Below are 72,089 nucleotides of genomic sequence, written 5' to 3' on the forward strand. Positions count from 1 at the left end.
TGTCGACACCGCAAAAGAAACTTGGACAGAACATATATTATACAGTAGTGTGTTAGATCAATATAGAGAATAAACAAATAAGTATATATATCAATCATTAGTGGATGTCTATAATCACAAAAAAAGGGTGAAAATAGAGGGGACAAAGAAGTGAACAGTGTATGTGTAAGTATATATATACGCGGTGAACACTAGCAAAAAATTTGTAAGTGTAAACAATGTGAAATAAAGGATATATGTATAGATGTACACACACACAAGAGCGCATGTGTGCGCACACATACACATATCATGGAAAGTGAAGAGTGTACAATCATGAAAGATCAATAAAGAAATCAATAAGAATCAATAAAAAATTTGATGATAGTGTCATGTGAAAACATGCGTAAAATGACGCATAAATAAAATAAAGTACAGAAAAGTAAGCTGACAATACAGGTAAAAAAAAATAATATATATATATATATATATATATATATATACACACTCACCTAAATAATTATTAGGAACACCATACTAATACAGGCAACATTTTTCCAGTCTTCAACAGTCCAATTTTGGTGAGCTCGTGCAAATTGTAGCCTCTTTTTCCTATTTGTAGTGGAGATGAGTGGTACCTGGTGGGGTCTTCTGCTGTTGTAGCCCATCCGCCTCAAGGTTGTGCGTGTTGTGGCTTCACAAATGCTTTGCTGCATACCTCGGTTGTAACGAGTGGTTATTTCAGTCAACGTTGCTCTTCTATCAGCTTGAATCAGTCGGCCCATTCTCCTCTGACCTCTAGCATCCACAAGGCATTTTTGCCCACAGGACTGTCGCATACTAGATGTTTTTCCCTTTTCACGCCATTCTTTGTAAACCCTAGAAATGGTTGTGCGTGAAAATCCCAGTAACTGAGCAGATTGTGAAATACTCAGACCCATTCTGACATTCAGTTTGGAGTTCAGGAGATTGTCTTGACCAGGACCACACCCCTAAATGCATTGAAGCAACTGCCATGTGATTGGTTGACTAGATAATTGCATTAATGAGAAATAGAACAGGCAGGGCCGCTGATAGGCCAGTACAGCTGGCCCAGTTGTACCGGGCCCGGCTGGCAGGGGGGCCCGGGCTGCCGACTCCCGAGCCATTTTAATTTTTTTGCTGCGCGCTTCTAAAGGTTAAAGGGGCGGGGACTGAGTCAGTGACGTCACGGGGGAAGCCTCTCTGGGCGGCGCTGTAATCGGCTGGTGCGCTGGAGGCCGGGGAGATCCTCCTGCTGCAGTGTTGTTGTGCCGAACGAGCGCTCAGGCTGGTGCTCCGGGGGTAGCGCAAGTTGGAAAAGGCAGATCAAAGGGGGTGGATCAGGCTGATGTGCTGATATCGTAGTGGCGATCTCCAGTAACAGCAGGCAGTGTGGGGGCGGCGCTCACTCACTGACGTCACACGCTTCTCCTCCCACTAGGCGGCGCAGGCGCGTGACGTCAGTGAGTGAGCGCTGCCGCCCGCACTTGTTACTGGAGGGTGGAGGGAGGAGGCAGGAGCTGAATGTAAGGTCGGTATGTGTCATCCACAGATCCCCCTCTATAACAGTGCCATCCACAGATCCCCCCATAACAGTGCCATCCACAGATCCCCTCCATAACAGTGCCAGATCCACAGATCCTCTCCATAACAGTGCCATCCACAGATCCCCTCCATAACAGTGCCATCCACAGATCCCCTCCATAACAGTGCCATCCACAGATCCCCTCCATAACAGTGCCATCCACAGATCCCCTCCATAACAGTGCCATCCACAGATCCCCTCCATAACAGTGCCATCCACAGATCCCCTCCATAACAGTGCCATCCACAGATCCCCTCCATAAAAGTGCCATTCACAGATCCCCTCCATAACAGTGCCATTCACAGATCCCCTCCATAACAGCGCCATTCACAGACGACCCCCCAGCGCCATAAATATCACTTGTAGACAAATCTGCATGTTGTTTCAAGGTGGCGTCTGGGGAGGGGCCAAGGGCGGGGCCAGGGGTGTGGCTGAAGGAGGGATCAGGGGGTGGAGCTGAAGGGGGCCCCGTCATGCATGCTGTACGGGGCCCCATGATTTCTATCAGCGGCCCTGAGAACAGGTGTTCCTAATAATTCTTTAGGTGAGTGTATGTGTGTGTTTATGTACATGTATGTATATATGTGTGTCAGCTATGGATATATATATATATATATATATATATATATACACTGCTCAAAAAAATAAAGGGAACACAAAAATAACACATCCTAGATCTGAATTAATTTAATATTCTTCTGAAATACTTTGTTCTTTACATAGTTAAATGTGCTGACAACAAAATCACACAAAAGAAAAAAATGGAAATCAAATTTTTTAACCCATGGAGGTCTGGATTTGGAGTCACCCTCAAAATTAAAGTGGAAAAACACACTACAGGCTGATCCAACTTTGATGTAATGTCCTTAAAACAAGTCAAAATGAGGCTCAGTAGTGTGTGTGGCCTCCACGTGCCTGTATGACCTCCCTACAATGCCTGTGCATGCTCCTGATGAGGTGGCGGACGGTCTCCTGAGGTATCTCCTCCCAGACCTGGACTAAAGCATCTGCCAACTCCTGGTAAGTAGTGTGGTGCAACGTGACGTTGGTGGATAGAGCGAGACGTGATGTCCCAGATGTGCTCAATTGGATTCAGGTCTGGGGAACGGGCGGGCCAGTCCATAGCATCAATGCCTTCGTCTTGCAGGAACTGCTGACACACCCCAGCCACATGAGGTCTAGCATTGTCTTGCATTAGGAGGAACCCAGGGCCAACCGCACCAGCATATGGTCTCACAAGGGGTCTGAGGATCTCATCTCGGTACCTAATGGCAGTCAGGCTACCTCTGGCAAGCACATGGAGGGCTGTGCGGCCCTCCAAAGAAATGCCACCCCACACCATTACTGACCTAATGCCAAACCGGTCATGCTGGAGGATGTTGCAGGCAGCAGAACATTCTCCACGGCGTCTCCAGACTCTGTCACGTCTGTCACATGTGCTCAGTGTGAACCTGCTTTCATCTGTGAAGAGCACAGGGCGCCAATGGCCAATTTGCCAATCTTGGTGTTTTCTGGCAAATGCCAAACGTCCTGCACGGTGTTGGGCTGTAAGCACAACCCCCACCTGTGGACGTCGGGCCCTCATATCACCCTCATGGAGTCTGTTTCTGACCATTTGAGCAGACACATGCACATTTGGAGGAGATCATTTTGCAGGACTCTGGCAGTGCTCCTCCTGTTCCTCCTTGCACAAAGGCGGAGGTAGCGGTCCTGCTGCTGGGTTGTTGCCCTCCTACGGCCTCCTCCACGTCTCCTGATGTACTGGCCTGTCTCCTGGTAGCGCCTCCATGCTCTGGACACTACGCTGACAGACACAGCAAACCTTCTTTCCACAGCTCGCATTGATGTGCCATCCTGGATAAGCTGCACTACCTGAGCCACTTGTGTGGGTTGTAGACTCCGTCTCATGCTACCACTAGAGTGAAAGCACCGCCAGCATTCAAAAGTGACCAAAACATCAGCCAGGAAGCATAGGAACTGAGAAGTGGTCAGGTCACCACCTGCAGAACCACTCCTTTATTGGGGGTGTCTTGCTAATTGCCTATAATTTCCACCTGTTGTCTATCCCATTTGCACAACAGCATGTGAAATTGATTGTCACTCAGTGTTGCTTCCTAACTGGACAGTTTGATTTCACAGAAGTGTGATTGACTTGGAGTTACATTGTGTTGTTTAAGTGTTCCCTTTATTTTTTTGAGCAGTGTATATATGCTTGCTTTTAGGTTTAACCATACTGGGGGTATGATTATTTGGCAGGTTGTTACCTGTTTTTATTTATATGTCCACTTTTTTGTGGCTTGAATTATAATTATGTTTTTTGTCATTTGTTAGGTGTGGCTGCTTTTTCATGTGATCGATTTTTGACCTGGAGATGTGTTTTCGGATGAATTTATATACAGAGGCATTGACGAGGGTTAAAATTTTTTTATTTTTTTATTTTTTTTTTACCTCTATTGTCATCTTACTTTTCTGTACTTTATTTTATTTATGCGTCATTTTACGCATGTTTTTTACATGACACTTTCATCTCATTTTTTATTGATTCTTATTGATTTCTTTATTGATCTTTATTGATTTTTCATGATTGTACACTCTTCACTTTCCATGATATGTGTATGTGTGCGCACACATGCGCTCTCGTGTGTGTGTGTACATCTATACATATCCTTTATTTCACATTGTTTACACATATATACTTACACATACACTGTTCACTTCTTTGTCCCCTCTATTTTCACCCTTTTTTTGTGATTATAGACATCCACTAATGATTGATAAATATACTTATTTGTTTATTCTCTATATTGATCTAACACACTACTGTATAATATATGTTCTGTCCAAGTTTCTTTTGCGGTGTCGACACTTCCGGTTTGCCTGTATATGCGTTCCATATGGTCATGTGATCGGCTGTATGCGTTCCACGCCCACACTAGGCTCTTCCGGTGCTACTCTTGTCATCACCGTTTCCCGTTAGTTGTTTTATTAGGTCGGCACATTCATTGTACTCTCCTCTCTTGCCTCATATGAACTATATGACTTACGTCCTGTTATACATTGGCCTCCGTCCTGCTCCTCTCTCGTACCGGAAGTGACGTAGTGCTGCTCCTCTCCCTGCACTAGAGAAGATTACTGGTGAGCCGTATTACGCTGCAGAAGACTGGTTTTCTTTAGGCGTAATTACCAACGGTTTAGTAACCGGTTTTAGACCTGCAGAGACGGTTGCACAAGTCACTTACATGGTCCAAAAACAAGAAACATCTGAAAACTTTGACCATGCTGCTAAAGACTTGTTAACTGGGCTCCTGTGCAAGAACAAGTCTCTAAGATTAGGGATGAGAGGCAACATACGTGAGCATACCTTTTTCTCTACAATTAACTGGGATGAACTGGAATCAGGAAAAACTGAGTCACCACTCAAAATCAGTGAAGACACCATGGAAGAGTATATGACAAGGCAGATATCAATACCACACAGTGAGGCTGAAAAGAAGCAGACAATCATGAACCAAGAGCTGTTCAAGAAGGTCTCATTTGTCTGTCCAGCTTGGAGTGCACACTACCACACTGCTCCAATGCACCCAGACCCTTAGCCCGATTGCCTGTCTGTTTCCTGATTCAGCTAAGCCAAGAGCCTAATCTAGCAGGATATAAGAGGATTGCTCAACAGGTAAGTGCATCAGATATAGAATATGTTCATCTGTTTAGATTTCCAAAATCTTAACGTATTAATTTAAAACAATATTCCTGATTGTAAACTAGAATAATGGGCGAGCACACTTCATTTGTATCATATAGTGCATAAAATTTAATTAAATCCAATAAGTCAACACGTGATATAAATAAAATCCAGTGATACAATAAAATAAAATACAATAAAATACTATAAAACCAATATGCTTGGATTAATACACTTAAATAAATACCGCAGATAAATAGGATGGTTTGCACAATATGGTGAAATCCAATTGATGGTGTATGTATCAAAGTATCATATAAAAGTCCATTAATATGATAGGATAACTTAAATTCTCCTATCCAGGAGATCTTTGGTCACAAGTCTATTTCATAAATAGTGCACCAGAAATATATGCTGGTGTTGTAGCTCCAATGTGAGAAAAGGATATATGGATCTCCTCTTTCAATCTCTGGCTGACTTGCATATAGTGGACTCCTGTATATTTCCACAAACCTTGGGTGCTAGTTTTTATGCCCCAGTTTTCTGGATGGTATTGCAAAGTCCCGTAGTCACTGTGAATATAGCAACTTGTGTATACAGTGCTTCTTACCTCCCTCGTGGTGAACGGACTGTTTCCAGCGTGAGTCGGGCGACGCGGGATACTGCCGGCGTCTGGCTTCGTTCAGCTGCAGCTGACTTACCCGAAGTCTCACGAGATTTCTCAACGGGATTTCGTCCGGCAGAACAAAGAGGACACAGTGAATCTCCAATATGTTCTTGGTTATTGAAAAAGTCCTTCAATTCAATTTCACAGCATGGCCATGCTTGTAGACGTGGAGGTGCTTCAATTACAGGTATGCGAATCTTAACGTATTAATTTAAAACAATATTCCTGATTGCTCTGACTTTAGTTGACTTTGATAAATGGTAAAACTCTTACATATTTTAGGCAATTTTTCTTTAGTTTTCATATAATTCAGCCATTTTGGTGCCAATGAATATATATAATTAGACGACTAGAAATCATATATATATAAATATAGAATCAAATGCTGTTAGTTCCTGTAGTGTCATTTATATTTAGTCACCCTAGATGACTTTAAGATGCGATCTTTATCATTGCAGTCTATGGGGGAATCACCTAGCTATCCACCCCTCCCTCAGACAGGGCTTTATAGGAACATTGCTATGCCAGGCCCTGGGAGGGTAGCATTCCTGTAAAATAACCGCTTAGATGCTGTGGCATCTGAGGGGGGTTTCTGCTGTGTAACAAAGTAGGCAAATGGATGCTATGTCACTTTCCTAGCTTCTATCTTTAAAAACCCGACCTCTGGTGTACATGTACAGTATATGGATAAAAGTGATCTGTCATAAAAGTAAACATTAGTTAGCTTAAGTTTTTAGAGTGTATGCATTTTCTCAGAAAACATTTTTATTCTTTATTTCTTTCCAGAGTACGAGGTCTGGTCTACAGCATGAAGTCACACAGTGACACGAAGGAATAGCTGAGACTTGGACAAGTTTCCTTATAGTAAGAGAATAGCAGTATTGATTCTGTAGACACAGTAGATGAGGATCTAACTTATCAGAGACTAGTAGAAGAATAAGGAGAAGTGAGCAGCATGTGTGTTCCTCTGATCCCAACCTCATCTATCATTTCAGCAGACTGCATATGGTGCAAATATAGATTTTATACTGCATTATAGCCAGATTTATTATACTTTAAATATGAGGCCCTTTGTGTAGATTTAATCAAAATTCTATAAGGACATTAGCACGAGGCAACCTCATTTATCTGGGTCCACACACTATATCTATATAGTACAATAGGACGCTGGGTCTTTGTGCTTCTTGTTGGTGTCCACTTTTTTAACTCAAGTTCCTGATTTACCTTCTCATCCACAGTCATCCATCTTCCTGCCTATGTGCTGTAGAAAAAAGATCATCTATGGACCTCTAGTGAAACCAAGATACTCTGAAGGCATGGACAACTACTGGTGATTCTTCCAATGCCGAGCAGGTAAGGAACTACAAGATTTAACTACAATGTCAACTTCTTTACAAGTTCACAGAACTAATTTTACACAGGAATCTTATTCCAAATCCCAAATTCATAGATCAACCACACAATATTTTCCTATCCCGTTCTAGAAAATACTGTATACAGGAATACCTTTAATGCACATTTGGATTGACCAAACATGTTTTATTTTACAGGACTATCCTCCAGCCTCAGATACCGAATTCCTGACCACCAGCTGTCAGATCCTCCTCCTCTCCAGGAAGCTGATCGTCATCTATCAGTACCTTTTCTCCTCCAAGATGCTGACCAACATCTCAGCACCCGTCTGTCTTCTCCAGTATGCTGACCAACTTCTCAGCACCTACATAGTGCTGATCAACATCTCAGCACCTGTCATCTACAGAATTCTGACCACCATCTCAGCACCTGTCATCTACAGAATGCTGACCACCATCTCAGCACACTTCGTATTTAGAGAGCTGATCATCCTCCATCAGCTCTTCTACTGCTGGACATCATCTATGCCACCATTCTCCACAAAACTGTCCACCACCTATCTGTACCATCTCCAAAAGCTGACCACCATCTGTCAGCACCCTTCTTCAAAAGATTTACCATCAGCTCAGCTTTATCACGTGTCATCATTGAGGAAGCTGAGCAAAAGTACCTGTTCATACCATCCGGCAGGTACCTGTTCCATCCATTCAGCTGATCACCATCTATCAGCATTATTCTTTAAAATAAATAAATAAAAATGATAATTATACTGGGTCTTTATTGATCTCACGTCACAAATGAAAATTTCCTATAAATGTAAAAAATTGTGAGAAAAAATCTCCAGGGAGGGACAAATGATACTAAATATTCTTCTTTTATCAAAAAAATTTAAAAAATAAATTATATATATATATATATATATATATATATAACTACATCACTATAAAGTAAGAGAGAAGGAGAGACGCGCTGATGGGAAGGACCGCTAGTAGGAGGAGTATAGGGGGCAGCGTGAAGGCTTATCCCCAGTGTTTGTGCAGGGATCACAACCCTAGTCTCGGTAGGATACAATACTGTAGTTACGGGCTTGCTGCCCGTCCTGGTAGGTTCCCGGCCGGGCCAACGATAGAGACTATGGAAGAAAGAAGAAAAAAGTTCAGCGCGCTGCTCGTCTGAATGGGGTAAGTATGGTCTGTATACTGGAACCACAGAATTTATTAGGATGATAGATATTGCGTTTCGGAGCCGGAAAAGCTCCTTCTTCAGATCACATCCAATAGTCAATTGTTAAAAAGACATACATTTAAAGAGCTGAGCGTGCCAATTGAAGGGGGTGTGCCAGGGGGATGTAAATAAACAAAATGGAGAGGTGAGACCTGCAGCCATCAGACATTGGGGGCATAAAGTAGCGATGTGCCACCAATGCATGAGATGGCACAATCACTTAAAGTTCATACAAAACACATACAAGAGCACATTTTTTAAGACCAGCATTTTAGACGCTGGTCTTAATAAAGCCCTGCATGGCAGTGGATCCGCCGCAGGTATGTATTGGTGCCGGCCTCTACATAACTTCGGCAGATCCACCGCGCTTCTAAATGTAAGACAGCTTCAGTAAGAAGGTGTTCAACGCGGTCTCTAAAAGCTGCGGCTTCTCACAAGTAAATCCAGACTAAGCAAAAAGGTAAAGCCTAGAATGTATGGCCTCTTAGAACGGTTTGGGGGCGGGGCTACATTCTCTAAGAAGCCTATACATTCTGGCCACAACCCTAAACTAAAGTTGATGAAACCCTGACTAGAAAGCTCCTCTCTCAGAGGGGAAAGCTAGTTCCCTCTTCTGAGCCAGGCCAAAGAGAGGAATACTTGGGTCACCAAGTTCTTATCTTTGCAAAACTTTAAATTTTCCATGGAACATAGGGCAGGCAGGTTACAGGGAAACGCGGATGCCCTGTCCCGGGTCCACTGTCTGGCAAGTGTTCACCCCCTCAGGGTTGAACAAAGGGGGGAGGTATGTAAGAAGGAACAAGGCGCCGTCATTGATGGAAGATACGTGTCACCGAGGTTCCTGGCCTCGGTCAGGTAAGAACCAGGTTTTTCCCTGAAGTGTCAGTTTTGCAGTTGCAGTCTGACACTTCAGCTGTTAGTATGGCTGTAAAGCCGATCCGGGCCGGTTCTTATTGGGAGCAGCCAAAGAGCAGGGTGGGTGGCTGTTCCCAACGGTTCCAGGCTGGGTTTTGGCTGGGATATAAAAACCCAGCCAGCACGTTCAGCTGGTGTGGATTATCCTCCATGACAGAGAAGCTGTGGAGTCTGTGTCTTGAGACACTGAGGCCATCTATTTGTGAGAGCCGCATTCTGGAGAAACAGGCCTCTAAAGCCTGCTGTGGACTGCGGGTAGAAATCTGATGACCAGGTGAAGGCTTTTTGCACTGTGGACTTTGTGTGGTATGAACAGGCACCAAAACTGAACACCGTTACTTTTGGCTTATTTTTTCCTATGTGTGAATAAACACTGAACTTTGCTTTACAACCTTGTTTTTGCCTCTGTACTGCGTCCGCTTACCCTGCCTACCAGAGCGAATCCCCACAATATATAGAAAGACCTTATTGAGTTTAAACACCATGTTAATAAGAACCACATTGGGTATATGTATGAACTGCAGGTGTATTCATCAAAACACGCATATGCATTGTCAATGCGTTATTGATGCATTTTTGACGCGTTTTCTTCAGTTTAGATGTCTATATCTTGCTCTATTAATCATATACATACTACATCAGTTATATACCTGCTGTAAGAGCCTCAAACTGTAATGGAAATCAGAGGGACTATGTAAGATATATAAAATCTGTAATCTTACAAATAATCACTCCTAATTAGATGGGTCATATTGACAATAAATATGACATATTGCGTGTTTCCCACATAACTTATTCCCTATTTTAACCGACTTGATAAATCATATGTCAAATATACTGTAATCATACTTGTATGATCTTATCTATTTTTCATTTTTGTTTCCTTTTTCTTTATTCTTTTTAAGTACTGCACTCATCTAAATGCTGTTTTCTTGTGTTATTCCTTTATTTATTTTCATATGTCTGTTTTTCTTATTCACATGACAAATACTTTATCCAAAAAGTACAAAGGAAGAAAAGAGGCGTATTTTATATTTGTATATACTTTTTATATTATTTTAATTTTTTATTGTCCTTTTTGAGGGATTATTGCTATTATGTATTGAATAAATAATTTTGGGTATCTACATATTGTACGGTTCCTTGGAGTGCCAGGTAGTTGAGTGCCCTCCATACCATTACTGTTCCACTACAATAATTATTTCCCCCCTGAACTATAAAAAGCTAACTCTGGCTGGAAGAGCAAAAACACTGTATTTTAAAAAGGCCGATTTTGCCCGATTTACGGCAGCATTTCTGGGCATAGACTGGAAGTATCTATTGTCAAATAATACCACAGGATAAATAGGAGAACTTTAAATCCACATTGGGTAATTACACTGCAAAATGTATTCCTGTGAGTAACCAATAAATGGCTAAAATTACACCCCCATGGCTTATAGCTACTGTAAAAAGGGCAACACATGACAAAAAAGGGCATTTAAAAAATACAAATCTGAGGGTTGAGCTATAGCCTTTGAAATTTACAAAGCTCAAAATCTGTAAAAATGAGATAAAATACATGAATAGCAGGTAGCTAAAAAAAAGCAAAACAAATCACCAAAAACTCTTTAAATATACAAATGCTGAAAAAAACAAGGTCAGAGCAGGTAGGTCCCTAAATAATGCTTACGGGTGGATGGTCACTGAGGATAAGGAAAAGGCAGATTTACTAAATGGATTTTTTTGCTCTGTATATATAAAAGAAGAGAAAGGAGCTGATATCTGTAGTGCTGGGGCTGTTAGTACATCCGGTAATATACTCAACTGGAAAACTATATATATGGTCCAAGCTAAGATAAAAAAGGTAAATGTGAACAAGGCTCCGGGTCCAGATGGATTACACCCAAGAGTTCTTAAAGAACTCAGTTCAGTCATTGCTGTGATTCATTGCTGAGAGATTCTCTAGGGACTGGTACAGTGCCAAGTGACTGGTGCAAGGCAAATGTGGTGCCCATATTCAAAAAGGAAAGATCAACAGACCCTATGGGCAGTCCAGGGTATCTAAATTGAGAAAACAAATAACGGAAAGCTATAAAGACCCTATTTCTGACCTAATTTATATAAAACATAACCTTTATTGATGATGATAAAAATAAGTAGGTTAAATGCCCCAAATAGTGTTAATTAAAATGACATACCCTCTCAGTTACTGTAAAAATACAATCAGTATGGTGCTGTGGGTATTAGGGGTCTGGCTTAGAATTTTCTAACTTCATACATCCATATGGTAATTTACTTAAAGAATATTATTTACTTTCACTAGAATAAAACATCTAAACTAACTATACAGACGTGTAGAGCGGCGCCCAGGGATCTCCCTGCACTTACTGTTATCCCCGGGCGCCGCTCCGTTCTCCGGTTATAGCCTCCGGTATCTTCATAGTTAGGCTCCACCCAGGGGAACCTGCCGGCGTCTCATTCTTCCATGCTGTAGCGCTGGCCAATCGCAGCGCTCAGCTCATAGCCTGAGAGAAAAAAAAACTCTCAGGCTATGAGCTGAGCGCTGCGATTGGCCAGCGCTACAGCATAGGAGAAAGAGACGGCGTATTTTGGGGTCTGGAGAGGGAATAGTTCCCTTTTTTCCCCTGTTATGGACCGTAAGGGCTATTTCTTATAATTGCTTGGCCTCAAGATGCTGACTACTTATGTCAGTGGTAACTATTTTATATTCCACAATATTATCTCACAATAGTGAGATAGGTAGAAGCCTGGACAGAGGGGCGGCTGTGGATATAGTGAGGTAAGCAGAAGTCTGGGCAGAGGTACAGCTGTGGATATAGCAAGGTAAGTAGAAGCCTGGACAGAACACCAAAAGACAATCAAGAAGGAAGGGGAAAGACACTAGGCCTCACCGCTAGGGAAGGAAAAGGGTCACCACCCGGCCGGGAGCTCCTCCTACTGGTAAGTGACAGGTCATGTCACTTACCAGTAGGAGGAGCTCCCGGCCGGACCTGTCACTTACCAGTAGGAGGAGCTCCCGGCCGGACGCAGAGATCGCAGCTCGCAGGTAAGTATAATGGTTCTACAAATTGCTAAGTAACCATGGCAACTGGGACTGCAGTAGCGTCCTGGTTGCCATGGTTACCGATCGGAGCCCCAGCGATTAAACTGGGACTCCGATCGGTACACTCCGCTGCCACCAATGATAGGGGGGAGATTTTAATTAGGAGGGGGAGGGAGGGGAGAAGGCCCACTGGCCACCAACGAGTTAACTACAGGGGAGGGAGGGGGGGCCCACTGGCCACCAACGAGTTAACTACAGGGGAGGGAGGGGGGCCGGCCGCACTGGCCACCAATGAGTTAACTACAGGGGAGGGGGGGCCCACTGGCCACTAATGAGTTAACTACAGGGGAGGGGGGGCGGCCGCACTGGCCACCAATGAGTTAACTACAGGGGAGGGAGGGGGGGGGCCGGCCACACTGGCCACCAATGTGTTAACTACAGGGGGGGGATGCCCCCTGCTGCCTGGCAGCACCTGCCAGGCAGCAGGGGGCAGTCATGTACACAGTTCTTTTAGTATATTCTAACCTGAAGCGTCCCCATCACCATGGGAACGCCTCTGTGTTAGAATATACTGTCGGATTTGAGTTTCACGATGTAACTCAAATCCGACAGTATATTCTAACATAGAGGCGTTCCCATGGTGATGGGGAAGCTTCAAGTTAAAATATACCATCAGATTGGAGAAAACTCCGATCCGATGGTATATTAACTCCTGACTTTACATTGAAAGTCAATGGGGGACGGATCCGTTTGAAATTGCACTATATTGTGTCAACGTCAAACGGATCCGTCCCCATTGACTTGCATCGTAATTCAGGACGGATCCGTTTGGCTCCGCACGGCCAGGCGGACACCAAAACGACTTTTTTTTCATGTCCGTGGATCCTCCAAAAATCAAGGAAGACCCACTGACGAAAAAACGGTCACGGATCACAGGAAAACGGAACCCCGTTTTGCGGACCGCAAAAAAATACGGTCGTGTGCATGAGGCCTAAGTTTAATATTTTTTGTAGACAACCACACAGAATCACCCACTCTCAGGTCCGGACCACTCATACGTCTCCTGTCAGCCACACGCTTATACCTGTTGCCCATCTTTTTCAGGTTATTTTGGATTTTCCGCCAAATAGAAGACAAAGAAGAGGAAAATCGTTCCTCCTCAGGAATGCCGGAATTTTGAGCACCAGAAAATGTACCAAACTGTGGATGGAACCCATATGCCCCAAAAAACGGCGACTTATCAGTGGATTCCTGTCTACGGTTATTTATAGCAAACTCAGCTAACGACAAAAATGAAGACCACTCTTCCTGATTCTCTGAAACAAAACATCTCAAGTAAATCTCCAGATTCTGATTAGTGCGCTCCGTCTGTCCGTTCGACTGAGGATGAAAAGCCGAAGAGAAGGACAATTGTACACCCAGACGAGTACAGAACGCTTTCCAGAATCTGGAAACAAACTGAGTCCCTCTATCGGACACCACATCAGAGGGAATGCCATGTAGTTTCACAATGTTGTCGACAAACACCTGTGCAAGAGTTTTAGCATTGGGTAGACTAGGTAATGCAATAAAGTGTGCCATTTTACTAAAATGATCTACAACCACCAGAATCACAGTTTTTCCCGAATAATTTGGTAAATCCGTGATAAAATCCATGGACAAATGGGTCCAAGGTCTGGACGGGATGGGCAATGGAAGCAGAGATCCGGAAGGCCGAGTATTTGTCACCTTAGCACATGCACAGGTACCACAGGCTGACACATAGTCCTCAACACACTTACGCAACCCTGGCCACAAAAATCTGCGAGAGATGAGATCGACAGTCGATCTGTTCCCAGGGTGCCCAGCAAGCACCGTACAGTGATGTTCCTCGAACACCTTGTGACATAATTCGGAGGGAACAAACAACTTCCCCGGAGGACAAGAGTCCGGAGCATCCTCCTGTGCCTCCAACACCCTGGCTTCAAGATCAGGATAAAGAGCGGATATGACTACCCCTTCAGATAAAATGTGACTAGGGTCATTAGACTCACCCCCCCAGGAAAGCTATGCGACAAAGCATCCGCCTTGGCGTTCTTAACCCCAGGGCGGTAAGTGACGATGAAGTTAAATCTGGTGAAAAACAATGACCATCTGGCCTGCCTTGGTTCAGTCGCTTAACCGACTCCAGGTAGGCTAGATTCTTGTGATCCGTAATTACTGTAATAGGGTGAATTGCTCCTTCCAACCAATGCCGCCATTCCTCGAACGCCAACTTAATGGCCAGCAATTCCCTATTCCCCACATCATAATTCCTTTCAGCAGTAGAGAGTTTTTTAGAGAAAAATGCACATGGGCGCCATTTACTAGGTGAAGGACCTTGCGACAAGATTGCTCCTACCCCTCGGACGCGTCAACCTCAACAATAAATGTCTGAGTCACGTCCGGTTGCATCAGAATAGGGGCCGAAGCAAAACATTCTTTCACAGCAGAAAAGGCCTGTAATGCCGCATCAGACCAGACAGAAATATCCGCACCCTTCCTAGTCATGTCTGTTAAAGATAAATTTACGGTAGTAGTTGGTAAACCCCAAAAACCGCATAAGCGCTTTCAGATTTTCGGGTCGATCCCAGTCCAACACAGCACGGACCTTCTCGGGATCCATACGAAAACCTGAGGATGAGAGCAGGTAACCCAGAAATTGCACTTCCTGTACAGCAAATACATCTTAGCATACAACTTATTCTCTCTTAGGATCTGTAACACCTGTCTCACATGATCCTGATGAGTCTCCATATTAGGCGAATAAATTAGTATGTCATCAAGGTATACAACAAACCTCCCCACCAGATGATGAAAGATGTCATTGACAAAGTGTTGAAAAACAGCAGGAGCATTGGTTAACCCAAAGGGCATGACCAGGTTTTCAAAATGACCCTCAGGGGTATTAAATGCGGTCTTCCACTCATCCCTTACCTTGATCCTTACCAGATTATATGCCCCCCTCAGATCCAATTTAGAGAACACCTTGGCACCGAAAATCTCACTAAAGAAATCTGGAATCAAAGGAAGGGGGTAAGGATCACGGACGGTAATACGATTGAGCTCACGGAAGTCCAGGCATGGTCTCAGGGTACCATCTTTTTTCTTTACAAAGAAAAACCCAGCAGCCACTGGGGACTTGGATGGTCTAATATGTCCCTTTGCCAAACTCTCAGTAATATACTCTCGCATGGCCTTTCTTTCGGGTTCCGAAAGATTAAACAACCGAGATTTGGGCAATTTAGCTCCGGGAATAAGATTGACGGGACAGTCATACTCGCGGTTCGGAGGCAACTCCTGATTACCACTCTCAGAGAAAACATCAGAAAATTCTGAAATGAACGAGGGTACAGTTAGTCTTCTCTTCCGGGTGTAGGGCTGACGTCATCGGCGCAGGCGCACTGAGCAAGGAGCAGCCGTCCTTCTCTCAGAGCGCCTGCGCCGAATGATGACCAGGTCGGCGCAGGCGCGGAATTTGAGGCTGCAGGCAGGGCCAGCGAGAGGAGGAGAGCACTCGCTGGCCCTGTCAATCAAGTGGAGGAGGGGGCGTTTTTTCAAACAGAGGATGCGGCGGCTACCAGCAAGTCCGCCTAACTTGCTGGTAGTGAAGAAATTTACATATAATAAAAGTACGTTTTTTACTGTAATTACTGCACAGCCCTGAGGTAAGAGGGGCATATATGGAATCTGCTTACATGAACTGTGAATCTGTGAAATAGACTTCCTCAGGACGTGGTCACAGCAGGAACAGTGGACAGTTTTAACCACCTCCGGACCGCCGAACGCAGCGACGCGTCCTGGAGGTGGTTGATTCATTCCGCCTGGACGCGCCGGCGCGTCCTCTCGCGAGACGCGAGATTTCCTGTGAACGCGCGGACACAGGCGCGCGCGTTCACAGGATCGGAAGGTAAGCGAGTGGATCTCCAGCCTGCCAGCGGCGATCGTTCGCTGGCAGGCTGGAGATGTGATTTTTTTAACCCCTAACAGGTATATTAGACGCTGTTTTGATAACAGCGTCTAATATACCTGCTACCTGGTCCTCTGGTGGTCCCTTTTGTTTGGCGTGATCAATGACTGTGGTGATCACCCCATATAGACTCCCTGATCACCCCCCTGTCATTAATTACCCCCCTGTAAAGCTCCATTCAGACGTCCGCATGTTTTTACGGATCCACTGATAGATGGATCGGATCCGCAAAACACATACAGGCGTCTGAATGGAGCTCTTTGGAATGTGGGCCCCTTTGCCCACCTAGGCTGCAAAAAAGTGTCACACATTTGGTATCTCCGTACTCAGGAGAAGTTGGGGAATGTGTTTTGGGGTGTCATTTTACATATACCCATGCTGGGTGAGAGAAATATCTTGGCAAAAGACAACTTTTCCCATTTTTTTACACAAAGTTGGCATTTGACCAAGATATTTATCTCACCCAGCATGGGTATATGTAAAATTACACCCCAAAACACATTCCCCAACTTCTCCTGAGTACGGAGATACCACATGTGTGACACTTTTTTACAGCCTAGGTGGGCAAAGGGGCCCACATTCCAAAGAGCACCTTTCGGATTTCACCGGCCATTTTTTACAGAATTTGATTTCAAACTGCTTACCACACATTTGGGCCCCTAGAATGCCAGGGCAGTATAACTACCCCACAAGTGACCCCATTTTGGAAAGAAGATACCCCAAGGTATTCCGTGAGGGGCATGGCGAGTTCCTAGAATTTTTTATTTTTTGTCACAAGTTAGTGGAAAATGATGATTTTATTTATTTTTTTTCCTTACAAAGTCTCATATTCCACTAACTTGTGACAAAAAATAAAAACTTCCATGAACTCACTATGCCCATCACGAAATACCTTGGGGTGTCTTCTTTCCAAAATGGGGTCACTTGTGGGGTAGTTATACTGCCCTGGCATTCTAGGGGCCCAAATGTGTGGTAAGAAGTTTGAAATCAAAATGTGTAAAAAATGACCAGTGAAATCCGAAAGGTGCTCTTTGGAATATGGGCCCCTTTGCCCACCTAGGCTGCAAAAAAGTGTCACACATGTGGTATCTCCGTACTCAGGAGAAGTTGGGGAATGTGTTTTGGGGTGTCATTTTACATATACACATGCTGGGTGAGAGAAATATCTTGGCAAAAGACAACTTTTCCCATTTTTTTATACAAAGTTGGCATTTGACCAAGATATTTATCTCACCCAGCATGGGTATATGTAAAATGACACCCTAAAACACATTCCCCAACTTCTCCTGAGTACGGCGATACCACATGTGTGGCACTTTTTTGCAGCCTAGGTGGGCAAAGGGGCCCACATTCCAAAGAGCACCTTTCGGATTTCACCGGTCATTTTTTACACATTTTGATTTCAAACAACTTACCACACATTTGGGACCCTAGAATGCCAGGGCAGTATAACTACCCCACAAGTGACCCCATTTTGGAAAGAAGACACCCCAAGGTATTCGCTGATGGGCATAGTGAGTTCATAGAAGTTTTTATTTTTTGTCACAAGTTAGTGGAATATGAGACTTTGTAAGAAAAAATAAAAAAATTAATAAATCATCATTTTCCACTAACTTGTGACAAAAAATAAAAAGTTCTATGAACTCACTATGCCCATCAGCGAATACCTTAGGGTGTCTACTTTCCGAAATGGGGTCATTTGTGGGGTGTTTCTACTGTCTGGGCATTGTAGAACCTCAGGAAACATGACAGGTGCTCAGAAAGTCAGAGCTGCTTCAAAAAGCGGAAATTCACATTTTTGTACCATAGTTTGTAAACGCTATAACTTTTACCCAAACATTTTTTTTTATCAAAGACATGTAGAACAATAAATTTAGAGAAAAATTTATATATGGATGTCGTTTTTTTTGCTAAATTTTTCAACTGAAAGTGAAAAATTTCATTTTTTTGCAAAAAAATCGTTACATTTCGATTAATAACAAAAAAAGTAAAAATGTCAGCAGCAATGAAATACCACCAAATGAAAGCTCTATTAGTGAGAAGAAAAGGAGGTAAAATTCATTTGGGTGGTAAGTTGCATGACCGAGCAATAAACGGTGAAAGTAGGGTAGGTCAGAAGTGTAAAAAGTGGCCTGGTCTTTAAGGGTGTTTAAGCTATAGGGGCTGAGGTGGTTAAAAAGGGTTTAGATGAATTCTTTGGGGATTCGCGTCCCCACCTATCCCTTGGTTGAATTTGATGGACTTATGTCTTTTTTCAACCGTATCAACTATGTAACTATGTAAAAAAGTATAAAGGACATATGACTTCTCTTTTTTGAATTCACTCCTGGTTTTGTCTTCAAAAACCTCATCAAGGACCTAACTGTGGCCGTACCCCTAGAGATACCAGTCTGTGTTGACATGATGGCATCATCCAGATGCTGCATACTTGTCAGGTGTCTGTTCATGCTGCTACAAATTTGCGCATTTCGACATGGTAATCTTGCAGGAAGTAGTAATTGTGTGCGTAGAATGTGGCCATAAAAAAGAGAAACACGGTCAGCAAAAATACCAAGGGCCCTATTACACGGGCCGATGTTCAGGCAGTGCAACTGCCATTGGATAATAACACGTTCATCGGTGCTCGTTTGCTATGGCCTGATTACATAGGCCAATGCAAACTGAATGTGGGAGAAGCGATTGCTTGATTGTCGTTCCTCCTCCATTCTGTTCTATTCATTGTCAGCAGCACTTATCGTGAACAAGCGTTCCTATGATAACTGGCTCGAAAATTGTGCAGTCTAATATGGCCCTAAGGCTGTCTCATGTATATAGTGGGAACACTGTAGCAATGGGAGGGATAAAGTCCCGGGCAAGTGTGACAACTGAAAAGTGCAAAGTGTGAACTAAGGCAAATATCACCCCTGGATTAGGGAGGCCTGCCTTGGGACTAAAGAACATGTAAAGACTGCATACAGCTTTGGGCTCTTTCACACTTGCGTTCTTTTCTTCCGGCATAGAGTTCCGTCGCCGGGGCTCTATGCCGGAAAAATCCTGATCAGGATTATCCCCATGCATTCTGAATGGAGAGAAATCCGTTCAGGATGCATCAGGATGTCTTCAGTTCAGGACCGGAACGTTTTTTTGGCCGGAGAAAATACCGCAGCATGCTGCGCTTTTTGCTCCAGCCAAAAATCCTGAACACTTGCCGCAAGGCCGGATCCGGAATTAATGCCCATTGAAAGGCATTAATCCGGATCCGGCCTTAAGCTAAACGTCGTTTCGGCGCATTACCGGATCCGACGTTTAGCTTTTTCTGAATGGTTACCATGGCTGCCAGGACGCTAAAGTCCTGTTTGCCATGGTAAAGTGTAGTGGGGAGCGGGGGAGCAGTATACTTACCGTCCGTGCGGCTCCCGGGGCGCTTCAGAGTGACGTCAGGGCGCATGGGGCGCTGTGACGTCATTCTGGAGCACCCCGGGAGCCGCACGGACGGTAAGTATACTGCTCCCCCGCTCCCCACTACTACTATGGCAACCAGGACTTTAATAGCGTCCTGGCTGCCATAGTAACACTGAACGCATTTTGAAGACAGATCAGTTTTCAAATGCTTTCAGTTCACTTGCGTTGTTACGGATCCGGCGGGCACCTCCGGCAAATGGAGTACACGACGGATCCGGACAAGGCAAGTGTGAAAGCAGCCTTAAAGGAGTTTTCCAAGAGTTTTTTTTTTACTGATGACCTACCCTCTGGTTAGGTCATCAGAATTTGATCAGTAGGGGTCCGACACCCGGGATCCCTGCCGATCAACTGTTTGAGAAGGCATCATTGCTTGCAGAAGCGCAGCGGCCTTCTTGCAGAATGCCCTAGGAGCAGCTCAGCCCCATTGAAGTGAATGGGGCTGAGCTACAATACCAACCACAGCCGCTATACAATGTATGGCGCTGTGCTTGGTGAGCAGAGAGAAGGCCGCGGCGATATGCGAGCGCTACTGCCATCTCAAACAGCTGAGAAAAATAAAACCTTTAAAGCAGCTCTGTCATCCGGATCAACGGGTTGATCATGCTGATTAAAACGATACCTGTGTTATGTCTGTTGGTGGTATCATTGCAGAGGGAAAAAATCTGCAAATGAAAACTATTCGAGAACCAGTGCTCCATAATGCGCCTCTCTGCTTTTCATCACGCTCCCCTGCCTTTAGATTGACAGCGCTAGACCGCACTCGTGTACAGAACGGTCTGTTTTTTGCGTTCCGTATACGGGCCGTATACGGAACCATTCATTTCAATGGTTCCGCCAAAAAAACTGAAAGTAGTCCGTATGCATTCCATTTCCGAATTTCCGTTTTTCCGTTCCGTGGAAAGATAGAACATGTCCTATTTTTGCCCGCAAATCACGTTCCGTGGCTCCATTCAATTCAATGGGTCCGCCAAAATGGGTCAGTTTTTGCGGAACCATCTATTGAAAATTTCATGCCCAGCCTAATTTTTTCTATGTAATTACTGTATATGGCATACAGAAAAACGGAACAGAAACGGAGACACAACGGAAACGAAAAACGGACTGCAAAACACTGAAAAAGCCATACAGTCATGTGCAATAAGCCTTAGGCCGAATGCACACGGCCGTGGAACACGGACGTGAGTAGTCCGTGGTATCCTGGCCTGGCATCCTGCTGACAGCAGGAGAGCAAGGCGTCATTGTTTGCTATGACGCCATGCGCTTTGTGCCGCCGCTGCACTACAGTAATACACTCGTATAGATCACACCAGTGTATTACTGTAATGCAGCGGCGGCATGAAGCGCACGGCGTCATAGCAACCAATGACGCCGTGCGCTCCTGCTGTCAGCAGAATGCCAGGCCGGTATACCACGGACCGCTCACGTCCGTATACGGCCGTGTGCATTCGGCCTTAGGGCAGACACACACGTAGTGAGTTTCTCGCACTGAACTCACTCGGCATTGTTCCCGTTCTGAACTCTGCTCCTCTGACAGGATCGCACTGCATTATACTGATTTATAATTCTGTGTAAGGGCTCATTGAGACGACCGTATAAATTAGTCCGCATCCGTTCCGCAATTTTGCGGAACGTGTGCGGACCCATTCATTTCAACGAGGCCGCAAAAGATGCGGACAGCACACCACATCTTTTGCGTAATACCTCTGGACTACAGAAGTGCTCTCACCAGTAAGCATTTACAAACTATAATCACCAAGAGTGCTTTACGCTTCAGTGAAGACTGTACTTGTGTGACTATGTTCTGAAGCAATGTTTTAGAGCACCATTTACAAAAAATGTACAATAAAGTTCACGTTTCCTGTGAGTGATCCTATCCGTTCAATGTGTGCAGTTATACAGTGACGGCTGGCCCCGTGATGGGTGTCACGGCCACGATCGCTCAGTAGCCCCAGCCCAGATGCGATTTTCATGCAGATTTCCTTGGGGAAATTACCACTGGTGGTGATTATATACAATGCCCTCCTAGAGCTTGACAAAAAATTAGAACAGGGAAAACCACGCTGCGCGATTGCGTCACTGTTGCGACACAGCTGCGCTGCGGTCAAGTACCCTGTGGTCGTACACACCAGAGCGGGTTCTAATAAAAGTAATTAGGACCCACAATACCATTAACAATGCAAACAGTGCAGTCCTCATTTATTTATTTGGGTTAAACAGCACCGTGTGACCGCACGCACACGGCCGTAACCATTTTTGCGGACCTCTATAGAACTGTCAAATCCTTGTCCATAATACGGAGAAGAATAGGACTTGTGGACATACAGATACCGAAATGAATGGGTCCGCATCCGACCCACAAAAAATACGGATTGGATGCTACATACACTGTGGTGAGCATGAGCCCTTAGTGATAAGTAAATGATCACAATACGCCATATGGATCCTTGACTGTGTACCTCACCCTCTCAGTGCACAGTTATAATTAATATATGATTAGTGGTCTGTGCCTAGTGACCTTCTCCCTAACAAAGAAGGATCAGAGGAGATGTTACATCCATCCCCGCCATGGCCTGTGAGCCTGTACACCAGCCGCATACACAGTAATCACAGTGAAAATGCCAGTTCCATGTGACATAAACCAGGGATACACACAATTGTGAAGACTCGGGGTGATCAGATGGCGCTGTGGCTTAGTTGGTTAAAGCGCCTGTCTAGTAAACAGGAGATCCTGAGTTCGAATCTCAGCAGTGCCTAATTTTATATTTCTCACTGGAAGAGCTCTGCACGGCCCCCTTCACAAAAATACCATCTGTCTTATTTATGAAACTTCAGAATCAAACATTTATTGCATTCTCCTCTCAAACATGTCATAGCTAGAAAGCAATACAAACACTATGCAAGCTTGTCATTTTCATTAAGCTATGCTATACATACCAATTAATATAAATTGTAATGTTATCATTAATGTTAATAAAATATATCCCATAATTATTTTAATCAATAATGTGAAATCTAAAGTCATGAGACAAAGAAAAAAATACACGTAGTCGGCAGGATTCGAACCTGCGCGGGGAAACCCCAATGGATTTCAAGTCCATCGCCTTAACCACTCGGCCACGACTACTTCATGCAGTACCTTGCGCACAGCTCAATATAATGCCTATGACAGAGTCGGTGACTGTGTTAACAAATAGGAAAATATTTCCTTCTGAACACAAGATGGCTCCATAGCTCAGGGGTTAGAGCACTGGTCTTGTAAACCAGGGGTCGCGAGTTCAAATCTCGCTGGGGCCTAGTTAAATTTATTTTTTTTCTTCTTCTTTAATTGTGTTATGAATTTGTTTACTACATCAAAATAAGGGTTATTGGTTCATCACAGGCATCAACTGCATATTGCTAACATTTGAGCAGTGGTGCTAAAACAAATCTGTCCCTTTATTGAAAGTAATGACCCTCTTTACAGTTGTACCAATGTTTGGCCCCTGTAAAGGTGGCACGGATCCCCCAACAGACCTGAAAAACGCCTAAGTCATAGATGTCAGGTCCATGCCAGTTGCAAATTAAAAGAGGATGTCTATTTTTTCTCATATTGATGATCTGGCCTCAGGATAGGTCATCAATATCAGATCGGCATGGGTCAGACTGCCAGGACCCTCGCCGATCAGCTGTTTGAAGAGACTGGACTGCAACCATAGGTGTGCGCACGGGGTCAGCCGGGTGTGCCTGGGCACACCCTAATCAGGCCTGGCGGCGGTGAAACTTTTTTAAAATTTTTTATTAATAAATCACTTGAGTTGCGCCGCCGGCCGCCCGCCCCCGTTCCGTTGACTTGGGGGTGATCCCGTCCTCATCCGCCATCTTTACGCAGACCGGGAGGAGCTAAGGCTACTTTCACACTCGCGTTTGGTGCGGATCCGTCATGGATCTGCACAGACGGATCCGTTCAGGTAATATAACCTGAACGGATCTGTTTTTATTATCTGTAACATAGCCAAGACGGATCCGTCTTGAACACCATTGAAAGTCAATGGGGGACGGATCTGTTTTCTATTGTGCCAGATTGTGTCATAGAAAACGGATCCGTCCCCATTGACTTACATTGTGTGTCAGACCGGATCCGCTTGGCTAAGTTTCGTCAGATGGACATCAAAACGCTGCAGGCATTAGGGCAAAACTGATTAGTTTTGGACAGCTTGTGAGGGCCCTGAACGGATCTCACAAACGGAAAGACAAAACGCCAGTGTGAAAGTAGCCTAAGCTAGCGGGAGTCACGGGCAGCATCCAGTCTTGGCCTTCAGCCCCTGGGGTGAGTGACGGTACAGACAAGGCTGGCAGCATGGGCGCCCGGCAGACTTTCTAGTTGTGGAGTGAGAGAGAGCCCGGAGCAGGTGTGTCCCCAGCAGGTAAGTGCGTGGCGTGCACCCCTCTGACTGCAATCAGTCGGAGATGAAGCGAAGCTGAGTGGGAGCGGAGTGAGCACTGAAGTTGGGGTTCACCTTGCAGCCAGGCTGTTCTTATAGTCTGAAGGGTAGTCATGTGGAGATGGTGACTTGCTTTGCTGAAGTGGGTGACCCCGACGCTCTGATAAAGTGGCAGTGATAGAGGGGCTTTGTGGGGATCTGCACCCCCTGATAGAGGGGCTTTGTGGGAACCCCTACCCCCTGATTGGAGGGCATTGTGGGGACCTGCACCCCATGATAGAGGGGCATTGTGGGGACCTGCACCCCATGATAGAGGGGCATTGTGGGGACATACACCCCATGATAGAGGGGCATTGTGGGGACTTGCACCCCCTGATAGAAGGGCTTTGTGGGAACCCCTACCCCCTGATTGGAGGGCATTGTGGAATTTGTGGGGACCTGCACCCCATGATAGAGGGGCATTGTGGGGACCTGCACCCCATGATAGAGGGGCATTGTGGGGACCTGCACCCCATGATAGAGGGGCATTGTGGGGACGTGCACCCCATGATAGAGGGGCATTGTGGGGACCTGCACCCCCTGATAGAGGGGCATTGTGGGGATCTGCACCCCCTGATAGAGGGGCTTTGTGGGAACCCCTACCCCCTGATTGGAGGGCATTGTGGGGACCTGCACCCTATGATAGAGGGGCATTGTGGGGACCTGCACCCTATGATACAGGGGCATTGTGGGGACCTGCACCCTATGATAGAGGGGCATTGTGGGGACCTGCACCCCCTGATAGAGTGGGCTTTGTGAGAACCCCTACCCCCTGATTGGAGGGCATTGTGGAATTTGTGGGGACCTGCACCCTATGATACAGGGGCATTGTGGGGACCTGCACCCCATGATAGAGGGGCATTGTGGGGACCTGCACCCCATGATAGAGGGGCATTGTGGGGACCTGCACCCCATGATGGAGGGGCATTGTGTGCACCGCCATATATATATATATACACACACACACACATATACACGTGCGCGCGGCGTGTGTGTTTGTGCTTTAGGGTGCACAACCTAGTGCAATAGGCTCAATACACTCATTCTCTTCACTATCTTCTCGCCGCGGACAATGCAGTGGTGGAGCTGTGTATTTATAGCTGATAGAGCCGCTGTAATCACACTGCTGGTGGCTAAAATGTTGAGAATGGAAAGAAGGTAAACAATGAAGAGAACGCAGTGCGTAGGTCGGGACTCAGACCGTCACTGCCGAAACTCAGAACCTAACAATGCCTTTAGCAGACCTCCCAACCATCCGATCCAGTGGGATTTCGGTAGCTGAGGTATGTTCTTAGGATGCAAAGGCAGTTGATTGCAATGGTGAAGCCGTCGGCTCCCTGCTTCACCATTCAGCTCAGCTGCCGGTCCTCTCCAGCAGGCATGGATGTGGTCACACATATGTCACCCTTACTGGGCTGTGTATGAGGAGTGTGCAGGCCCGGGAATCAGCTTGTGCTACTCCTACACAGCCAACAGACATGATGTATGACCGCATCCTACCTGCGCCGGAGGGAACACCTCCACCTCTGCTGAGATCAGGGAAGGCGTTCCGTAGTAGTAATAGGCACAAATACAACAGAAAGAAAACCCTGTGGACCCCATTATACTCAGGGGCTTTATAACATGACAGATGCCCATCATTAAAGGGACTGTCCCATCTTAGACATTGGGGGCACATCGCTAGGTTTGCCAGCGCTCGGCTATTTTCAGCTCTTGCATAGAAATAAATGGAGGGCGTGTGTGCATGCATGATGCACCCTCTGTCATTTTGCGGGCTCCGTTTTAACCACCTCCGGACCGCCTAACGCAGGATCGCGTTCCGGAGGTGGCAGCGCTGCGCAGAGTCACGCATATACGCGTCATCTCGCGAGACGCGAGATTTCGCTCAAAGCCGGCCCGCGCATGCGCATCGCGGGCCGGCAAAAGTTAAAGAACAAGTTCGTCCCCAGCCTGCCAGCAACGATCATTGGCTGGCAGGCTGGCGATTTTCAAAAAATCCAATCACAAGCCATATAACAGATCATATTAGTAAATATGATCTGTTATATGAAGTTTATGAAAAGTATGTGGATAGCTCACCACCCTCCTCAATAAGGTAGGGGTGCTCTAACCGAAAGACTGTTCACTCAATCAGTCCAGGGAAGATGTGTAAAAATAGAAAAAAAAAAAAAAAAACGGCTGGCACTCACTATGTGGTTTCACATCAAACAACAATTTATTAACCGCTAATTCAACAATGGAATAATAGCAGCAATGCATACAATATTACAGTTAAAACATAGATATTAAAAAAAACTAAAAAATAAATAATATAAAATACAATGCACTGATGGTAGCAATATTTGGAAAAAAACGCACTAGAGTATAATCTCCTGAAGATGTATTGAACAACAGTAGTCCTTTGCCTGATGGCAATGTGTATCCAAATTAATTGTATCAGGGATACTGTCTCTTTAAATAGAGAATATAGCCAAATCCACAGGCTGTATTGGCTGCTGCTGGGGGATATCGTCTCTCTCAATAAGTTTATCTTCAGCAGTTCCTTTGTTAGTTAATATTATAGCCTTCAATAGTTAGGTATGTTGTAGGTTGTTGGGAAGTACTGCTTACCCACATTGGACGAGTCTCCCGCAGTCTGGTTCCACCGCTCGTTGTACCGTTCACTCTCGGCGTCCCCACACTCTGGTGTTGGTCACGTGGTATACCAGAGATATCGCGGGACTTGAAGACTCCAGTCCGATGTTCCTATGCAGGGTGCAGGTCAGATGAAAGAATGGAGCGCTCCACTTGTGCAAGATGGTTTAGATTTCATCGATCATATCCAAGAACTTGATATCAGCAGGGATGTAACGCTAAACGCGTTTCGAGGACTTCAATCCTCTTCCTCAGTAGGGGTTTTTTAATACCTATGTTTTAACTGTAATATTGTATGCATTGCTGCTATTATTCCATTGTTGAATTAGCGGTTAATAAATTGTTGTTTGATGTGAAACCACATGATCTGTTATATGGCTTCTCTGCTCCTCTGCTGGTCCTTTTCGTCGGTTGGATACAGCAGAGGAGCAGACTGAACTGTGAGTACACCAAACACTTCACTGTAGCCCCAGATCACCCCCCTGCACCCCTATTAACCCTTTGATCACCCCTTTGATCGCCCCTGTCAATCACTAGTGAAAGACAAAAAGTGATCAGTGTAAACTGTCACTTTTTTTTTTCACTAGTATTGGCTGTTAGGTTTTAGGGATAGTTTAGGCCCCTTGGTTAGGTAGTTAGCGTCAGTTAGCGCCCACCCCACCGCACCGCAGTCACTTTTATTCGCTGATTAGCGTATCGCTAATCAGCATTTGTACTTTTATAGTATCTGTAAGTGATCAAAACTGATCACGGTCAGATCTATAATAGTATTAGTGTCACTTTAGTTCGCCCTCCACCCAAAACGCAGTGTTTGCCCGATCAGGCCTGATCGGTCGCCCACACGTGCGTTCACCCACGCCCGCCCCACCGCAGTGATAAAAAAATATATTTTTTTGATCACTGCACATTCACTTTACACGCACTGCGGCGATAAAAAAATCAGTTTTGATATTTTTTATCAACCGCAGCGGCCTCCGGTACTTCGCTAGCCTCCCCTTTGTAAGACAGGCTTGCTTTTTTTCTTGGGTAGTCTCAGGGAATACCCCTAAATTTAGTAGTCCAAAATTTCCAACAGGGGGTATTCTTCTGAAGAGGCCTACAGGATTCTGACCCAGTCGGATGAGGAGTGGGAACCCTCATCTGACGAATCTAGCGGGTCAGAATATGAACCTGTGGAAAGCAGTGGCTCTCTGACCCAAAGTTCGGACGAGGAGGTGGAGGTCCCTGGCAGCACCAGGCGTACCCGGCCCCGTGTCGCTAGACCACAGGTTGCGCAGGATCCGCTTCAAGAGCAGCAGAGTGGGGCTGTCGCTGCCGGATCACGTGGTGAGGCATACACTAGCAGCGCAGCCCTTCCTGGACCTAGTACCAGCACTGCCGTACAACCTGGTGAAGTAGCGAGCACCAGAAGGGCACCAGAAGGGCAGTTGAAGCTGGTACGGTGGCACGTGCAATAGTTACCCCGTCGCAGCCACCGCACAGACAGGCCCGTAGAGCCCCTAGAATCCCTGAGGTGCTGGCAAACCCTGATTGACAGTCACCAACTTCAGCCGCACCAGTAGTTCCCCCTTTCACCGCCCAGTCTGGAGTTCGGGTTGAGACGGCTCAAATCGGCCCTGGGATTTTTTGAGCTGTTCTTGACTGCGGAGCTCTTGGACTTAGTCGTGGCAGAGACCAACCGGTATGCCACACAATTTATAACCGCAAACCCGGGAAGCTATTATGCCCGGCCTTTCCGGTGGAAACCAGTCCAAGTTTCCGAACTTAAAATTTTTCTGGGCCTTCTCCTCAACATGGGCCTGACAAAAAAGCATGAATTGCGGTCATATTGGTCCACGCACCCGATTCATCACATGCCCATGTTCTCTGCTGCTATGTCCAGGACACGATTTGAGACCATCCTGCGTTTCCTGCATTTTAGCGACAACACCACCTCCCGTCCCAGAGGCCACCCTGCTTTTGACCGGCTCCACAAAATTCAGCCCCTCATAGACCATTTCAACTAGAAATTTGCAGATTTGTATACCCCTGAGCAAAACATCTGCGTAGACGAGTCCCTAATACATTTTACCGGGCGCCTTGGCTTCAAACAATACATCCCAAGCAAGCGTGCCCGGTATGGGGTCAAATTGTATAAGCTCTGTGAAAGGGCCACAGGCTATACCCACAAATTTCGGATCTATGAGGGAAAAGATCAGACCCTGGAGCCGGTCGGTTGCCCTGACTACCTGGGGAGCAGTGGGAAGACAGTCTGGGACTTGGTGTCACCCTTATTCGGCAAGGGGTACCATCTTTATGTGGACAATTTCTACACAAGTGTGGCCCTCTTTAGGCATTTGTTTCTAGAACGGATTTGCGCCTGTGGCACCGCGCGAACTAGTCGCGTGGGCTTCCCCCAACGGCTTGTAACCAACCGTCTTGCAAGGGGGGAGAGGGCTGCCTTGTGTAACGAAGAACTGCTCGCGGTGAAATGGAGAGACAAGCGTGACGTTTACATGCTCTACTCCATTCACGCAGACACGACAATCCAAATTGAGCGAGCAACCCGTGTCATTGAAAAGCCCCTCTGTGTCCACGACTATAATGCGCTCATGGGAGGGGTGGACTTCAATGACCAGATGTTGTCTCCGTATTTAGTTTCCCGCAGAACCAGACGCTGGTATAAGAAGGTGTCTGTATATTTAATTCAATTGGCGCAGTACAATAGTTTTGTTCTCTACAGTAAGGCAGGGAGAACGGGATCTTTCCTCAAATTCCAGGAAGAGATCATCAAGAACCTCCTTTACCCAGGAGGTTCCGTGGCCCCATCCACCAGTGTAGTTAGCCGTCTACACGAGCGACATTTCCCCAGTGTCGTTCCTGGTACCTCAACCCAACCGTCACCCCGAAAAAGATGTCGTGTCTGTAGCAGGAGTGGAATAAGGCGTGACACCCGCTATTTCTGTCCTGACTGTGCTGACCACCCTGCCCTATGCTATGGAGAGTGTTTCCGGAAGTACCACACACAGGTACACCTAGCATAGGGATCACATCTCACAGGACAGGCACACAGGGCTATTAGGGCCCTTTTACTCACAGCTGCTGCAAACCTCTCCTTTCACCTGGGATAAAGTGCATAACGTACTTTGCCACATCTTTGGGCGATTTGCGCTTTGCACATTGTCCCATGGGGAAGGAGAGGTTTGTTCTATAAAGGTAAAAAAACTAAACAAAAAAAAAATTACCGGTAAGTAAAAAAGTTAAAAAAGTAAAAAAAAAGTTAATATGTTCTGTTCTAAAGTTAATAAAGTTATTGCTTTGCGGCCTGGTTTTTTCTTTTTTTTTTTTTTTTACCTTCCAGGTGGACTAACCGATCGACTAGCTGCAGCACTGATGTGCATTCGGACAGAAGCATTGCGCTGCTGTCAGATTACACGCAAGTCGGTGTATGCGGCGCTGCAAGACGAGATTTCTCCTCTGCAGTAAAAGATACGTTTGCCGAGGCATATGAGCTGAGGAGGTGGCGGTGTTCATATACTTTGGCAAACACTTTATATATATAAAAAAAAAAATCCCGGCAAGGATTTATTCATCCACATCGATTGATGTGAATGGAGAAATCTGGTTTGCCAGGGCATACGAGCTAAGTGGGTATGGATGTTGGGCGGAGCTCCTATGTCCTGGCAGACGCCTTTCCCCTCCTTTTTCTTTTTTTGGCAGAGATTTTTTCATCCACATTGATCGATGCGAATGAAGAAATCTGTGCCGTTCATTTTTTTCTTTCAGCCCAGAGGCTGAACGGAAAAAAAAAATCTCATTACCTGTATGCTCAATATAAGGAGAATAGCAGAAACTCCTAATGCTGGGCATACATGTAATGATTGCGGAGACCCTCAAATGCCAGGGCAGTACAAACACCCCACAAATAACACCATTTTGGAAAGAAGACACCCCAAGGTATTCGCTGAGGGGCATATTGAGTCCATGAAAGATTGAAATTTTTGTCCCAAGTTAGCGGAAAGGGAGACTTTGTGAGAACAAAATCAAAAAAATCAATTTCCGCTAACTTGTGCCCAAAAATTTTTTTTTCTATGAACTCGCCATGCCCCTCATTGAATACCTTGGGGTGTCTTCTTTCCAAAATGGGGTCACATGTGGGGTATTTATACTGCCCTGGCATTTTAGGGGCACCAAAGCGTGAGAAGAAGTCTGGTATCCAAATGTCTAAAAATGCCCTCCTAAAAGGAATTTGGGCACCTTTGCCCACCTAGGCTGCAAAAAAGTGTCACACATGTGGTATCTCCGTATTCAGGAGAAGTTGGGGAATGTGTTTTGGGGTGTCATTTTACATATACCCATGCTGGGTGAGATAAATATCTTGGTCAAATGCCAACTTTGTATAAAAAAATGGGAAAAGTTGTCTTTTGCCAAGATATTTCTCTCACCCAGCATGGGTATATGTCAAATGACACCACAAAACACATTCCCCAACTTCTCCTGAATACGGCGATACCACATGTGTGACACTTTTCTGCAGCCTAGGTGGGCAAAGGGGCCCACATTCCAAAGAGCACCTTTCGGATTTCACAGGTCATTTACCTACTTACCACACATTAGGGCCCCTGGAAAATGCCAGGGCAGTATAACTACCCCACAAGTACCCCATTTTGGAAAGAAGACACCCCAAGGTATTCCGTGAGGGGCATGGCAAGTTCCTAGAATTTTTTATTTTTTGTCACAAGTTAGTGGAAAATTATGATTTTTTTTTTTTTTTTTCATACAAAGTCTCATATTTCACTAACTTGTGACAAAAAATAAAAACTTCCATGTACTCACTATGCCCATCAGCGAATACCTTGGGGTCTCTTCTTTCCAAAATGGGGTCACTTATGGGGTAGTTATACTGCCCTGGCATTCTAGGGGCCCAAATGTGTGGTAAGGAGTTTGAAATCAAATTCTGTAAAAAATGACCAGGGAAATCCGAAAGGTGCTCTTTGGATTATGGGTCCCTTTGCCCACCTAGGCTGCAAAAAAGTGTCACACATCTGGTATCTCTGTATTCAGGAGAAGTTGAGGAATGTGTTTTGGGGTGTCATTTTACATATACCCATGCTGGGTGAGATAAATATCTTGGTCAAATGCCAACTTTGTATAAAAAAATGGGAAAAGTTGTCTTTTGCCAAGATATTTCTCTCACCCAGCATGGGTATATGTAAAAAGACACCCCAAAACACATTCCCCAACTTCTCCTGAGTACGGAGATACCAGATGTGTGACACTTTTTTGCAGCCTAGGTGGGCAAAGGGGCCCATATTCCAAAGAGCACCTTTCGGATTTCACTGGTCATTTTTTACAGAATTTGATTTCAAACTCCTTACCACACATTTGGGCCCCTAGAATGCCAGGGCAGTATAACTACCCCACAAGTGACCCCATTTTGGAAAGAAGAGACCCCAAGGTATTTCGTGATGGGCATAGTGAGTTCATCGAACTTTTTATTTTTTGTCACAAGTTAGTGGAATATGAGACTTTGTAAGAAAAAAAAAAAAAAAGAAATCATCATTTTCCGCTAACTTGTGACAAAAAATAAAAAGTTCTATGAACTCACTATGCCCATCAGCGAATACCTTAGGGTGTGTACTTTCCGAAATGGGGTCATTTGTGGGGTGTTTGTACTGTCTGGGCATTGTAGAACCTCAGGAAACATGACAGGTGCTCAGAAAGTCAGAGCTGCTTCAAAAAGCGGAAATTCACATTTTTGTACCATAGTTTGTAAACGCTATAACTTTTACCCAAACCATTTTTTTTTTACCCAAACATTTTTTTTTAATCAAAGACATGTAGAACAATAAATTTAGAGCAAAATTTATATATGGATCTCGTTTTTTTTGCAAAATTTTACAACTGAAAGTGAAAAATGTCATTTTTTTGCAAAAAAATCGTTAAATTTAGATTAATAACAAAAAAAGTAAAAATGTCAGCAGCAATGAAATACCACCAAATGAAAGCTCTATTAGTGAGAAGAAAAGGAGGTAAAATTCATTTGGGTGGTAAGTTGCATGACCGAGCAATAAACGGTGAAAGTAGTGTAGGTCAGAAGTGTAAAAAGTGGCCTGGTCTTTCAGGGTGTTTAAGCTAGGGGGGCTGAGGTGGTTAAGGATAGGTGCGGGTCCCAGAGGGGACCCGCACCTATCCTTAGAATGGTGTCTGCAAAGTGACGGAGGGCACACCATGCAAGAGCTGAAAATAGCCGAGCGCCATTAAAATGACTGTGTTTTCGCATTCGTTTCAATGGGACTTCCGAAAATAATTGAGAGTGCTCCATTCTAATCTTTACAAGTTCCCACCTCTAGTACCCGAACCTATCAGACATTCGGGACATACCCCAACAATATGCCCTCAACGTCCAAGATGGGACAAATTATTTAAAGGGCTTCTGTCACCCCCCCAAAAGTCATTCTTCATTTTTGGGCTAATTAAAATCCTTATAATGCGATTATAAAATATATAGTGCTCTTACCTTTTTCTGTGGCTTAGTTTCTTTAAAAAACGCACTTTTATAATATGTTAATTACCTCGCTACCAGCAAGTAGGGCGGTTACTTGCTGGTAGCCGCCGCATCCTCCTTTCAAAAAAACGCCCCCTCCTCCTGTTGATTGACAGGGCCAGCAAGCGCTCTCCTCCTCCGGCTGGCCCTGTCTGCAATTCAAATCCAGCGCCTGCGCCTTACGGGTCTTCATTCTGCGCAGGGGCTCTGAGAGAAGGACGCTCGCTTCCTCAGCACTCCCTCATTGCGCCTGCGCAGATGACGTCACCTCTAAACCCGAAAGAGAAGACGTCATCGGCGCAGGCGCACTGAGGAAGTGCTGAGGAAGCGAGCGGGGCGTTTTTTTGAATGGAGGATGCGGTGGCTACCAGCAAGTAACCGCCCTACTTGCTGGTAGCGAGGTAATTAACATATTATAAAAGTGCGTTTTTTAAAGAAACTAAGCCACAGAAAAAGGTAAGAGCACTATATATTGAATAATCACACTATAAGGATTTTAATTAGTTCAAAAATGAAAAATTACTTTTGGGGGGTGACAAAAGCCCTTTAATGCAGTACTGTAATTTATAATAATAAAAAGAAAGAAAAGAAAAAAAATGTGTGTTTCCGCCCGGTTTCGAACCGGGGACCTTTCGCGTGTGAGGCGAACGTGATAACCACTACACTACGGAAACAGCGATGTGATCGTGCTTGACAAACTGCTAGACATCAGTGCTCACGTCCTTCCTCAGCAGATGCCACGCCTCCTAGTATTGTATTTATTTGCATATACAATAGGCGGCCGCTCAGTCTTGATTTCAGTCAGACCATATGTGCTTCCTGTCTGAACAGGGCTCTGGTAGATCACAACGTCTTACAGATACCACTCAACACTCGCAGCTACCAGATACAGATACCTGTGGCGACATCACTACCCCCCAGATCCTAGAGTAAGACGCTTATTACACCCACCTGCAGCCTCTGAAAAATGATTGAAGCAGCCCACACATAAGGTCATGTGATCATCTGTCCATGCGGATCTCCTGCTGCGGTGTCAGGTAGATCCGTTCTCCCAGTTTTGTGCTCACACAAAGGTTTACCATGAAATATTTATTGACTACGTCACACATCGCTGGCGTCTTCTCTGCGTTATATGGATGCTGCACAGAGCCCGGGACAGGTGGCGGCGGCGGCCTCTGCTGGCTATAGGGAGTTCTACTGCTGTTACTTCCAAGTTGACCTCGTGGCGCAACGGTAGCGCGTCTGACTCCAGATCAGAAGGTTGCGTGTTCAAATCACGTCGGGGTCAGTGTTTTTTTTTTATTTAATTTTTTTTACATTTATTATTTGTCATTATGCAACGCTAAAGAAATCCTTTTTGGAACCCTTTATTACGTTTTAGTGATTATTTTAATTTTGGTTTCTTATTTTCTAAGCCTTTGACAGTAATTACGTCATTTACCCATATAAATGAACCCTCTGTCTTGAAACAATGGTAAATCTTATATTCTGAGATGTCTTTATATTGTCTGAGATACAGGAAATTCGAATTACTAGCTAAATGCCTGCAGGCACAGTCAATGGAAAATCCGCCAATATTCCGCCGTCTGCTGCGTCCTTTCTGTCTCCCATTCTTTACAATGGGAGGCAACGCTGAAAATCATGGAGTGGCAGTCCGAGGGTTCGTTCACATGAACGTGTGCTGCCCGTTGCCGTATTGCGGACCGCATTTGCGGATCTGCAATACACGGGCACCATTCCATTGCCCTTCCGTACCACGGATGCGGACCCATTCATTTCAATGGATCCGCAAATCCGGAGATGCAGAACGGTGCGGAACAGAACGGAACACTACGGAGTGCTTTCTGGGGTTCCGTTCCGTGCTTCCGCACCGCAAAAAGATAGAACTTGCTCTATCTTTTTGCGGAACGGAAGGATCGCGGACCCATTCAAGTGAATGGGTCAGCGATCCCCATGTGCCTGCCCCACGGACGGTGTCCGTGCATTGCGGACTGCAATTTGCAGTCCACAGCAGGGGCGCGGGTTTCACACGTTCGTGTGAACGAGCGCTAAAGCTGAGGACATGCCGAGAAGGGACATGTCCGGGACATGAAACGAATGGAAGGCAGAATGGATGTGTCCACCACCGGAATTTCGGTGAGGCTGTCCGCACCAAAATTCCACACAAAAATACGCAGTGTAAGAGATTTACATTTAAAGGGGTCGTTCAGTGGCTTAAAGGGGTTATCCAACCCTATATATGTCTGCGAATCTGAACAAACCAGACTCAGCACTAAAAACTAAGGCTACTTTCACACTAGCGTTTTCCGGTATTTAGATCCGTCAAAGGGGCTTAATACCGGAATAAACACTTCAGTTTTGTCCCTATTCATTGTCAATGGGGACAAAACTGACTAAACAGAACGGAAAGCTCCAAAATGCATTCCGATACGTTTAGTTGCGTTCCCATACCAAAGAGCAAACCGCAACATGTTGTAGTTTGCTTTCCGTCCTGGGATGTGGAGCAAGACGGATCCGGCATGAGCCCCAATGCAAGTCAATGGGGACGGATCCATTTTCACTGCCACAATCTGCCACAATAGAAAACGGATCCGTTCCCCATTGACTTCCAATGGAATTGATGACGGATGCGCCTTGGCAATGTTAAAGATAATACAACCGGATCCGTTCATAACGGATGCAGATGGTTGTATTATAAGTAACGGAAGCGTTTTTGCTAAACCCTGCCGGATCCAGTAAAAACGCTAGTGTGAAAGTAGCCTAAGGCTTCGTTCACATCACCGTTCTGGCTTTCCGTTCTCCTGCTCCGTCTAGGAGCAGAACGGAAAGGACGGAAAAGGCACATAACTGACGCCAAACTGAGTCAAACGGAGCCCTTAGGACCCCATAGACTATAATGGGGCCCGTTATGTTTCCGCTCAGAAGATGATTGCATGCAGGACTTTTGTCTCCGCTTAAAAATCATCTTCTGAGCGGAAACATAACGGACCCCATTATAGTCTATGGGGTCCTAAGGGCTCCGTTTGACTCAGTTTGGCGTCAGTTATGTGCCTTTTCCGTCCTTTCCGTTCTCCTGCTCCTAGACGGAGCAGGAGAACGGAAAGCCAGAACGGTGATGTGAACGAAGCCTTAGTCAATGATGCCGGATCTGAAAAAATGGATCCAGCGCCAATTGACTTACAATGTTTTTAGTGCCGGATCCGGTTTGTTCAGTTTCAATTTAATACAACTGCATCCGAACGGAACGGATGCATCCAGATGTACTAAATCAAACTGAAGCTTTTTGCTCCGGTTTTCAGATTCTATGCTGGATCTCAAAACCGAAATACAAAGTGCATATGTGAAAGTAGCCTGAAAGAGTTTTGTGGGATCTAGATATTGATAACTAATATGAAAATCAATGGGAGCTGAGCAGCATTAACCAATGTGGCCAGGGGTGTACACAAATTTCATAGGACCCCATATCAAAACTTCTGGGGTCATTTATCAAACTGGTGTAAAGTAGAACTGGGGTAGTTGCCCATAGCAACCAATCAAATTCCACCTTTTATTTTTTATAGCTCCTTTGGAAAATGAAAGGTGGAATCTGATTGGTTGCTATTTCTGATGAATTTATGTTTTTATTTTTTTAATCAAGTGGAAGAAATGTAATTTAGGGGGTGTCGGGTGTCGGACTCCCACTTATCTGATCCAGAGATCTCCTCATTCATTGCTCTGCTAGATTTATATCAAGCTGAAAACTCAAGGGGGGTGTTTTTTCTGCTGCTGCTATGGGGGCGTGTCTCAGCTCTCCCTATCACAGCTCAGGGGGCGTGTCTCAGCTCTCCCTATCACAGCTCAGGAGACAGTTGAAGGATGAAACTGAGCATGTGCGGCCATCTCAGTGAGTCGGACAAAGAAATAAGAAAAAAAAAACAACAGGTGGCGCTATACAGATACCTTTTATTGAATAACTCAACACTCGATAATATTCAATGATGAAAAATGAGAAACCGAGCAGAAATATAACAATAAAGTGTACTAAGAGAGACTGTGTCTATCTTTAATCAGTCCAAAGTAGGACTACTTAGCGGTATATCCTAGAACAAGAAGACATCAAGTAGTAGCAAAGGAGTCTTAAAGACCCAAAAGCCCAGAGCTTCTCAGCAAGTAATGCTTCACCAAACTAATAACCAAAAGACAAGACAAATAACATAGACAATGACACAAGGGGGGGAAACACCTCTTTCTCATGAGGTCGTTAAGGTTGCCTTGTGGCCCAGTAATTATCCCACAGGTCCCATATGGCGTTGAAGAGTACTATTTTGTCCTGAAACATGGCCGTGGAGTATTCCATTGTTCGGACCTCCATCACCCTAGCGTACAAATCAGAAACCCGTGGAGGTTCAGGGCTTTTCCAAGATCGAGAGATTAGACAACGAGCTGCTGTTAGTATCAATAGTAATAACTTAAGTGAGTGTTTTTTTAACTTGAATGGGGACCACATTAAGAAGGAAGGACATAGGGTCAGGTCGGATTTCCACTGCAAAAATATCACTCAGGAGGGAGCCTACTCTGGTCCAGTAGGGGCGTATCTTGGGGCAGTCCCAGAAAATATGAGGCAATGTACCCCTATGTAAGCCGCATTTCCAGCAGTCTCCCGGGACTACTGGGTTCATTCTATGGAGGAGGCCAGGAGTGTGGTGCCAGTACATTAAAATTTTATATTGGTTCTCCTGATGAAGTACCGAAGATACTCCTGCCACCGCACCATGTAGGAATGCCTTTGAACCCGATCAGGGAAGGGAGTCAGCAATATGGAGTAGATCTCAGAAATTAGACCCTTCGCGTGTACCCCTTCCCTGCAAAGGCGTTCAAAGGGAGTCGGGAGGGAAACTGTGACCCCTGAAAAAATGGACTGGGCAAAGGGACTAATCTGGATATAAAAGTAATTGGAGGAGGGGGGGTGATCATATTTGGTCTGGAGGGTAGAAAACTGCAAAAGGTCCTTAGTAAAGGGGTCCACAATATCTGCAAACCGAAACACTCCCCACTGAAACCATGGTCTCGTTGTGGACGTGGTAAGACTAGTAGGGAGCATAGGGTGATACAAAAAGGAGGTCATGGCGGAGTGGTTAGAAACCAGAGGGAATTTACCACTGCACTGCTGCCATATGAGTCTAGTAAAGCCATGGGCCCTAAGAGATCCTTAACTGGTAGAGTCTTGTGAGATCCGGACCATAGCATGGAGTTAGGATGTATATGAGATAGCCAGAGTTTTTCTACTTGCATCCAGACAGAGTATGGGTGCAAGGAAGCCCAGGCCGTGACAGAACGTAGCTGGGCCTCCCAGTAATATTTGGACAGATCCGGTACCCCTAGTCCACCCTGGTGCCTACTAGATAGAAGGACTGACCGTGGGATTCTATGACGTCTTCCCGCCCATATGAATCTAAGGAGGTGAGATTGAATGGATCTCAGATCTTTGAGGGGAACTATAATCGGTAAGGTCTCAAAAAGATACAGAAGCTTGGGCAAGATCGTCATTTTAGTCGCAGCAATACGTCCCATGAGAGAGAGTGGGAGAGCGTGGCACTTGTCCAGGAGACCCCTGATCTCCGCATATATGCGTGGGAAGTTAGCTTTATAAAGTTCCCCATATCGGGGTGTGAGGTAAACACCCAAATATCGCAGGGAGTCCTTCTTCCAATGGAAAGGGAAATTAACCCTAAGAGAGCCCAGGGCCATCTGAGAAAGATTAAGAGGGAGGGCCTCAGTTTTATGGGGGTTGACCTTATACCCCAAGAGTCAACCAAATTCCTGCAAGATGGAGTGGAGGTTTTAGTAGGGAAATATGAAGTTTGGTAAGGGTAAGAAGAATGTCGTCTGCATATAGCGATAGCTTAAACTTCCTGCGCCCTGACCATAACACCTCTGATGTCTGGGCATGCCCTGATTTTGGCCGCCAGGGGTTCAATACACATGGCATATAATAGCGGAGATAGGGGGCACCCTTGTCTCGTCCCGTTAGCAATGCGTATGGGTCAAGATTGAGCATGAGGTAGTTTGATTGTCGCTGTGGGGGAGGAGTATAGGCTACGAATGGCCCTAACGAAGGAACCAGAAAGGCCATATGCCTGCAAGGCAGCAAAAAGGAAAGGCCAACCTAAACGGTCAAATGCCTTTTCAGCGTCTAAACTAAGAAGTAGCGCTTCCTCACCCGAGCAAGATAGGACATCTATCAAGTCAATGTTTCTTTGTGTGTTGTCGGCCCCCTGACGGCCTGGGACAAATTCCACCTGATCTTTGTGGATCAGGGAGGGGAGAAAGAAATTTAGTCGGGAGGCTAGGGCTTTGGTGTAAATCTTAAGGTCTGAATTAAGCAGGGCAATGGGCCTGTAATTTTGGCATTCGTGGGGATCTTTCCCAGGTTTCGGAATCATTGTGAGATAAGAGTGAGACATTTGGGCAGGTACTGCGTTGCCAGCTAGAAAATGATTAAAAAGGGTTACTAAGTGAGGGATTAGTTCGGTCTTGAAAGCCTTATAATATTTATACGAGAAGCCATCAGGCCCTGGGGATTTACCCTCAGGTAGATGGTCCACCACCTCCCCTATCTTTTCCGGCGTTATTAGACTATTAAGGGCGGCAAGATCGGAAGTCGATAGGGTAGGGAGGTGACAGGATGCCAAATAAGACTGGAGTGTACTATCCCTAAGTCTCTTATCTGAGGGGTGGTCGGAGGGTAAATTATACAGGGAAGAGTAGTAAGTTCGAGAACCTCTCTGCTATCACTTTGGGGTCATAGTGGATTGTTCCGTCAGTCCCCCTAATAGCACTCGGACCCGTTTGGGGATTGCGATTCCTGAGTTGTCTGGCCAGCAAAGTATGAGGTTTGTTCCCCTAAGCATAATAACACTGTCGTTTGTAAAGTAGTAACTTGTTGACACAACCTAAAGCTATACTCTTCAATTAGGCCCTGGTATCAACAATTCGTCTCAGTGTGCACCGTGAGCAGCCATCTTGTCTTCTAGGGTTCGCAAGCGAGACGGTCTTGACCAAAGCAGTCGAGTCCTTTAATTTTGAGCTTATTGCAATACAATGTCCCCTCATGACCGCCTTATGCGCTTCCCACAAAGGACGGACATCTCCTACCGATCCCTCATTCGGTTCAAAGTACGTTTTCAGGTGTTTGCGGAGTTCCTCCCTAGTGATGGGCTGCTTCAAGAGGGAGTCATTAAGTCTCCAATGGCATTGGCGAACATGGCCCGACTCACTACTAATGTCAACTAGTACAGGAGCATGGTCAGACCAGGTGATTTGGCCCATGTCCACTCTTTCCAATATGCTGAGGGTCGAAATGGTACCAAAGAGGTAATCAATACGGGTGAGGGAACCGTGTGGGGCAGAGTAAAAGTAGAAGGACCTATAGGTGGGATAAGTGAGACGCAAGAGGTCATACAGGGAACATTTCCGCACCAGTTTACGAAAGTCCCTGTCTAAGCGCTGCTGTGTCGAATGTATCGGTCTGCCCAGGAGGGCCAGGCGATCCATAGATTCAGAAAACACCTAGGAGGACCAGGGGCTCCAAAGAGTCCACTCCCTCAACAAAAACCTTGCGGAAGATTCCGCTGAGAAAGCGGATCTGGGAAGTGTTTGGGGCATAAATGTTACATAAGGTGATGGGTTTATCTGCTAAATGGCCACGGAAAATAATATAACGCCATTGCAGGTCTAGAATTGAGGATTCAATTTTGAGGGGACATCGTGCAGATACCAAGATGGCAACCCCCGCCTTCCGACGGCTATGAGTAGCCGAATAAGCAATAGGATACAGGTGAGAGGCAAAGCGAAAGGAGGAGTTGCCATCAAAATGTGTTTCTTGTAGGAACACAATGTCAGCTTTAAGGGATTTCAGTTCCAAAAGCAAGAGTTTCCTTGTCAGTTGAGCCCATTGACATTGAAGGTTATGCACCGCACCATGTGGGTATGTGATGATATATAATATATGCAGGGTACAGCTCACCGAAGGAGTCCGTATACGTCAGTGGCTTCACACTCGTTGAACAACGGATCAAAGGCAAGACTGAGGTACACGATCCCCACAGGCAAGGAAGTTCAGGCACCTACAACAGGAGAAAGAACACAAGGGGGGGGGGGGAGACAGGACGAGACAACACAAAGACAGGCAAACAGATAGCAGTAAACAACTATTCCCAGGGATGCAATCCCTGCTAGGGGCAAATAAGAAGCCCCTTTGGGGGTGTAAGTGTCGGAGACCAACAAGTTGAGGCTGGCCAAAGAGCCAACCACAAGTATCTGAAAAAACAATTGACAACGAGGTGGGCCCTTCAGATAGCCCGCACCGTAATGTAGCAACAAGGAATCTATAACTGGCTTAACAGAAATAATAAACGACCAATATGGGAGCGTGAAGGATTAAGGGCAGAGTTCAGGACGACCAAGTCCTCCAAGCCATTGGCGGTCAGGCAGGTGGACGATGCCCTGATGATGGAGGAGACCGCGGAGAAGAGGATGCACTTGGTCCAGGTCTTCTTTTCCTGGTTACAGCGTGGTAGCGGAAGCGCTGGTGACTCAAACTCCCAATCCGACATGTCGGGTATAGGAATTCAGAGCGATTCGCAAAAGGGGTAAAGATCCGAGAAGGAACGGAGAGTCTCTGTTCTTCGTTGATGACGAACCATCAGGGCAAAGGGAATTCCCCAGCGATAGGCAATCTGGCGGTCCCTGAGTGATGTGAGCAGATGCTGGAGATGTCTCCTTTTTTGGAGTGTGAACCAGGAAAGGTCAGGAAACATTTGTACCGGAGCGTCATCAAAGTTAAAGTTGCGTAGAGATCTCGCCTTAGCCATGATGGATTCTTTAAGGGTGAAGTCGTGCACACAAAAAATTACGTCCCTAGGATGTGCAGCAGAGCCCTTGGGCTTGAGTGCTCTATGAGCTCTGTCCAGCTTGATATTATGCGAGTATGGTTGTCCCAAGGTCATTTTAAATATAGCTTCCAGTGTGGCAAAGAGGTCCTCGTCTCCGGTAGCCTCCGGAAGGCCCCGTACCCGGATATTATTCCGGCGGCCTCGGTTATCCAAGTCCTCTAAATGCTGCCCCATGTTCCTGAGCACAGCCGTTTGGGCAGTAATGGATTCATGAAGAGTGGATATGTATTGCCTGGTGTCATCATGGGCATTTTCCAGGGAGTCCACCCAGTCCACCACGTGTTTAATATCAGTGCGAACTGCCGCAATTTCAGCTCTGCAGGCTTCTGTAACTTCAGAGATAAGAGCCTGAAAGTCCTCTTTTGTAGGAAAATGGCTAAAATAGCTCGCCCAGGGCTGTGGAGGTTCAGACAGGGCTGGGGGGTCCATAACAGCGAGTGATGGGGGGCTTGGAGATCTGGCCCAGATGTCAGAAGGGAGAGGAGAGCTGCTGTCCCCTTGATCCAGCAAGAGTGGGGCTGGGGACTGCTTATTTTGCCAGGGCTCATTGTCAGGAAGCAGGGGGTGTTACACCTACTCGGGGACCGCGGGCACGGCGCAGGGCACGGGTTTCCCTTCAGCTCGGTAGAACACCTGGTGCCCGAGATGCGGGTGCGCGAGTTGCGCGGCTTGTGCGCATGCGCAGTATGCAGGCTGCGCGCGCATCCCCGGGAGCATAGCGTTCCTGCATTATCCGGCTGTCAGGTGTGAGCCTCGCTGGGGGGGGGGGGGGTTCCCAGTACACACCTTCCATCTTCCTCGCCTGCCATTGGTTCCCGGGGAGGGAGGCCTCCTGGTTTCCTTGGGGACCAGGGGGTGGTCCTACCTTCCCTGGCTATAAAGACCTGGCCTGAGCTCTGGTTCATTGCTGAGTTATTCCACCTTATGGTGAACACCTAGCCTCCCTGCGGATCCTCCTATTTGCCTGTTGTTCCTTTGTATCCTTCCTGGTTACTGACCCTTGGACTGTCTTCCGCCTTTGAACCTTCGCTGCCTGCCTCGACCTGGATTGGACATTTACTACCCCTCTTGGATTATCCCTAAACTTGTACCGCGTTTCTGGGCTGTCAGCTGCTTACTGACAGTGGGTGTCACGGATGGTGTTGCAGAAAACTGGAAGTTATAAATAAACATCCGACTGACTTGATCCCAAACTAAGGAACATATGGGTGAGCCCTATAAAACCCCTAGAGCTCTCCCTGACTGCTCTGCCCATGCAAAGATCTTTATGATAGATAATTGCATGCCCTCGGACCTAGACTGTGTGACACCTGAAAACCCTATAATAGTGAGGGGGCACGACCACCGGCTCCCTGCACTTAATACGGAGGGAGTCAGGGTCACCTAGAATCAAGCCAGCACCGAAACACAAATAAAGGAAAAGACTTATCTGAGGAACCAGCAGTTGCAGCATCTAGCAGTGAACACAATCCAGGAAGTAGTATAAACCGCAAAGTGAGGCAGTATGGGAGGGAATATATATAAATAGATGACAGCTGGGAGAAGGAAAAGAGATGACAAAGTGAAACCAAAACAAAGAACATCATGCAAGAGGTACAGAAGAACGTCTGCCAGAGCTTCTCAGAGAGCTGGCGGTGACAGTGGGTTCCTCATCCCACTACTGGCTCCCTGGGACGTTTGGCAGAATAACTCAGCCTTATACCATGGAACCCGCAGAAGCAGTGGATCCCATGACGGCCCTGACCCAGCAACTTAACCTCATGACGCAGGCCTTCCAAGTAATACAGGCCAGTCATGAGCCCCTGCTGCAGAGGGTTGCCACACAGGAGCAACGCATCGCAGAGCGCACCGCGCTACCACCCTCGCCTCCCCCTACGCCGGCGCGCACCCTGGAAGTGGTCTCTAGCGAGCTGTCAGTCAGCCTCCGTGAGCGGTTTTCAGGCGATCGGAGGAAGTACCGCTCCTTCATCATCACCTGCGAGCTGTTGTTTTCCCTGAAGCCTCGTACATATGCCACGGACTTCGTCACAGCAATCTCCTTGCTCTCAGGGCCTCCCCAGACCTGGGCGCACCAACTCCTACAAGCCGATGACCCAGTGCTGGCATCTTGGAAGTCCTTTTCTGCAGCTATGCAAAGAATTTATGATGACCCCCTGCGTTCTTCAACCGCCAGGGGTACCTTGCGCACCCTCCGCCAGGGCAGACGTCCAGTGGAGGATTACATGATGGAGTTCCGTGAGGTAGCCCCGATACGGGCTTGAACGAGGTGGCCTTGATTGACCAGTTCCGCATCGCCTTGTCCGAGCAGCTCAAGGATGAGCTCGCCCGCATCAGGGTGTCGGGCTCCTTGGGGGGCCTGATGGACTCAGTAACCCACCTGGATCACCGCTTCCGGGAGAGACGACAGGAGCGACAACAGACCCCACCTCTACCGGAGCGCCGGTCGGAGTCCTTACGGCTTCCGGTTCCTGTTCCTGTGGCGGCAGACGGCACCAGGAGGAGCCAATGCAGATCGGGGCTGTTCGGGGTCCCCTGTCCACGGTGGAGAGAACCAGGAGACGAATCCTGCATCTGTGTTTATACTGCGCAAAACCGGGCCATTTCCTGAAGGACTGTCCCATCAAACCTCCTACAGGTAGGCCGGAGACACCCACAGTATGCATTAACCTACCTATGTATAACAACTCGTCTCATCTCACCATCCCTATTTCCCTGCCGCTGGGCAACAACAATATTGATCTCTCTGCCATCATTGATTCGGGCGCAAGCAGCTGTTTTATGGACAAGGATCTGGCTTCCCAACTAGGCATCCCGTTGCGCCCTAAGAAGAACCCATCCCAGCTGCATCTGGTGGATGGCAGCACCCTAAAGACGGGACCTATCGCCATGGAATTCCATCCCTTGTTCCTCCGCATCGGCATTTACCATTTCGAGAAGATCGTGTGGGACATCGTGCTTTACCCCTTGTTTCCAGTCATTCTAGGCATATCCTGGCTTAGGAGACACAACCCCACGATCAACTGGACCTCTGGCTCCATCACCTTCACGCCCCCTTCCGGTCCTCCTGTTCACACGTCTCCGGCTCCAAGCCCTCCTACGGTTCCGGGCATCGTTGAACACAGACTACCCGACAAATATCGGGACTATGCAGACGTTTTTGAAAAAAAAGGAGCAGCCGCCTTGCCGCCACACAGGCCCTATGATTGCCCCATTGACCTGCTCCCTGGAGCCCCACGGGCGCCTGTACAATCTGTCCGAACCCGAGACCAGGGCCCTGAAGGACTACATAAAGGAGAGCCTAGCGAAGGGGTTCATCCGTCCCTCGACCTCTCCAGTCGGGGCCGGCATCTTCTTTGTGGGGAAAAAAGATCGGGGTCTCCGGCCCTGTGTCGATTACCGAGCCCTGAACGACATCACCAAGAAGAACCAGTACCCGCTCCCCCTCATTCCCAACTTGCTGGACAGCGTCAAAGATGCCCGTTTCTTCACCAAGATCGACCTCCCGGGGGCCTACAATCTCATTCGTGTCAAGGGGGGGATGAGTGGAAGACAGCATTCCGCTCACGGTTTGGGCACTACGAGTACCTTGTCATGTCCTTCGGGCTCTGTAACGCCCCTGCCACATTTCAGTGCTTCATCAATGACGTCTTCCGTGACCTGTTGGATACCCATATTGTGGTATATCTGGACGATATCCTTGTCTTTTCCAGATCACTGCCACAACACGAACGGCATGTCAAATCGGTGCTCCAGCATCTGCGGACCCACAGTCTCTATGGCAAGCTTGAAAAAACCACCTTCAAAGTCTCGTCCATCGAGTTCCTGGGCTACATCTTATCCCCAGGCCAAGTGGAGATGGACCCCAGGAAGATCCAGGCCATCTAGAATTGGCCTGTCCCCCGCAATCGGCGGATGGTGCAGCAGTTCATTGGCTTTGCCAATTTTTACCGCTGATTCATTCAGAACTTTTCAGCGATCTGCGCTCCCATCACTGCACTGACCAGGAGCAACACCCAGTTTGAATGGACCCCGACGGTCCAACAGGCATTCCTCAAGAGGCTGTTCACACAGGCACCTATACTGGTACAACCGGACGCCTCTTGCTCATTTTTTCTGGAGACCGACGCCTCCGAGGGGGCTATCGGGGCTGTTCTCTCCCAGGTCCAAGGGGAGAAGCAGCTTCTCCATCCCGTTGCCTTTTATTCCCGCAAACTCACCGGGGCCGAACGCAACTATGATGTGGGTGAGAGGGAACTGCTCGCCATCAAGGACGCCCTGGAGGAATGGAGACATTTGCTGGAGGGAGCCGAAAACCCTGTGGTGGTGTACACCGACCATTGCAACCTCGAGTATCTCCACAGTGCCAAGCGGCTGCGTCCTCGACAAGCCAGGTGGGCTCTCGTTTTCGCCTCCAGATTACCTATCGACCGGGATCCAAGAACGGCAAGGCTGATGCCTTGTCCCGTATGTGCTCCTCCGAGGCCGATCCTGCACCTCCGGAACCGATCCTGCCAGCCGCATACTTTCTAGCCACCCAACACTCCTTGATCGAGAGCATCCGACAGGCCAGCACGCCAGCTCTAGAGGAGGCAGCCCATCTGCCAATGAAGCAGGGGCTTCGTTACCACCAACAGTGGATCTATGTCCCAGTCTCCCAGCGACTACCTGTACTACAGCATCACCATGACCACCCCACAACAGGCCACCGAGGTAGGCGCAACACCACGGAATGCATCCTACGTCGGTTTTGGTATCCCTCTTTGGCAGCCAACGTACGCTCCTTCATCGAGTCTTGTTCTGTGTGTGCACTCTACAAACGTCCCACCTCAAAACCTGTTGGGTTATTACAGCCTCTGCCAGTGCCAACCCTTCCATGGCGCAACATAGCCATGGATTTCATTGTGGACTTACCGCCTTCACAAACCTGTACCACCATCATGGTGGTGGTGGACAGATGTACCAAGATGTCCCACTTCATTCCGACCTCCGGTCTCCCGACAGCCCAACAAATCTTGAAGTTGTTCCTCCAACACGTGTTCCGGTTGCACAGGCTCCCTGATTCCATCGTCTCAGACCGGGGCTCGCAATTCACCTCCCGTTTTTGGACCCAGTTTTGCCGTAGCCTTCATATCACTCCCAGCCTGTCTTCTGCCTATCACCCCCAGTCCAATGGGTAGACCGAAAGGACCAACCAAACCCTCGAGCAGTTCCTTCGCTGTTACACATCCCATCTGCAAGACGACTGGGTGAGCCATCTCGCCTTCGAGGAATTTACCTTCAACAATCAGCTTCATTCCTCCACCGGGCTCTCACCATTCTATGGCAACTACGGCTATCATCCCTCAACTCTCCCGGTTCTCCCCCTTGATGTCCCAGTGCCTGAAGTGGCTCAACGGCTCCAACTCCTACGAGAATTGAAGCGGACCCTAACGCAACAACTCCAGGCCGCTCAGCAGCGGCATAACACGGTAGGCAGACCGTAGACGCACAGAGTTCCCCAGATACAAAGACGGGGACAAGGTGTGGCTTTCCACACAGCACCTCAAGCTGTCCTGTCCCTCCCGAAAACTGGGACCCCGTTACCTTGGTCCCTTCAAGATCGTGAGTATGGTCAACAACGTTGCAGCTAAGCTCAGGTTGCCTACTTCCCTGGGAATCCACCCGGTATTTAACGTGTCCTTGTTGAAACCACACCGTGCCAACCCGTTCCCGGGCCGGGCGCCTGCTCCACCACCTCCCATCCAGGTGAATAACGATGACGAGTACGAAGTCCGGAGATCCTGGACTCCCGCCGCCGGCGTGGGGTCCTGGAGTATCTCGTCCACTGGAAGGGGTACGGTCCCGAGGAGCGTTCCTGGGAGCCCTCGGGGAATGTCCATGCGGCCGCCAAAGTGCGGGCGTTCCATCGGGCTCACCCCGAGAGGCCTTCCCAGGGTCGCGTCCGGAGGCCGCTCCTTGATGGGGGGCTCTGTCAGGAAGCAGGGGGTGTTACCCCTACTCGGGGACTGTGGACACGGCGCAGGGCACAGGTTCCCCTTCAGCTCGGTAGAACACCTGGTGCCCGAGGTGCGGGTGCGTGAGTCGCGCGGCGTGTGCGCATGTGCAGCACGCAGGCTGCAGTATCCTGCAGTATCCAGCTGTCAGGTGTGAGCCTTGCTGGGGAGCGCGATCCCAGCAATGTTCAAGGGTCCTGGCAGGTGAGGGGGATCAGGGAGGGAGAGGGGTCTTCTTGAGAGCCACTTTTTTCGCCATAAGAGCCGGAACAGGCGAGTCGCTGGCCAGAAAGCTGCGTTGCGGGCAGGAGCTGGTCTTTCAGGCGGCCATCTCAGTCAGCGTCCGGACACGCCCCCCGGCTATGCAAAATTTAACATTTAATTATAAAAGTATTCAGATCCAGGTGCTGGTTTGAAAACTGTAGAATATTTTTTTTTGTGGGACAACCCCTTTAAGGCCAAAGTGGGGTTTAGTGCTGAAAGAGTGAGACAATTCGAATAGGAACATTTACCAGAAAATACCTGTAGCGGTTAGCCCTTAAAGATTGAGCAATTTTTCATTTTTGCATTTTCGTTTTTTACTCTCTGCCTTTCTGGAGCCATAACTTTTTTATTTTTCCGTTCACATTGTCACATTATTAAATAGGGCATTATTACTTTAAAGTAGAGATTAACGAGCATTATTACAACACCAATTCTAAAAATATTGGGACGCTGTCTAAGATGTAAATAAATGTAAATAAAAACACAATGGAATGATTTGCAAATCTCATTGACCCATAGTATATTCACAATAGATCATATAACAAATAGCAGATGAAGAAAGTGAGACATTTTACAATTTTATGAAAAAAAAAACCTCATTTATAACTTGATGGTAGCATGTTGCAATGCATCGGGGGGGGGGGGGGGGGGGGGGGGGGGAGGGGGGGGAATGGGACAGGGCCAGTTTAGCATCCTCTCTTAGGCTCCTTTTACATCTGCGTCGGAGGATCTGTTCAGGACTTCCGTCACAGACATTCTCTTTTCTCTGCTAAAAAAATTGATTTTTAGTGGTTCCGTATTTTGTAGCCAAGTACAGGACATGTTCTAAATTTTTGCCTAGTTGACATACAGATATAGAATAAATACGGAAGTTATCCTTGTGCTTTCTGTATCTTTATGTCCATTCCGCAAAGGATAGAACATGTTCTCTACTTGTCCGCAAAATGTGGAAACATCTGCAAAAAAAACTGGATGCAACATAGACGTCAACCGTACATTTCACAGATCAGCGTTTTGAGGACCGCAAAATACATATGGTCGGGCCAGGGCAGGGGCTTAGGTTTTCTCTGCTGTATATGTAGTTCCTAAGTCCCTGCTTCACAAGGATACAATGCTCTCTGCCAACACCCACCACTAGGGGGAGCTCACTGCTAAAAGATATGTAAGATATGCAAATGACAGTATTTTTGGTCTGTGTTTAATCAAAAAATTTTGCAGCTCGGATGTGGACCCATTCATTTCTTTAATGCTGACAGAACACGGATATTATCCGTGTTCTGTCTGCATTCATAATAATAATAATAATATTTATTTATATAGTGCCAACACATTCCGCAGTGCTTTATAATTCAGGGGTTCATGTACAAATAATTAGAACAAGAGAAATGAGGGCCCTGCTCACAACAGCTTACAATCTATGAGGGGAAAGGGGTGACACAAAAGGTAAAAAAGTGTTTGTTTTGTGCAATGATCCAGCCATTGTCACGACTGTGACTGATCCAGACAGGTCTGGGAGGAGAAGGTCGCAGCGACTTGCTACTCGCGATAGCTTGTGAGTTTGCTCCATGGTTCAGGGTATGTCATCCGGGTTTTGCCTTGTGAACCTTTTTGTCCTGACTGGGAGTTTGTAGGCATCCTTCTCAGGTGAGTCCTGTCTGCCACTCCCAGCTACTATATTAGTTTCAGTTTGACTTGCAGTCATTGCCAGATATAGTCCTTACTTCCAGTTCTATTCTGACCTTTGAAAGAGATCGTTTGATGGTGTTGCTGTGGAGCTCTTGTCCGGCGTGGACTGTCGTGATTGGGATCGCCTTCTCTGCCCGTGACTGGATAAGTCTATCTCTGTTATAGTTTGTTTGTTGCTGTCTTCCCCTGCTGTTCTCCTAGACATGAGTGATGGTGACTAGTGCTCCCATCTGCCTTTCCCCACTCTAGGCTTGTTAGGGTGACTGAGGGTTTAGGCATCCTGCTCGCCGCACGGGTTCACACCCCGTCTAGGGTATCAGGGCAGACAGGTGCCAGCTTAGGGTTAGTCAGGGGTGGCCATTATTCCCATCCGTAGATAAGGGTCCCCCTTCCCCTCCGTCTGGTGCGACACGACCGCTGCTTGGATAGCGGTCGTGACAGCCATCTTTTGAAAAAATAGGAGAGAAGATATAAAGCTGCATGAGCCAGCCACCAGCCGATATCTGTAGTGCTTTTGGGTGCATGGGTGCGGTGGAGAGTTTGGTGGAGGACCAGGTTCATAAAATTATGATAAAGTAGATCAGGGGATGTGATAGGCCACCCTAAAAAGATGTGTTTATAGGTAGGGCCTAAAAGTGTGCGATTTAACCTAATTTCTTGGGGTAGGGCATTCCATAGAACTGGTGCAGCTCGGAAGAAGTCTTGGAGCCGCGAGTGAGAGGTTCGGATTATGGTGGATGTCAGTTGTAAGTCGGTTGCACAGCGTAGAGCATGGGTGGGCTGGTAGACAGAGATGAGGGAAGGGATGTAGTGGGGTGCAGCACTGTGGAGAATTTGTGGGTGAGAACAGGCAGTTTAAATTGGATTCTGTACTGTTTGGGCAACCAGTGCAATGACTGTCACAAAGTGGAGGCATCGGAGTAGCGGTTAAACAGATAGGTGACCCTGGCTGCTGCATTAAAGATAGATTGGACAGGGGAAAGTCTGGTGAGGGGTTAGGCCAATTAATAGTGAGTTACAGTAATCGAGGCTTGGAATGGGAATGGGTTAGGGCAACATTGAGAGATTTTGTTGCTTCCATAGTGAGAAAGGGGCGGATTCTAGAGATGTTTTTGTGGTGCAAGTGACATAACTGGGCAAGAGATTGAATATAAGGGTGAAGGAAAGATCAGTATCAAACATAACAACGAGAGAGTGGGCATGCTGCCTAGGCATGATGATTGTGCCACACACTGAGCTGGAGATATCTGGTGGAGAGAACACAAAAAGTTCAGTTTTTGAAAGATTCTGTTTCAGATAGAGAGAGGACATGATGTTAGAGACGGCAGAAAGACACTCACTGGTGTTCTGTAATACAGCAAAGGTGATGTCGGGGGATGAAGTGTTTAGTTGTGTGTCATCAGCATAGAGATGGTACTGGAAACCAAATTTGCTGATGGCCTGTCCAATTGGGGCTGTGTGGAGAGAGAATAGGGTCTAGGACTGAACCCTGAGGAACCCCAACATCAAGAGGGTGAGGAGAAGAAGTGGAGCCAACGAATGATACACTGAAAGAGCAGTCAGAGAGATATAAAGAAAACCAAGAGAGGGCAGGGTCCTTTAGGCCGATAGATTGGAGCATGGTGAGTAGGAGATGGTGGTCTACAGTGTCAAAAGCTGCAGAGAGGTCAAGCAGAATGAGCAAAGAGTAGGCAGGAGGTCATTTGTCACATTGGTAAGGGCAGTTTTTGTAGAATGTAGGGTGCGGAAGCCAGATTGTAATTGATCAAGGAGAGAGTGAGCAGAGAGATAGCGGATAAGGAGAGAGTAGACCAGACACTCCAGGAGTTTAGAGATGAAGCGAAGATTGGATACTGGTCTGTAGTTAGTTGTGCATGACAGGTCAAGAGAAGGTTTTTTTAATAATTTAATAATGAGTGTTTGAAAGAGGAGGGGAAGATACCAGAACAGAGAGAGGTTGAAGATTTTTGTTAGGTGAGTGGTGACAGCTGGAGAGAGAGACTTGAGTAGGTGTGAGGGAATAGGGTCAGAAGTACATGTGGTAGGATGATAAGAAGAGGGGAGCCTGGAGACTTCTTCTTCCATGACTGGGTCAGATGTGGACAGTGAGCCAGAGGAGATGCGGGGAGGGAAGGGGATAAATGACATTTAGTGGCTGTGAGCTGATTTCATGCCACATGTTTTCTATTTTCTCTGTGAAGTAGGTGGCCAGATTTTCAGCACAGAGGTCTGTGATAGGCGCCTGCACTTTAGGACTAAGGAGGGAGTGAAAGGTGTGAAAGAGTTTTTTTCGGGTTGTTGGACAGTGAGGAGATTAGGGTGGTGAAGTAGATCTGTCTGGCAAGATGGAGGGCAGAGTTGGATGTAGGAAATTTTCAGCAGTTTTTCTCCATAGCCGTTCGGCATTCCTGGAGCAACGCTGGAGAAAGCAAGTTAGTGGTGTAAGCCAGGGCTGCTTTGGTGTGTGTTTTAACGGTCTGAGGGTAGGGGGCGCTACTTTGCCCAGAGTGCTTCTGAGGGTGTCATTATAGTGAGGTAAGAGATTGGGGAAAATGAGTGTAGAGTGTCTGTTAAAGTATGAGAGTCAATAACCTGTAGATTTCTGTATGTGTAATAAGTAGGGGTGGGTGGCGATTTGTGAGAGTGAAGGAAAGGATGTTGAGGTCAGAGAGCAGGAGAGGTGAGTTATTAAAGTTGGAGACTGAACAAAGCCGGAAGAAGACCAGGTCAAGTGTGTTACCATCTTTATGTGTTTGAGAATTAGAAAGTTGGGAAAGGCCAAGAGAGGAGATTAGAGAGAGAAGCTGGGAGGCAGACAGAGAGATGGGGCTGTTTGTGGGGATATTGAAGTTTCCAAGATAAGGGTTGGTATTTCTGAGGACAGGAAGTGTGGCAGCCAGGCACCAAATTGATCCAGGAACTGGGTTAGTGAGCCAAGGGGACGGTATACAACGACTACTCTGATGTAGAGGGGAGGGAAGAGCCTGAGGGTGTGGACCTCAAAAAAAGAGAATGAGAGTGATTGTAACGGATCACCTGGCACCCCGACTGGGTACCTCCGTTGACGGATGCGCCTAGCGTTTCCTGAGGCTTCCAAGCCCTCTGGCAGACACCACAATCACCGAACCGAAGAAGCATATAAATCCTTTTGATGCATATGAATGCTGTAGACAGTTGAATAGGAAACCATACGAATAGGTTTACACTCCTAGCAGTCAAACTGGGACAGCATGCAATACATCCTCCCCCAAGAATGAGACGACACTTCACCTTGAGGGATAAAAGAGGAACTTACCTTATTTAGACACAGCACACTACTTTAAACTCCCCAACAGCCTCATTTACATACAATAGGGTACCTAGAGGACTCTGGTACAAGGAAGGGTGGGGCCAGACAATAGCACGAGCTGATGGGAGATTGAGGAGGGACAGAACAGCTGGTTTAAACTGGTGTCCCTGTGACAACACATTGCTGGAGAAACAATGGGACAGAAAAAAGGGGGAGGAGAAGAGGCACAGAACACCAATGCCTGTAACATAGCAAACTTTACAGCCAGGGCAAGATATATACAGTCCACAACACACAGCAATACAAAATACCACATGCCCAAATTGCATTCCACGTACAAATTCACCAGGGGCCATAGTCAGTAGGTAGGAGGCGGGTAGCCAGGCCTCTCCAATGCCCAGTGGCGAGGTGGGTTCCGCCACATTTCTCCCCTTTCCCATTGAGACTATCCAGACTCCAGACCTCCAGGCGGTCTGGGGCTCTGATAGTCAGCCGGCTTTTCTCCCAGGGTGTAGTTGTCCCTATGGCCCCCTGCGGCTTGTGCCCAGTTGTAGATCCATGGCTTGGGGGGAAGGTAACCAGGGCGCCCTCTCCCCTGGTTGAACAAAGCTGTTGCTGGGGGGAAGGGGTAACAGTCTCCTCTCTCTGCGACACCCTCCCTTGTTGTAGGGGAAAACAGACTGCCTCTCCTTCCAATACATGGTCCTGTTGTTGTGGACCAGGACAGACTGTCCATATCTCCAGTGGTGCAGGTACAGAGACTGCGGTCCCATCTGCACTGTTGTGGGGCTTACTGTCTCCCCTTGGTGTGCTAGGCAAACCGCTGGAGCTACTTGGGGAACAGCGGCCAGCGGTGTTCTGCACTGATGCCAGCACTTCTGCTGGGGCGAGGGGGGTACAAGCCAGTCCTGTAACAAGGGGGTCGGTGGAGCAGAGGCTAGCGGCTCTCTGCCCTGATGCCAGCTCTTCTGCTGGGGTGGTAAGGGGACAAGTAGGGCAGAGGCCAGCGGCGCTCTGCCCAGATGCCAGCTCTTCTGCTGGGAGGGGGCCACAGGGGGCTAACGACTCCTCTACTGACCCCAGTACCTGGTTTGGAGTTGGCTGTGGAGGGGAGGGGTTGCTTACCTCCTCCTCCTGGTACTGCTGCTGTTGGGGAGAGAGACCGACTGTCTCCCCTCCCTGTAAAGCACACTGCCGCTGTGGAGTGAGACCGGCTGTCTCCCCTCCCTGTAGTTCACACTGCCGCTGTGGAGTGAGACCGGCTGTCTCCCCTCCCTGTAAAGCACACAGCCGCTGGGAAGGAAGGACGACACACTTCTCTCCCTGTATTACCCCCATCTGGATTTGGAGATCTGGGCCGGCTGCCCAGTATCTTTGTAGGGCCGGTAGAGAGATCTCGGTCCCATCTCGACCTGCCATCTGTGGGTCTTCCCAGGACCAGTCTGTGAGGTCCCTCAACATTTGCGAGTAAGTACCACCTGCGTCCACACCTGGCAACTCCGACTGCTGCTGAGGGTCTGGGCCAGCTGCCCAGCATCCCAGTGGAGAGACCTCGGTCCTGTCTCCACCTGCCTGTTGTGGTTCCTCACAGGACCAGTCTATGAGGACCCCTACTTCGGATTCCTCTGGCCGCCTCAGGGGGAGACTGCTTACCTCCTGGGATGCAGCCTCTGCTCGTCTGCTGTAACACTCCTTCCGCTGGGCAATTTCTCTCTCTTTCGCCAGTCGGAATTCTTGTTCCATCCTTGCGTGTCGCTTGGCTGTGACCTGGTTCCAGATGGCCTGGCATATATCCATGGACACATTATCTCCATACTGGGCCACTCGCTGCCTCACCTCAGCCAGCCAGTCATCTTCAGAGCCTTCCATACTTGTCTGCTCCAAGTCGCTGGATACCTCTGCTCCCAGGGGCGCTGCACGAGTGCTAGCGTTTGCCCTCAATTTATAACTCCACACGTTACCGGTGTCTCTGAGCTGCTTCTCCTCGCACTAGGACGCCATCCCACTGCTTGCCACCAATGTAACGGATCACCTGGCACCCCGACTGGGTACCTCCGTTGACGGATGCGCCTAGCGTTTCCTGATGCTTCCAAGCCTTCTGGCAGACACCACAATCACCGAACCGAAGAAGCATATAAATCCTCTTGATACATATGAATGCTGTAGACAGTTGAATAGGAAACCATACGAATAGGTTTACACTCCTAGCAGTCAAACTGGGACAGCATGCAATAAATCCTCCCCCAAGAATGAGACGACACTTCACCTTGAGGCATAAAAGAGGAACTTACTTTATTTAGACACAGCACACTACTTTAACCACTTCCCGCCACGCTAACGCCGAAAGGCGTCATTTCTGCGGCGCTCCCAGGTCACACTAACGCCAATAGGCGTCATCTCGCGTGAGCCGAGATTTCCTGTGAACGCGCGCACACAGGCGCGCGCGCTCACAGGAACGGAAGGTAAGAGAGTTGATCTCCAGCCTGCCAGCGGCGATCGTTCGCTGGCAGACTGGAGATGTGTTTTTTTTAACCCCTAACAGGTATATTAGACGCTGTTTTGATAACAGCGTCTAATATACCTGCTACCTGGTCCTCTGGTGGTCCCCTTTGTTTGGATCGACCACCAGAGGACACAGGTAGCTCAGTAAAGTAGCACCAAGCACCACTACACTACACTACACCCCCCCCCCCGTCACTTATTAACCCCTTATTAGCCCCTGATCACCCCTGATCACCCCATATAGACTCCCTGATCACCCCCCTGTCATTGATTACCCCCCTGTCATTGATTACCCCCCTGTAAAGCTCCATTCAGACGTCCGCATGATTTTTACGGATCCACTGATAGATGGATCGGATCCGCAAAACGCATCCGGACGTCTGAATGAAGCCTTACAGGGGCGTGATCAATGACTGTGGTGATCACCCCATAGTGACTCCCTGATCACCCCCCTGTCATTGATTACCCCCCTGTAAAGCTCCATTCAGACGTCCGCATGATTTTTACGGATCCACTGATAGATGGATCAGGTCCGCAAAACGCATCTGGACGTCTGAATGAAGCCTTACAGGGGCATGATCAATGACTGTGGTGATCACCCCATATAGACTCCCTGATCACCCCCCTGTAAAGCTCCATTCAGATGTCCGCATGATTTTTACGGATGCACTGATAGATGGATCGGATCCGCAAAACGCATCCGGACGTCTGAATGAAGCCTTACAAGGGCATGATCAATGACTGTGGTGATCACCCCATATAGACTCCCTGATCACCCCCCTGTAAAGCTCCATTCAGATGTCCGCATGATTTTTACGGATGCACTGATAGATGGATCGGATCCGCAAAACGCATCCGGACGTCTGAATGAAGCCTTACAGGGGCATGATCAATGACTGTGGTGATCACCCCATATAGACTCCCTGATCACCCCCCTGTAAAGCTCCATTCAGATGTCCGCATGATTTTTACGGATGCACTGATAGATGGATCGGATCCGCAAAACGCATCCGGACGTCTGAATGAAGCCTTACAGGGGGCATGATCAATGACTGTGGTGATCACCCCCCTGTCATTGATTACCCCCCTGTAAAGCTCCATTCAGATGTCCGCATGATTTTTACGGATGCACTGATAGATGGATCGGATCCGCAAAACGCATCCGGACGTCTGAATGAAGCCTTACAGGGGCGTGATCAATGACTGTGGTGATCACCCCATATAGACTCCCTGATCACCCCCCTGTCATTGATTACCCCCCTGTAAAGCTCCATTCAGACGTCCGCATGATTTTTACGGATCCACTGATAGATGTATCGGATCCGCAAAACGCATCCGGACGTCTGAATGAAGCCTTACAGGGGCGTGATCAATGACTGTGGTGATCACCCCATATAGACTCCCTGATCACCCCCCTGTCATTGATTACCCCCCTGTAAAGCTCCATTCAGATGTCCGCATGATTTTTACGGATGCACTGATAGATGGATCGGATCCGCAAAACGCATCCGGACGTCTGAATGAAGCCTTACAGGGGCATGATCAATGACAGGGGGGTGATCAGGGAGTCTATATGGGGTGATCACCACAGTCATTGATTACCCCCCTGTAAAGCTCCATTCAGATGTCCGCATGATTTTTACGGATGCACTGATAGATGGATCGGATCCGCAAAACGCATACGGACGTCTGAATGAAGCCTTACACGGGCGTGATCAATGACTGTGGTTAACACCCCATATAGACTCCCTGATCACCCCCCTGTCATTGATCACCACCCCTGTCATTGATCAACCCCCCTGTCATTGATCACCCCCCTGTCATTGATCACCCCTCTGTAAGGCTCCATTCAGACATTTTTTTGGCCCAAGTTAGCGGAATTATTATTTTTTTTTTCTTACAAAGTCTCATATTCCACTAACTTGTGTCAAAAAATAAAATCTCACATGAACTCACCATACCCCTCACGGAAACCAATGCGTAAAATTTTTTAGACATTTATATTCCAGACTTCTTCTCACGCTTTAGGGCCCCTAGAATGCCAGGGCAGTATAAATACCCCACATGTGACCCCATTTCGGAAGAAGACACCCCCAGGTATTCCGTGAGGGGCATATTGAGTCCATGAAAGATTTAAATTTTTGTCCCAAGTTAGCGGAACGGGAGACTTTGTGAGAAAAAAATGTAAAATATCAATTTCCGCTAACTTGTGCCAAAAAGAAAAAAATTCTATGAACTCGCCATGCCCCTCATTGAATACCTTGGGGTGTCTTCTTTCCAAAATGGGGTCACATGTGGGGTATTTATACTGCCCTGGCATTCTAGGGGCCCCAAAGCGTGAGAAGAAGTCTGGTATCCAAATGTCTAAAAATGCCCTCTTAAAAGGAATTTGGGCACCTTTGCGCATCTAGGCTGCAAAAAAGTGTCACACATCTGGTATCGCCGTACTCAAGAGAAGTTGGGGAATGTGTTTTGGGGTGTCATTTTACATATACCCATGCTGGGTGAGAGAAATATCTTGGTCAAATGCCAACTTTGTATAAAAAAATGGGAAAAGTTGTCTTTTGCCAAGATATTTCTCTCACCCAGCATGGTATATGTAAAATGACACCCCAAAACACATTCCCCAACTTCTCCTGAATACGGCGATACCACATGTGTGACACTTTTTTGCAGCCTAGGTGGGCAAAGGGGCCCATATTCCAAAGAGCACCTTTAGGATTTCACAGGTCATTTACCTACTTACCACACATTAGGGCCCCTGGAAAATGCCAGGGCAGTATAACTACCCCACAAGTGACCCCATTTTGGAAAGAAGACACCCCAAGGTATTCCGTGAGGGGCATGGCGAGTTCCTAGAATTTTTTATTTTTGTCACAAGTTAGTGGAAAATGCTGATTTTTTTTTTATTTTATTTTTTTTCATACAAAGTCTCATATTCTACTAACTTGTGACAAAAAATAAATACTTCCATGAACTCACTATGCCCATCAGCGAATACCTTGGGGTCTCTTCTTTCCAAAATGGGGTCACTTGTGGGGTAGTTATACTGCCCTGGCATTCTAGGGGCCCAAATGTGGTGGTAAGGAGTTTGAAATCAAATTCTGTAAAAAATGACCTGTGAAATCCGAAAGGTGCTCTTTGGAATATGGGCCCCTTTGCCCACCTAGGCTGCAAAAAAGTGTCACACATCTGGTATCCCCGTACTCAGGAGAAGGTGGGGAATGTGTTTTGGGGTGTCATTTTACATATACCCCTGCTAGGTGAGAGAAATATCTTGGCAAAAGACAACTTTTCCCATTTTTTTATACAAAGTTGGCATTTGACCAAGATATTTATCTCACCCAGCATGGGTATATGTAAAAAGACACCCCAAAACACATTCCTCAACTTCTCCTGAGTACGGCGATACCAGATGTGTGACACTTTTTTGCCGCCTAGGTGGGCAAAGGGGCCCACATTCCAAAGAGCACCTTTCGGATTTCACAGGTCATTTTTTACTGAATTTGATTTCAAACTCCTTACCACACATTTGGGCCCCTAGAATGCCAGGGCAGTATAACTACCCCACAAGTGACCCCATTTTGGAAAGAAGAGACCCCAAGGTATTCGCTGATGGGCAAAGTGAGTTCATGGAAGTTTTTTATTTTTTGTCACAAGTTAGTGGAATATGAGACTTTGTATGAAAAAAAAAAAAAAAAAAAAATCATCATTTTCCACTAACTTGTGACAAAAAATAAAAATACTAGGACTTGCCATGCCCCTCACGGAATACCTTGGGGTGTCTTCTTTCCAAAATGGGGTCACTTGTGGGGTAGTTATACTGCCCTGGCATTCTAGGGGCCCGAATGTGTGGTAAGGAGTTTGAAATCAAATTCTGTAAAAAATGACCTGTGAAATCCGAAAGGTGCTCTTTGGAATATGGGCCCCTTTGCCCACCTAGGCTGCAAAAAAGTGTCACACATCTGGTATTGCCATACTCAGGAGAAGGTGGGGAATGTGTTTTGGGGTGTCATTTTACATATACCCATGCTGGGTGAGAGAAATATCTTGGCAAAAGACAACTTTTCCCATTTTTTTATACAAAGTTGGCATTTGACCAAGATATTTCTCTCACCCAGCATGGGTATATGTAAAAAGACACCCCAAAACACATTCCCTCAACTTCTCCTGAATACAGAGATACCAGATGTGTGACACTTTTTGCAGCCTAGGTGGGCAAAGGGGCCCATATTCCAAAGAGCACCTTTCGGATTTCACAGGTCATTTTTTACAGAATTTGATTTCAAACTCCTTACCACACATTTGGGCCCCTAGAATGCCAGGGCAGTATAACTACCCCACAAGTGACCCCATTTTGGAAAGAAGAGACCCCAAGGTATTTCGTGATGGGCATAGTGAGTTCATAGAAGTTTTTATTTTTTGTCACAAGTTAGTGGAATATGAGACTTTGTAAGAAAAAAAAAAAAAAAAAATCATCATTTTCCGCTAACTTGTGACAAAAAATAAAAAGTTCTATGAACTCACTATGCCCATCAGCGAATACCTTAGGGTGTGTACTTTCCGAAATGGGGTCATTTGTGGGGTGTTTGTACTGTCTGGGCATTGTAGAACCTCAGGAAACATGACAGGTGCTCAGAAAGTCAGAGCTGCTTCAAAAAGCGGAAATTCACATTTTTGTACCATAGTTTGTAAACGCTATAACTTTTACCCAAACCATTTTTTTTTTTTACCCAAACATTTTTTTTTATCAAAGACATGTAGAACTATAAATTTAGAGCAAAATTTCTATATGGATCTCGTTTTTTTTGCAAAATTTTACAACTGAAAGTGAAAAATGACATTTTTTTGCAAAAAAAATCGTTAAATTTCGATTAATAACAAAAAAAGTAAAATGTCAGCAGCAATAAAATACCACCAAATGAAAGCTCTATTAGTGAGAAGAAAAGGAGGTAAAATTCATTTGGGTGGTAAGTTGCATGACCGAGCAATAAACGGTGAAAGTAGTGTAGTGCCGATTTGTAAAAAAGGGCCTGGTCTTTAGGGGGGTATAAACCTGTGGTCCTTAAGTGGTTAAACTCCCAACAGCCTCATTTACATACAAACCGGATTCCAAAAAAGTTGGGACACGAAAGAAATTGTGAATAAAAACTGAATGCAATGATGTGGAGATGGCAAATGTCAATATTTTTATTTGTAATAGAACGTAGATGACAGATCAAACGTTTAATCCGAGTAAATATCACTTAAAGGAAAAATACGTTGATTCTAATTTTCAAGGTGTCAACAAATCCCAAAAAAGTTGGGACAAGTAGCAATAAGAGGCTGGAAAAAGTATAACTTGAGCATAACGAAGAGCTGGAAGACCAATTAACACTAATTAGGTCAATTGGCAACATGATTGGGTATAAAAAGAGCTTCTCAGAGTGGCAGTGTCTCTCAGAAGCCAAGATGGGTAGAGGATCACCAATTCCCACAATGTTGCGCAGAAAGATAGTGGAGCATATCAGAAAGGTGTTACCAGCGAAAAATTGCAAAGACTTTGCATCTATCATCATCAACTGTGCATAACATCATCCGAAGATTCAGAGAATCTGGAACAATCTCTGTGCGTAAGGGTCAAGGCCGTATAAACCATACTGGATGCCCGTGATCTCCGGGCCCTTAAACGACACTGCACCACAAACAGGAATGCTACTGTAAAGGAAATCACAGAATGGGCTCAGGAATACTTCCAGAAACCATTGTCAGTGAACACAATCCACCGTGCCATCCGCCATTGCCAGCTGAAACTCTACAGTGCAAAGAAGAAGCCATTTCTAAGCAAGATCCACAAGCTCAGGCGTTTTCACTGGGCCAGGGATCATTTAAAATGGGAGTGTGGCAAAATGGAAGACTGTTCTGTGGTCAGACGAGTCAACGATTCAAAGTTCTTTTTGAATCTGGGACGCCATGTCATTCCGGACCAAAGAGGACAAGGACAACCCAAGTGTTTATCAACGCTCAGTTCAGAGGCCTGGCATCTCTAATGGTATGGGGTTGCATGAGTGCGTGTGGCATGGGCAGCTTGCATGTCTGGAAAGGCACCATCAATGCAGAAAAATATATTCAGGTTCTAGAACAACATATGCTCCCATCCAGACGTCATCTCTTTCAGGGAAGACCCTGCATTTTTCAACAAGATAATGCCAGGACCACATCTGCATCAATCACAACATCATGGCTGCGTAGGAGAAGGATCCGGTACTGAAATGGCCAGTTTGCAGTCCATATCTTTCACCCATAGAGAACATTTGGCCGCATCATAAAGATGAAGGTGCAACAAAGAAGGCCCAAGACGATTGAACAGTTAGAGGCCTGTATTAGACAAGAATGGGAGAGCATTCCTATTTCTAAACTTGAGAAACTGGTCTCCTCGGTCCCCAGACGTCTGTTGAGTGTTGTAAGAAGAAGGGGAGATGCCACACAGTGGTGAAAATGGCCTTGTCCCAACTTTTTGGGATTTGTTGACACCATGAATTCTGATTCAACATATTTTTCCTTAAAATGGTACATTTTCTCAGTTTTAAACTTTTGTTCGTGATTTATATTCTATTCTGAATAAAATATTAGAAGTTGGCACCTCCACATCATGGCATTCAGTTTTTATTCACGATTTGTATAGTGTCCCAACTTTTTTGGAATCCGGTTTGTACAATAGGGTACCTAGAGGACTCTGGTACAAGGAAGGGTGGGGCCAGACAATAGCACGAGCTGATGGGAGATTGAGGAGGGACAGAACAGCTGGTTTAAACTGGTGTCCCCTGCGACAACACATTGCTGGAGAAACAATGGGACAGAAAAAAGGGGGAGGAGAAGAGGCCACATAACACCAATGCCTGTAACATAGCAAACTTTACAGCCAGGGCAAGAAATATACAGTCCACAACACACAGCAATACAAAATACCACATGCCCAAATTGCATTCCACGTACAAAATCACCAGGGGCCATAGTCAGTAGGTAGGAGGCGGGTAGCCAGCCTCTCCAAAGCCCAGTGGCGAGGTGGGTTCCGCCACAGTGATCTAACGGGGGGATGACCTGGAAATTGAATTGTGGGGACAGGAGTATGCAACTCCACCTCCATGTCTATTTTCAGGTCTGTGGGGTATGGAGAAGTGTAGGCCGCCATAGTAAAGAGCAGCAGGGAAAGCCATGTCAGATTCCTGAATCCAAATTTCAATGAGGGCCACAGTTTAGTAGCATGAGGCCCAATTCTTGTCGATAGGCATTTCTATTATTTGGACCGTATAATATGCAGCACGCACACAGCCAGTATCTGTTTTTGTGTGGACCACAAAATATATACGGGCATGTTGCATATAAGCTTATCCAATTGAAAACATTGGGAGTGATATTTAATTCTGTACGCAGTGACGGGGGATTAAAATGACTGAAACATCTAAACAGCCTCTATACAATGTACGGCGCTGTGCTTGGTGAGCTAAGAGATGGCCGTGGCCCCCACAGGAGCACCAGTGCCTCTCAAAAAGCTGATCGGGCGGGGGTCCCAGGTGTCATACCCCAATGATCAGTATAAAACTCCTGGAAAACCCCTTTAACCAACTCCGTCCACTACACAATGGTGGAGCTTTGTTGTTCCAGTGCCTGTTTCCGGAACTGGAGCTACTGCGATCAGATATTGATGGCCATGCGTGTAAAAGGAGTGGAATAACCACTTCAAATCCATTTTTGAGCCTGTAAGCATGACAGGAGCAGAACTCATCAATAAAGCTCCTGATGTGCTTCTGTTTCGGAACAGGTGTACACATAAATAGTTCCATCTTTAACAAACTCGCTGAAACAAAACTTACTCTATCCTAAAAGTAGAGACTCTATCCTAAAAGTAGAATTTCTCAGCTGTTCCACTATAATATGCTAGAAAGGCTTCAATTTTTTGGGATACAGTCTGAAATAGCAGTCCTAAAAATGAATGAATGTGTGTGTGAAGTAAGCCTAAGAATGGCATATTCAGTTGCACCTACTGTGACTTAGTTTTGACCATGCTAAACTGCTGAAAGCACTACAATGGTCCTTTAAAGTTACCGAAGCCTATAAAACTTTCTATATTTCTGAAAGTCCTAAAAGTAGATAAAAATATTCATATCAAATAAATAAGTCAAACAAGTATGTGAACCTTTGGGATTAGCAGATTAGTTTGTAGATAAAATAGAGTCAGATGTTTTCAGTCAATGGGATTACAATCAGGTGTGAGTGGGGGACCTGTTTTATTTCAAGAACAGGATCTGTCAAAATCTAATCTTCACAACACGTTTGTGGAAGAGTATCATGGCACGAACAAAGGACATTTCTGAGGACCATAAATCCCAGTCCTTGATAAATGACCCCCATTATGTACAAATGAAGGAAATTCAAGAACATTATTACCCTCCCCAGGATGGTTGACCAACAAAGAACATGTCAGGAGCAAGGTGATTAATAGTCCATGAGGTCACAAAGGACGAACCCAAGGTAACTTCTAAACAACTAAAAGCCTCTCTCACACTCAGGGCTATATTTACAATTAGGTACCTGAGGGCACCGCGCTGAATAGGGGGGTTGGGTGGGGGAGTAGCGCCGCTGCTAGAGAGAGTTTTTTATTTTTTTTTATTACTAGCAGAAGGACCCGGCTTTGCATGGGTATATTTAATCTATTTCATTTAATGTTTGTGTGTGTTGTTAAAAGATATTCGACAGTATCCACTATAACAGTGACCTCTACAGTACCCCGCCCCCTTTAACAGTGACCTCCACTGCGGCATGCCCCCTCAACAGTAAAATCCATCGCCCTCCCCTTCAACAGTGACCTCCACAGTACCCCGTCTCTTCAAAAGTGATTTCCACAACACCCTGCCCCCTTAACACTGACCTCCATAGCGGACTGTCCCCTTAACTGTGACCTCAACCATTTTCTGCCCCCTTAACAGAGACCTCCACAGCATCCCGCCCCCTTAACAGTGACCTCCACAGCAGCCTACCCCTTTAACAGTGACCTACACAGCATCCCATCCGCTTAACAGTGACCTCCACAGCAGTCTGCCCCTTTAACAGTGACCCTCCACAGTACCCCATCTCCTTAACAGTGATTTTCACAACACCCCGTCCCCTTATCAGTGGCCTCCACAGCAATCTGCCCCTTAACACTGACCTCCATAGCGGACCGTCCCCTTAACTGTGACCTCCACAGACGCCCGTCAGAGGTCTGCTTTTAGGCCGGACAGTCCGGCTTTCAGACTCCCTTTCCTCCGTCCAGCGCAGTGTCTGGACGGACACAGGGATGTCCTTTTGAACAGCTCACTCTCCGACAGCAGCACTGTGCTGTCTGAGTAAGAGCTGCAGGGAGAAAGTTATCATCCCTTCCACCCCTGCAGCTGACAGTAGTTGATTTTACCTTCATTTTTTCAATCCCTGTTGGCTGCAGAGTGGGAGGGGGCATGGCTAACGGGGTTGGGGTGTGGCTTAGCTGGACCTGGTGGTGGGGTTTTAAGTCCGTCTTTTGAGGGGTGGCCCCCAGAACTGTGACCTCCACAGCACTCCGCTCCCTTAACAGTGTCATCCACAGCACCCTGCCCCTTTAAATCTGACCTACAGAAGTGAAGAAAAATGGCTGGGTTGTAATAAAAACCTGGTGTAAAACTGTGTGTATGTGGAGACTAGGGCCTGCGAGCTTCTATTGGCTGATAAGGGTCATGTGATTTGGGAATATCTCAGGAACGGTTCGTGCTAGAGAGCTGAGACCTGGTCTAAAACCTTCCCGGACGCCTGATGTACCTGTGTGCCAAATTTCGTGATAGTAGATGCGACGGTGCGGATTCCTTTAGCGTACATACACACATACATAGACTCAGTTTTATATAGTGACCACTAATACGCCTTTTTACTGACGTAAACAATGGGGGTTTTAGCTAAACATGCTGCTTTAATCAATCAATTACATGTTCTCAAAATGGTGCATTAAAAACTATAACTTATCCCGCAAAAAATAAGACCTCATACAAGTACATGATGAAAAAACAAAAAAGTTATAGCTCATGGAATGTGATTTAAAAAAATGTGCATGGTCACTAAGGGGTTAAACTTGGGTGACTGTGGTGCTCTGCAAGACCCAGCAGAAGCGACTACTGACCATGCCCAGCTCTGTATTTGGTATACTGCAAGAGCTGAGGGACCTGTGGTGATGTCCAGTAATCAGTGTAGGAGGGCTGAGCTCATCAGTACAGAGAAGTAGTAGTGAAGGACCTGTGATGATGTCACCATCATGTGATTGGTGCAGGCGGGGCCCAGAGCTCATCAGTACAGTGGTGAGCCTAAGCCCTAAATTATTCCATATAACGGATTGGGGCATGGTGGGAGTTGTAGTCCTCTCCTCAGTAATCCCCCTCCAGGGAAACATCCTCTGTTATCCATAAAAATGGCATGGGCATGCAGGGAGTTGTAGTCCTCTCCTCTTAACCCCCTCCCTGAAATATCCTCTGATATCCCATAATAACTGCCAGGACATGATGGGAGTTGTACTCCTCTCCTTTTATACCTCCCTCCCTGAAATATCCTTTGTTATCCCATAATAACGCCCTGGGCATGCTGGAGTTGTTGTCCTCATCCTCTTAAACCTCCTCCAGGAAAAATCCTTAGGGCTCTTTCACATGAGCGGGATGCCGTGCAGGTAATCTGCTGCGTGAAGAGAGCCAAACCCGGTTCCCGATAGCAGAGACGCGGAACATTAACATGATTATTAATGCTCTTTATTACAAAATCACAGTGAGATAAAGTTGTCACTGTGATTTTGTAGTAAAAAGGTCACAGAGAGGCACGGAGCATTATCAATCATGTTAATGGTCTGTGTCTCTGCTGTCCGGAACGGGGCTTGGCTCTCTTTCACGCAGTGGATTCCACGCACGGGGTCCGCTCGTGTGAAAGAGCCCTTATTATTCTATAAAAACGGCCTGGTCATGCTGGGAGTTGTAGTTCACTCCTCTTAACCCGTCCCCCTCCCTGAAATATCATCTGTTATCGCAAAATAATGGCTGGATATGCAGGGAGTTGTAGTCCTCTTTCTTATACCACCGTCCCTGAAGTATCCTCTGTTATCCCATAATAACCGCCTGGGCATGCTGGGAGTTGTAGCCCTCTCCTCTTAATCCCCCTCCTGGAAATATCCTCTGTTATCTCATAAAAACAGCATAGGCATCCTGGGAGTTGGAGCCCTCTCCTCTTAACCCCCCGAAAAAAAATAAAATAAAAAAAAAACCCTCTGTTATCCCATAGTAATGGCTTTCACATGCTGAAGAGTTGTAGTCCTCTCCTCGTAACCACCCCCTCCCTGGAATAGCCTCTGATAACTTCTTGGACATACTAGTAGTTATAGTCCTCTCCTCTTATACCCCTTCTAGAGATATCATCTATTATCCATAATAACGCATGGATGTGCTGGTAGTTGTAGTCCTCTCCTCTTATACCCCCTACCAGAGATATCCTCGGTTATCCCATAATAACGACATGGATGTGCTGGCAGTTGTAGTCCTCTCCTCCTAACTCACCCGAAATATCATCTGATATCCCATAAAAATGGCCTAGACATGCTGGAAGTTGTAGTCCTCTCCTTTTATACCCCCTCCCTAAAATATCGTCTGAAATCCCATAATAATGACCTGGATATTCTGGGAATTTGTAGTTCTCTTTCTCTCCTCTTATACCTTCTCCTGTAATGTCCTCTGACATACCGTAATAGCCTAGACATACTGGGAGTTGTAGTTTTCTCCTCATACCTTTTCCCTGAAATGTCTTCTGATATTCTGTAATAACAACTTGGACATGCTGAGAGTTGTAGTCCTCTTCTCTTGTACCCCCTCCCTGTAATGTCCTCTGTCACTGGTATATAGATTACAGTTTCCATCCCATGTACTGTATTATCATCACCCACTGCCCCAGGTACGTGGTGTCATAGTGACATAGATCTTATCTAAACTTAACCTAAAATAATGAGCAAAACCCATAATATGGCGCAAAATGGCCGCGGTCCTTTATTAAGGGTTAATATACATAATAAACCAAATGTAATAAATAATTTATCAATCATAAATTATCAAACACCATTAAAACGTCAGTAAAGGGGGCGTGGCCTAGCAGTGCATGGAGCAGGACGCGTAAGCGCTGAGCTCCGCCACCAAGCCGCAACATTAGGGGCCTTGAGTCCTCAGCACAGACCCCCACATGGACAAGAAGCTGCCCAAGAAGCCCCCACAAGGGGTCATACCTCCTCCGGACCCCCCGCACTGAGGCACGCTTGGGACTTCATCCTGGGCTCAGGACAGAGCTTGCCACCATGCCCGATGTGGATGCCCCTGCAGAAGCTGCAGGGAAGGAAAAGGACCACAAGACACCAGGCTGCAACAGGAGCCCCCATCACCGGCTAAACGTGGCCACAGAGACCTGCCAGCCTCCAGCCCCTCCACCACCGCCCTGGACTTGGACCCAGCAGGAAGTCCTCGATCCCAAGATGGCACCTGCATGTGCCGAACTACAGACCACGGGAGAGCCCCCCTCTCAGGTCAGTGCCAAGTGGCGTTCCTCTGACCCCCCTCAGCCACCCCCCTCCCAGCTCTCTCTCCCTGCAGAAGGGACCCCAGATATGCCCAATGTTGTGGCAGTGTCCTCTGCCCCGTCTCCTCTCTGGAACTTGAGGATGACATAGGGGCTACCCCCTCCATGCAGCGGTACGCTGCCCCCCACCCCTGCATACTCCCCATACTCTGACTACGGCACCTATACTGGTTTCCCCCCCATGGACTGGGCTTCTATGCTCTCCCAGCTGCCTACTAAAGGCGACTTCCAGGCTCTGGTTACAGAGGGTCACCGCTACACTCTATTGTCACCCGAGTGAAGACCCTAGAGAACAGATCACAAAGTTTCATGGTCCTGTGTCTCTCAACTCCATACCCCAGTGTCCTCACAAGTCGCTGGGCTCCGCGAGTTGCAGCGTCATATAGCGGACTATGGGAGGAGAATAATATCAGAATCCGTGGTCTCCCAGAGCCCCCAGGGGAGGAGGACATACAAGAAATCCTGACGTGCTGGACAGGGCCCACAGAGCCCTCCGAACGAAAGGATCCACCCCCCAACCCAGGAACATTATTTGCTGCATTCACGACTTCGCCCAGAAAGAGGCGATCATAAATGAAAGCCAGAGATTCCCGTTTTGTGACTTACGGGAGGCCAAGTCCAGCTTTTCCAGGGACTTGACATGGATCACGCTGGCAGAAACGGGTCGCATCTTCGCCCTCTGCTGGACATACCTTGAGGGACCATTGGATCCTGTATCGCTGGGGGTTCCCCTTCTCCTGAACGCCCGATGGCCGCACTGTGGCCTTACACTCCTACGCTGACCTCGGCCCATTCGTTTGCCGCGCTGGTCTTGCCAGTACCTGACCTCTCTGGGAGATTAGCCCTCGACATCCTGCCCACCCCTCTGCTTGGCAGACGACGGGGGGTCAACAAGAGTCCTCGACTGCCCTCGCCCAAACTGAAGTCTGCTGATCCTGGGGGAAGCATTCCCTTCACCGAGATTGCGTTCCCTGAACCCGGAGGAACATCTCCCCATTGCTGAAGGGCTCATCGGCGTGCCGGGACGTTTCTCGTTTTTTTTGTCTCCCTTTAGGGACTCCACTGTTTTTTGCTGACTCAAAGCCTAGAAGCTATGATGGTGGCGTAGTCTCCACTTTTGGTCACAATGTTTTTGTTTCTGACCTATTAGTTTTGCTCAGGTTCTCCCCCCCCCTCTTGGGACGTGACTGGTTCGGTCCCCAGACAGTGGGGCTCAGTAAGTCTGCTTGCTGGCTAGTTGGTCGGCGGGTTCAGTCTTCTCTCAGACTTTTTTCTTCTAGTCTGTTTATTCTACAGATTTAGTTTACTGTTTGTTTTTTGTGAAGTCTTGTGGTGTTAGTGTCTTCCCCCGCTCCATATCGTTCCACATCCTCCCCCTCCCATACGCCCTCCTCCGTGTCTATCCCTTGCTCACACTCTTCCTACCCCACAGAGAGCAGCCTGGAGGAGGCCCCGCCCCTCCCTGGAGTGGACACTTCCTGCGCTTCTGCTAATTCCTTCATAGCTGGTAAGATTCTTTGCTACTCACTCCTCCTCAATAGTTAGGTGTGTCACCTTGAACGTTAAGGGTCTGGGCTCCAATGCCAAGAGGCGTCTGGTGCTACGGGAGCTCCGCAACATCATAGTCGTCGAAAGGCAGGCGTTGCCATATTGTTGTCAGCCTCCTGTCCCATTTCAGTATCCTCCTCCCATATAGACCCCGCGGGTCGCTATGTCATTCTGGAATTTCTGGATTTACCAGGGTCGCCCCATCGTACTTTGTAATGTGTATGATCCCAACACATCCCAACTTCCGTTTGTGCATCGGGTCCTATGCAAGCTCCAAGGTCTGCCTCCAGCTGAGTGGATCCTGGGTGGGGATTTTAATATGCTTTTCTCAGAGAATACGAACCGGTTGTCCCTTCTCTCCACCCCCCTGCCCTCGTCCCAGTGCCGCCTGGCTAGGAACTTTCATAGCGTGATCAGGTGTTTTGCCCTCTACAATCTATTGAGGGTGGATAACCCCTTGGGTAGAATGTTTACCCTCTATCCCCCCCCCCCATAAATTGCACAGCCGAATAGATTACTTTTTTGGCAATGCTCTGACTCTGAAGATGATGCATGATGTTACCATTGGACTTATCTAATGGTCAGACCACGCCCCCGTTACCCTCACCCTCTCTTCTCAACCTGTACCACAACGCACTTGTCATTGGCGCCTAAACAATTCCCTACTGGCTCGGTTTCGTCACAGTCTGTGCTCTGGGAAGCCCATAAGGCGGCAGTTCAGGGCCAATGTATTGCACTGGCCTTGCGACTTAAAAAAAACAAAACACTCCGGGTTCGGGAACTTACGCCACAAATTACTTCTCTACAAACCCAACTAAGTCATAGGCCGAGTCTTTCCCTTCTCCGGGAGCTTCGGGAAGCCTGCGCTAAACTAAAAGATGCCTCCATGCATACTGTGTAATGCATGCTGCTTTACTCCAAGCAGCGATATTACGAAAAAGGAAATAAAGCCCACACTATCTTGGCCCATCAATTACGGGATGCTGCCTCCAAACGTGCTCCCCAGGCGGGGAAAGACACAGCTGGAGCTGGCTGTTCCCAATACCACCCTGATGCTATTACTCAATGCTTTCGTGATTATTACTCTAAATTGTATAATCTTGCCGACAAACACTCGCACCCACCCCCCTACCCCATAAACGGAATTACTTAGCCTCTTGTAAATTGCCCAAGCTCTCTCCGAAGGCAGTCGCCTCTCTGAACAGCCCCTATCAGCCGAGGAACTCAGGGATGTAATTAAACTTTCCCCCTAGGTAAATCTCCGGGACCTGACGGATTCACAGACCTGTACTACCAAACGTTTGAATCAGAACTCTCCCCCCATCTCCTGGCCTACTCAACTCATTTCTACTAAGTTTTCCAATCCCGCTGTCTATGCTGTCATCCCATATTGTAGTCATCCACAAGACGGGTAAAGACCCTCAGGACTACGCTAACTATAGACCGATCGCCCTTCTTAACGCAGATCTGAAAATTTTCACCCGTATTCTCGCCACTCGCCTGAATGTGTGGCTCCCCAGCCTGGTCCACAAGGACCAGGTGGGGTTTATCCCCTATTGACAAGGCGGAGATAACACTCACCGGGTTGTTGACCTGATTGATGTGGTGACGCGTACCTCTACCCCCACAGTTATTTTGAGCATTGACGCAGAAAGGGCCTTCGACCGACTCGATTGGTCCTTCTTATTCGAAACCCTCTGAACCTTCAGTATCGCAG

General features: G+C 46.9%; 5 non-coding genes across 5 annotated transcripts; 3 read left to right on the forward strand and 2 right to left on the reverse strand.

Annotated features, from left to right (window-relative positions):
- Nucleotides 1-22,577: 22,577 nt before the first annotated feature.
- Nucleotides 22,578-22,651, forward strand: TRNAT-AGU. Its single transcript has one exon. It is a non-coding gene; the product is annotated as a tRNA-Thr (tRNA).
- A 289-nt stretch (nt 22,652-22,940) lies between these two features.
- On the reverse strand, nt 22,941-23,022 carry TRNAS-UGA. The gene has a single exon. It is a non-coding gene; the product is annotated as a tRNA-Ser (tRNA).
- Nucleotides 23,023-23,119: 97 nt separating this feature from the next.
- Nucleotides 23,120-23,192, forward strand: TRNAT-UGU. Its single transcript has one exon. It is a non-coding gene; the product is annotated as a tRNA-Thr (tRNA).
- Nucleotides 23,193-34,119: 10,927 nt separating this feature from the next.
- On the reverse strand, nt 34,120-34,192 carry TRNAV-CAC. Its single transcript has one exon. It is a non-coding gene; the product is annotated as a tRNA-Val (tRNA).
- A 542-nt stretch (nt 34,193-34,734) lies between these two features.
- TRNAW-CCA lies at nt 34,735-34,806 on the forward strand. Its single transcript has one exon. It is a non-coding gene; the product is annotated as a tRNA-Trp (tRNA).
- Nucleotides 34,807-72,089: the final 37,283 nt, after the last annotated feature.

The sequence above is a fragment of the Bufo bufo genome, chromosome 10 (assembly GCF_905171765.1).
Source record: "Bufo bufo chromosome 10, aBufBuf1.1, whole genome shotgun sequence".
NCBI lineage: Eukaryota > Metazoa > Chordata > Amphibia > Anura > Bufonidae > Bufo > Bufo bufo.